This window comes from Cyprinus carpio, chromosome B7, assembly GCF_018340385.1.
Source record: "Cyprinus carpio isolate SPL01 chromosome B7, ASM1834038v1, whole genome shotgun sequence".
Lineage (NCBI taxonomy): Eukaryota > Metazoa > Chordata > Actinopteri > Cypriniformes > Cyprinidae > Cyprinus > Cyprinus carpio.
Genome location: NC_056603.1, coordinates 28,855,137 through 28,927,225, shown reverse-complemented (window position 1 = coordinate 28,927,225; position 72,089 = coordinate 28,855,137). Strand labels below are relative to the sequence as shown.

Sequence of the window (72,089 nt, the reverse complement as noted above, 5' to 3'; positions counted from 1 at the left end):
TATATATATATATATATACACACACACACACACACACACACACACACACACACACATATATATATATATATGTATATATATATATATGTTAAGAAGTCTCATACTTACCAAGGATGCATTTATTTGACCAAAAATGTATTAAAAACAGTAATATTGTGAAATATTACCACATTAAAAGAACTGATTTCTATATGAACATATTTAAAATGTAATTTATTCCTGTGAAGGCAAAGCTGAATTTTCAGGATCATTACTCCAGTCTTGAGTGTCACATGATCATTCAGAAATCATTCTGATATGCTGATTTGGTGCACAAGAAACAACGTCTTATCAATGCTAAAAACCGTTGTGTCGGTTAATGTTTTCTGTGATACACTACCATTAATGAAGAATCTTTTTTTTTTTTTTTAATAGAAAGAAATGAACACTTTTATTCAGCAAAGACATGCTACAATGTAACAAAAGATTAATATTTCAAATTAATGCTTTCAAACTTTCCATTCATCAGACAATCCTATAAAAGAAATAAAAAAAATAAAAAAAATAAAAAAATCAGCTATTCCATTATAGTATAAATTAATTGTCAAATATATTCAAATAGAAAACGGTTATTTTAAATTGTAGTAATATTTCACAATATTACTGTTTTTAAAATATCCACCTTTAGCAGTATCTATACACAGTAAGAAAAAATCTGTAGGAAAATGGAAAATCTACTGGTAATTATAATACATCGAGGTAAAACACCTATTATAAATCATCACAGAAAATTCCTTCATATTAGCACAGTACATTGTGACCTATTTTTATGGATTTCCTTTTCTAATGACAAGAAGTAATGTGACAAATTTCTGCTGGAGTATCTAGCAGCATCTGACACATTGCAAACATCTAATTATGTTGTAGCATCACTCACTCATTACTGTTTGATCATCACATGTCCACTACTGAAGTGGATTGCAGCTTTGTCAATTGACTGCCATCACCGACTGCTGTGTAGCAAATTAGACGAACCGTTTAAAGGCTGACTTTTCATCTGGCAGGTTAACAATGACATGCAGAGTTTGTCTAAAAGATGCATGCTTTGTAAATCAAAAAGAGATAAAAACACAGCAGAGTGTGAATTATATGCAAAGTAGCCAAATTTTTTTAAATAATAATTAAAAAAAATGATGCTAAAAACTAATGCAGCATCATTTTGTCCCAACTTAATTTCATTGTGTGCAGTGTAAAAGTGAATGTGTGAAATAAATGTTTACTTAATCTATTTGTGCTGAGACTACATGAATAATTTTGCTGGCACTAACTGAAACTGAGAAGGATATTTCCAGTTCCCAGCATGCTTTGCCCAAGACTGGATGGGGTAAATGTGTGAAATAATTGTATTTGTTAGTGAGCAAGTTGTAAAAGAGAAAACTCTGTTAGTACAGTATTTAAAGTCAGCATGTGTGATCGTCTTTTCTTTCCTATTGTACATATATAAAAGTAAAACAAAAACAAGAAAAATATAGGGAGCGGGACTCAGGAGTTGATTGGATTGTTAGATTTTTGTTAGTTGCGATCTCGTCTGAGTGTCAGGTTGCTGGAGGGGGTGGATTATTGAACCGCTTTCGCTCTGAGTAATGATGTCGCTGTGCTGATGTTAATGTTAATAAAGATGATGTTTTGATTAAAGATTATGAAGGTGCATGAATATAAAAAAATAATGATGTGCATGGATAGATCATTTAAAATAAATGGCAATATTCTTAAAAAAAAAAGTTAATTTCATGGTGCCTAGGTTGACAATGGCTACATAAAGACTGTACCTTATAATGATTTACTCAGTGAGCAATTACTGTGCAATTGCAAGCGAAATTGCTTCTTCTTTTTTTCTAGCAAATGTAAAGATAATTATTTAAGTTACTTTAGCATTTCTTATTTTATTGCACTCAATTCAATTAGTAAGTTTGTGCTATACACAATAATTGAATTTACATGGCAATTTCATGTAATGAAAACTTTTTTTTTTTTTTAGCATGTGGAACCACTGTCCACAATTGATTTCAGTTCATCTAAAGACTAATTCGCTATTGCTTCTGTGAAAAACAAAAGAGATTAAGCCACTGTGCAGGTGTACAAGTGCTCTCTACTAGTACTAAACTCGCTTGGTAAAGCAGAACATTCGCCCACTCAGTGAGCTATTGCCAAATAACTGGAAGGAAATCAAAGATTTATTTACAAACAACAACAACAAAAAACAGATGACAGTCTGCACAGCACAGTGCAACATTTACAGTGTACCTTTTTTTTGTCTGCAGTCATAAAGCAAAAATATATTGGTTGTGCTGACTGAATTTATACTGCATGTGGATTTATAATGCGTGGTGTTAGAGATATTTTTTTTTAGATATATTTTTATGTTCACCTAAAAATGAAAATTCTGTCATAATTTACCCTAGTTCCATACTGTATTTCTGTCTTCTGCTAAAGACAAAAGAAAATATTTTGAAGAATATTGGTAACCAAACAATAACTGTAGCTATTGACTTACATAGTATTAAAAAAAATACAATGGACATTTGGTTATCCACATTCTTCAAAACATCCTTTAAGACGAGTGAGTAAAATATGAAAAGATGTAATTTTTTGGGTGATCAACAGTGGTGGTCAAAATTATTGGAACATTACTATTTTCACCAGCTAAAAATGGTTTTAAGTCATATTTCTAAGTTCATTATTTCTATCTTTTGCTGTAGTGTCTCAGTAGGAAATATCAGTTTACATTTCAATGTATTAATTTTGCCAATAATTGTAATAATCCAGAGAGATTTTTGTCTGAAAACAGTCAGTGCTTTACACAGAGATCTGATCTCATCATCCAGTCTGTCTGGAATGACATGAGACAGAACAAACTGAGACAGACTCAATCCAGGAGAACTGTAGCAACGTCTCCAAGACACTTCAAGAGACCTACCTGACACACTGCAGCAAAAGATAGAAATAACTGACTTAAATCCATTTTTTTTTAGCTGGTGAAAATACTATTGTTCTAATAATTTTGGCCACCACTGTATCCCTTAAAGAAAATGTACATTTCTGCTTCCAAACGTGCATATTGACAATATTTTGAGACTGCTGTTGTTTATTCTTGTTCATTAGCATTTGATGAATGATATGCACTCTTAAGTATTTCTCATAGGGTGCAAGCAACCTTGTTTTATATTTCATTCAACAGGAAAGGGTTGGTCAAGGCTGTTGGTCTGAATATCATAATGATTGCCATGCACTGTGGGAGTAAGCAAACTTCTATAAAAGGCTGAAGCTAACAAATGACTGCCTGGGGCTTCAGAATTTTCACTCTGTAAAATGGTATTTTTCTCAGATCTCAAAGGGCGTTTGTATGTTCTCTTTTTGTAACATGTAGCCTCAGGCGAGTTGAACTGTGAACCCAAGTGTAGATATTTATGATCTTTTAACACGGAATGTAAAATTTGACAAGAAAAAAAATATATATAAACAAGATTCCACAAAAGACGAGGATTTGCGGTAATGCAGATTAGATGTCAGTGATATTGAACATTATTGGTTCTTTGGTGTCATGAGACAGGTGAATGAGATATGACATCTACAGTGGAGGGGTGGATTTTTCAATTCCATTTATGTTGTCATTCATTATGAGTCACAACGTCAGTTGTAAATGGCAGTAGCAGGAGCCAGAATCTCAGCAGTTTAAAAATACTGTTTGCACAGAGATTAATGACATGCAGTGCGTAATATCAGCCTTGCCCTGTACTCCACAAACAAGCGCGGGTGACAAATGCTCAGAGCACAAACCTCCATTACTCATTCCAGTATCACATGTCCATCTCTTCCACAGTAAGAGATGTCACTGTGACAGCGCCACCATTGTGTCTGTGTCAGACACCTCTCTTTGAACCGCCAAATCTTAGTGCTGAGGTGGATCTGTCCCACTCCTCTTTTGTTCAAATTGGATTTCTTCCCCCACTGTGTTCCTATTTAAGCTACAGGGGTTGATGTCAGATTTCAGGCCTGCTGTTGAAATAAATTCCTTGTCAGCGAAGCTTTTACACCCTGCCATTTGCGAGGATTTACGACGGAAGCTGTTTTGTTGCATGATACATACATTTCTGTTCTGTAGCAGGGCACTTAGTGCTTAAGGAGCTCTAAAATTCTGGCCTCTTGCATATTTTATGTAGCGCAGTGTTTGGCTCCTCGTTTTCAAATGTCACATGGAGACTGGATTTCTCATAGAATAGAATAGAATAGAATATAATAGAATAGAATAGAATAGAATTTATCGTAAGCAATTGTGCTGCTGTTATTTTGAATACAGAAAAACTGCAGACTTGGACGTTTGATATTGTTTTTTTTGTTTTTGTTTAAATGTTGAGATATATTTATTTATTTTATTTTTTTAATTTTGAAATTGAGTATGTTTCTATGTTTAGATGTGAAGTTGTGTTATGAACTTATTAGTATATTGTATTAAACATTTGTAAATAAAGCAAATTTTCCATCCAGTGAGTTGAAGAAAACAAAATTAACGCGGTCATGTTATCTTATGTTCTGTTGTCTCTAACGCAATCATGTGAGGTAATTATACTAAATAATTTTGATGGCTGACCTTGGCCAGGCATTTCTTAATACTTTAAACAACATTTTATATTTAAGATCAATCCATTAGTCCAGTTATACAGTCACATAATCAGTTGAAGCAAAATCACACAAGGAATTTATGTCTTAAATGTGTTTCCATCGCAGTGTATGTGCATGTCTTTTTATTGGATAAAAAAGTTATGCACCTTAATTGAGCACATACTTTTTTAATGCACATTTTAAAATGTATGCACATCTTGCCATTTCTATCCAGTGTTTTTTTTATTTTTTGAAATGCAATATTACAATAAAAAAAATCCAAAAATAGCCACGGTGTTGCCATTTACTTGGTCTAGATAAAAAAAGTTTAGTTTAGTTACAAATTAAGATTCTTTATGATTGAACTTAAAATGAAATCACATATATATACACCTTATAATGATTTACTCAGTGAGCAATAACTGTGCAATTGCAAGCGAAATTGCTTCTTTTTTTTCTAGCAAACGTAAAGATAATTATTTAAGTTACTTTAGCATTTTTTATTTTATTACATTCAATTCAGTTAGTAAGTTTGTGCTATTCACAATAGTTGAATTTACATGGCAATTTCATGTAATTAATATATATATTTTTTTTAGCATGTGAAACCACTGTCCACAATTGAATTCAGTTCATCCAAAGACTAATTTGCTATTGCTTCTGTGAAAAACAAAAGAGATTAAGCCACTGTGCAGGTGTACAAGTGTACAAGTACACATGCTTGAAACATTTGCCTTTTTTATTAGATTTACAGATAGATTATTAGACAGATTATTTATTAAATAGTGTATTAATATGATAATAGATATATCAACATACTTTCAAGATATCTGCAAATCTTCATTTTTTTTATCTGCATTTGTTTATTTATATAAATGTGCAGATATACTGAAAGTATTTTAGTGACTGATCGTTAGCATTATGGTCCATGTGAAACAGATCAGCAAGCAATACATAAAGGCCTATAATGGCTTGTGCACATTGGATGCAGCATTTCTAAATACTTTTTTAGCATTGCTTATTAATAGAAGTAAAGTGCCAAGAATTTGCACTTAACTAAATATCTGTTCCACATAAATGCGGTTTTATAAAAAATTCTTAATTATCTCAGAAAAACCTGAACTAAAGCATGTAGTGCACACTTTTATTGAATAAAGAAGTTTTCCCACAACCACCCCAATCTATACAGCTCTCATAAGTTCACAGTGTGATATTCCCAACAAAGAGGATGAGGCAATCAGAGGCAGAAATGGAAGCTTAAATTATATTATATTCATACCTGACATTTACAAATGAATGCAATGGAGAAGTTCCTCTGTAATCTGGAGTGCACAGCAGGTGTTTCTATCTACACAGATGGCAAACACCCACTGTTGTCTCCGTAGTAAGCCTGGAACAAAAACTCTCACAAAGAATGCCAATTCTGGAGGCAACACATTATCAAGAATGCTTAAAGACTCCACAATATGTGCCAGATAGTCAAAAGAGTGTCCCAGCAGTGCTGGCACTCCTTATGTAGCCACTAGATTGTAGGTTTTTTCTCTCTCTCCAGATCACTGTCTTAAAACGTCAAGTCAAAGATGGCACAGAGCTATACTTGTTACTTCAAGCCATGTGATCTCTCTTTCAACAGGGAAAGTCTCATATACACACTGAGATGGGGCTGTATGCTGATGTTTGCCATCTGTGAGAAAGAAAAAGTGATTGCACTTAGACGCGATTAGAGAAGTGAAACGATGAATTAAGCAAGGACGCAGGCCCATGCAGAATACAAAACAGGTAAACAGAAAAAGAAACATATCAGTCAGTGGTGGAGTCTAGACAGTTTCCTGCTCCACAGGTCATGGTGATTCATAAACGAGAACAAAACTACTCTGTAAATATGAAGATTTTTTTTCAGTCTTACCAGAAAGAAAAGACACTTTTAAGCCACAGATATTACACATTTAAAATAGTATTACATTAAAATGAATCGTGTAAGAAGGTACAGATACGGAAGTTTCACAGCTTGTACAAAGAACCACAAATTATGGTGATTACTGGTTTTCTGTACTCAGAAGTAAAAGTATGAATTTTTGAGGTTTATTTTCTTCAAAACAAAGACTTTATCCTCTTAGGATTCTAGTAAATTAGCAAGGACTGTCAATGACTCTGGAAGATGACTAAGCTATGAAAAATTTTGAGTGTTATTGCTTTTGTACCATAAATTTTAACCATCCTCTCTGAAAAAATTGGCTAAAGACTAGACTAAAGATGCACAATATCAATAAATGTACCATCATTTTATATAGGAGTGGCATAATTCAGTGTAGATGAAAGTGGGTAAACATCAAGCAAATCTTCCCTTAAATTCTTGCTGGTGCAATAGTTCGCGTGCATCTTGAAAATGTAACACCATCAAATTGAATGAAATGCTCTCATCTTACTTTTCAGTCCGCTGTATGAGAAATGCTAATTGCTTTGAACGCCCCCTTGGAGTAATGGGACTTGTAATTACAGTTTAGCACCAGACAGACTCTTCGTGCTAGCTGTTAATTACTCTCTGCTAAAGATGAAGAGACCGAAGATAAGCATTATAATCACAGCCGCTGTTTGAAGAAGGATGTTGTGACTTCAGAGAGCAGGGAACATCAGTTGCCCGAAATGTCTGCCCCCCGGGTCGCAGAGCAATCTCTGTGGATGTTCCAGGGTGACCCTGGCCTCAAAAACCCCAAGCGCTCAACTAGAAGCTGCTCAGCATGGGACCTATACAAATTACTCACATCAAATAATACGCAAATTGCCATGTCAGTTCCTTAATCAAAGAGGTGAAAAACAGACCTTGGAATTCATGCTGCTGCAACACGGTGAGTTGGGTTGGTTCTCTGGCATTGAGGCAGCTTTTCCTCATTAAATAATAATGTCAAATAAATAAAAACAAAACATTCAGAAAGTTGCCTACAGCATGGAGTTCTGTGGTATTTCAGCCAGTAAACTGATTTATTTACTAAGGCTGCAGACTTCCACACTCTGCTTGTCTCTTTTGAACTCAACCGAGTGTCAACTACTGCTACTCACAAATCAGGCAAACAACTGGACCTTATTTACACATGACACTGCTCCACTGATCAAGTACTGGTTACTCCACTGCACACCTCAGATCACTTACTCCTTACTCTTAACCTCAACATGGTTTTTGACATAACACATACCCCTCCACATGTCATCTTTCGACGTAACCTACTCTCACTCTCACCTTCCCGGCTATCTGCTATGGTTTCATCTTCGCTTCCTTCCCCTAAACTGTTAGCATCTTCTGATGCTAATAGTGCTACTGATACTTTCTGCTCCACTCTTACATCTTGTTTAGACACTGTCTGCCCCTGGTCTTCCAGACCACCCCTTCTGCCCCTTGGTTATCTGATGTTCTCTTGAACATCGTTCTAAGCTCAGGGCTGCTGAAAGGGTGTGGCGCAAATCCACAAATCCTACTGACCTTAATGCTTATCAGTCACTCCTCTCTTCCTTCTCTGCTAATGTCTCCACTGCTAAAAGGAAATACTACCAAAACAAAATTAACAATTCGTCTAACTCTCGCATGCTCTTTAAAACATTTTCCTCACTCCTTTGTCCTCCTCCTCCCACTCCTGCATCAACTCTAATAGCTGACGACTTTGCCACGTTTTTCATTAATAAAATCAAAAACATACTGTAAGTGCACAATTTTCCATACCACAATCTGTCAAGCACATCTTACCAGCGAACATACACTCATTCACATCCTTTTCATCACTCTCTGAGGCAGAAGTCTCCAAACTCATCCTTTCTAATCATCCTACTACTTGTTCACTTGATCCTATTCCATCTCATCTCCTTCAAGCCAATTCTCCTGCAGTTGTTCCTGCACCCAATCACATTATTAACATATTCCTTCACACTGGTGTTTTTCCCTCAGCATTTAGACAGGCTCGTATAACCCCACTACTTAAGAAACCCACCCTTAACCCAACTCTTTTAGAGAACTACAGACCATTTTCCCTTTTTCCTTTCATTGCAAAAATACTTGAATAAGCTGTGTTCAACCAAGTCTTTGCCTTTCTCACACAGAACAACCTCCTTGGTTTCAGAAGTGAAAGAGACTGCCTTGCTCTCAGTTGTTGAAACCCAAGAGCAGATTCCAAATCGTCAATACTTATCTTGCTGGACCTGTCTGCTGCTTTTGACTAGGTTAACCACCAGAACCTCCTGTCAACCCTATTGGCAAAGGGCATCTCAGGAACCACACTCCAGTGGTTTGAGTCTTACCTATCAGATAGGTCCTTGAAAGTATCTTGGAGAGGTGAGGTGTCGCAACATCTTACTACTGGGGTGCCTCGGGGCTCAGTTCTTGGACCACTTCTCTTCTCTGTCATGCAGAAACATGGCTTTTCATACCACTGCTACTGTATGCTGATGACACTCAACTCTACCTCTCATTCCATCCTGATGATCCGACGATAACTGCTCGCATCTCAGCTTGTCTAACATACATTTCTTGCTGGATGAAGGACCATCACCTTCAGCTCAACCTTTCCAAGACAGAACTGCTCATGGTTCCAGCAAACCCATCGTTTCATCACAATTTCACCATCCAGTTAGGCACATCAACCATAACTCCTTCAAAAACAGCCAGAAACCTTGGAGTTATGATTGATGATCAGCTGACTTTCTCAGACCACATTACTAAAACTGTCCGGTCCTGCAGATTTGCTTTACTCAACATCAAGAAGATCATGCTCTTTCTTTCGGAACATGCTCTGTCCAGGCTGGACTATTGCAATGCTCTCTTGGCAGGTCTTCCAGCCAGTTCTATCAAACCTTTACAATTAATCCAGAACACGACAGAAAGATTCATTTTTAATGAGCCAAAAAGAATACATGTTCAAGAATACAATTCAAGTTTATTTGTATAGCGCGTTTTACGATACAAATCGTTGCAAAGCAACTTTACAGAAAATTAAGTTTCTACAATATTTAGTAGTAGCTTATTAGTGGTGACTTTCAGTTTTTGTACATATGGCAGAAATGTACGGAAAAATCAATTAAAGATGTAATCAAACAGACGATGAACACTATTAACAGCAATTATTTTATGATGCCATCAAAAAAAATCAAACGTCACACCTCTGTTTATGAATTTGCAGTGGCTACAAATAGCTGCTAGCATAAAATTCAAGGCATTGATGTTTGCCTACAAAACCACCACTGGCTCTGCACCCCTTTACCTAAATTCATTATTTTAGACTTACAGTATGTGCCCTCTAGAAGCTTGCGTTCTGCAAGTGAACGTTGCTTGATTGTGCCATCCCAAAGAGGCACAAAATCACTTTCACAGACTTTTAAATTAAATGTTCCCTCCTGGTGGAATGACCTGCCCAACTCAATCCGAGCAGTTGAGTCCTTAATCGTCTTCAAGAATTCTTGAATATTGTTTAAAAAGGCTTATTTTTCAGGCTAGACCAGCCAGTGCACATGCACAGTTTTAAGCACGTCTCAGACCTTTGCTTTCAGCTAAAATACAAGTCCTCTATCCTTTATTCTCCAGTGAAAAGTCATTGTGTCTGAATCAGGAGAAAAATAGTCAGATAAATAGAGAAATAGGTCAAGAACTGTTAACAAGTGAAAACAGTCCAGGGGTGCATTTTCAAAAGCATTGTTAGCTACCTATGGTCGTCAGGGGCACAACTGCACATTTGCAGAGGGGTATATGCAAGATCAGTGTTTGCGCCTCCCTGAATTCTAGTAGCCTCTAACACAGGGGCGTAGGCAGCGGACAGGCCTGACAGGCACAGGGCCTCTTCAGGAACTCGAACTGCATTGGAGACACTTTTGGAACACCTCCAGCATGACTGGCTCTGAATCATATGTGTAATCAGTCCAATGGAAGAGCGTACCGTCACAGGCAGGTGACGTAGCGACTGGGAAGCATAAAAGCGCATGCGTTGCTACAGCTTTTCTGTCATTCAGTGAAGTTCTGTGTATGTGTCAGTTCATGCTCTGTGTTGTGAGTCTTATTTACTGTTGTTCGTCCAATCACATAAGCACTCATTTCAGACACTAAGAGAACAAAAACAAAAACAAAAGAGCAATATGTCTAAGGCTGAGGCAAAGTCAAAGCATCAGACTAAGGGTGAAAGTGAATCACGTTTTAGGCTTTGTGTTGCTGAAATTGGGCGGACCAACTATTTGTTTGTTATGGTCCCCCTAAGAAATGTTTTGGATGCCATCTTAACTGCTTACGACACCTCTGATCTCCCCTCACATTTGGGGGTCAAGGCTCACTCGACACATAGTATGGTGGCCTCCAAGGCCTTTATGGCAGGTGTTCCTATGCAGGACATCTGCAGCGCTGCTGGGTGGTCCACGCCCCTCACGTTTGTCACAGTCTACGACCTAGACCTTCAAGCCACTCCGGGCTCTTCTGTTCTCTTGCCATAACTGTGCTCTTCCACACTAGGCAGAAATTTGTAAGTCTGGTGGCGTGGGCATCTCGTTCCCAAAGTGTCTCAGATGCAGCACAAGTGACTGAAGAGGAAAGCCTCTAGGTTACATATGCAACCCTAGTTCCTCGAAGGAACAAGACGCTGCGTCACGAAGCCATACTTCCTGCATCCCACCCGTGACAGTACGCTCTTCCATTGGACTGATTACACATATGATTCAGAGCCGGTCACGCTGGAGGCGTTCCCAAAGTGTCTCCAACGCAGCGTCTCATTCCTTCGAGGAACCAGGGTTACATACATAACCTAGAGGCGTTTTCACTTCCTCTTTTCTAAAGCAGCACAACATAGCCTCGCCCCCTTTGTTGCGTGTTCCCGGGGAGGTGGCCATTTTCTAAAATTAGAGCATATTTTTTTTTAGCACAACTGCACTGTGCTCACATTTACTTGTGCATTAAATTCAAATAAAAATGACATATCATATTGAGATCTTGAATTGCAGATTATTTTGGTAGCCATTTTGGTAATTTCATGACTTGACTGGAGATGCTCAAAGTTTCTTGTGCAGGTTATTTATGATGAAGTGATATAGAGCTTGCACCTCATATTCGCATATAGTTGAAGAGCATGTGGGAAAGTTTGTTTTACTGGCAAATAACAACATCCCATCAGACCACAGTTCACTGTTGTTCTACTGAAGCTCATTTGCCACCTGTACCTTTTCCGCGCTTGTTGACTCACGCCTGATGCTGAGGGCAAGCTGAAGTTTGTGTCTGAAAAGCCTCCTGTTTGTTTTGGTTTTAAAGAGATATGGCTGTTCCGCGTCTTAAAAAGTTTATAATAAAAAAATAATAAAAAATGTTTCATTACATTATTTTTAACAACTAAGCTTTTGATTATTTATAATGTTTTATTAAAGAAGATTTTCACAGAATGATTTCGGCAAAATGGCAGCCCCCTATGTGTGGCGCCCCCCTATGTGCGGCTTCCCTATGCAGCGCATATACTGCATACCCTGTTTTTGCACCACTGATGGTCGTTCCATTGAACTCTATTTGTAATGACAAAACTTGCAACCATTTTGGGAAATGCACCCCAGAACAGTTATGTTCATGGATTTTGATGTGAAAGGACAACAGAGATGGACTATATAACTGAAGGAAGCATTATGGGTAACGGGCTCAGATCCAGATCCATGCCCAGAAGTGATGGTTTAAAGTTTAATCGACTTGATGATGGATTTGTTTCTTACCGAGAGCTTTTAATTAACAAGACGTTACCTGACTAATGGTTTATTTTTGATGTTTTTATCAGAACTTTCATTCTGCTGGCAAGGCATGCATTCACTGCAGGGGATCCATTTGCGAGCAAGTGATGTAATGGTAAATTTCTCCAAATTTGTATGAAGAAACAAACACATCTATGTCTTGGATGGCCTAAGGGTGAGTACATTTTCAGCAAACTTTCATTTTTGGGAGAACTGTTTCTTTGTGTTAATACACATAAAGGTAAAATTATAAAAATGTCACGTCTCAGTAACCTTGCGCTAAGCTAAGTGTGAGTCCTGATCTCCTTGTCAGTGTTTTGTGTTAATGACTGTATATTATCATTTATAATCCATGAGAAAATATTTTATTTTACATGCGTAATTAGTTTTTGTCAGATTCCTCTATTCATATGTCTTCTCCTCCAGCAGCCTAAAAATATGAGATGAAGATTGATGTGATGCCTAAATGTTTCAGCTGAGGGAGGAGTAAGTGGACTTCCTGGCAGAGGCAAAGCTTTCTGTATTTCATCGCCTCTTTGGTGCCAATCCACCAGAATAGATCATAACTGCAGATAACTATATCAGCACTATTTAAAAGATAAAGATACCAAAGTCTACACGCTTTCTTTGTAGAGGAACCAGTCATCGCTCAAATTATATGTTGTTGTAATTGATCCCTTCCATATCACAGTAATTGCAGTGATGGGAGATACTGCTGCTTGTAAATGTGACGAGGTTCTGCCGACAGCTTGTGTGAATCACTAAAGAGATTAATTATTACAGGCGGCACTGTGGGCTGGGACAGGCAGACTCACAGACTGCACCTGTATTCTATTCCAGCTCACACCCGTCCTCTTCCTGTGCGGCTAATGGTGTTGTCCTGGCAAAATTAATTAACTGATGTACTTCTGTCTGACAGGAGGCCCTGCGCAATTATTTACGTGGGGAACGAGACAATGCAGGGCACCTATAAATTCAATTCACAAGTTTCAAGCACTGTGAAGACCTCAGTCTAAACCCTATGGATTAGATGTCAAGTGGCCCATAACTCAGCAGAAGGTGCTGTAAAATCTTAAGTTCATCTTAAACCAAAATATGCCTCTGGATGTCTAGGGGTCACTCGTTTCTCAGTTTGATGTTGGTGCTATAAAGTGTTCAGTGTGAACCTGTGGCTATATGCTTCATGCAGGCTTCCTCATTTACATGAAGTAATGCATGAAAACGATGTCTAAATGGGTTTGTGGATACACGGGTGTTACAGAAAAAAAAAAAAATCGTTGGTTTCAAAATCATCCTGTATGCATATAAGCAACAGCCTAAGAAATATATTATTGTGTGTACACCCTAGTGAAAATATACTAAAAAGTATTTAAAATGCATTTATTTAATGCTAAGTATACTACAAATACATTTTCATATTTATGTACTAAATAAAAAAACCCTGCAATTGTACATTTGGTGTACTGAACTGGTATACTTAAAGTCTGATAAATTGCAACAACTAATTTTGTACTTAATGCACTTTAATTGTGGGGAAGTAGTGCTGAAGTCCAACTAAAGATAAACTTAGTCTATTTGATTGTGCTAAAGTGGAACTATTGAGTATACTTCCGGTACACTTTGAGTATCTTGCATTCAGTCCTCAACAAGTGACATTAAAACACATTTTAGGCTTAATGTAATAAGAAATTACAAGAAAGAAAGTAACACTCCAAATAAAGTTTAATTATTTAAGTTTAATTGTCATTTTTATATCAGTAAGTTTTGAGTGATATGTCAGTAAATATGGTAATAGATTTGAACTATACTTAGTATGAAATAAATGTATTTTAAATATATAATTTTATTTATTTATTTTTTTTTACATTTTTTTACAAGGGCAAATGTTTTAATGGGTGTGTAACTTGAAAGGGATTATTCTCTCAGAAATGAAAATTTTCTCCTATTGTACTAACCCTAATGCCATCCCAGATGTATGTAAGATTTTTAGAAATTAATCTTTTTGAATCCAACATTAATTGTGTGACCACCAAAACATATTTTTCAAAAATCACATAAAATTGAACACAATCCATGCAAGACTAGTTGATGAATCAATGTCCTCTGAAGCAAAATGACAGGCTGTGTATAGGAAAAATACTAATACTACTAATAAAATACTAAATATTAATAAAATCTTTCTTTGATCATCTGAAGAAAGAAAGTCATTCTCTTCTTGAAGGTGAGTTAATGAGAGAATTTTCATTTCTGGCTACAGAGTATCCCTTTAAGTGCTTTTCTGAAAGCCTTGGTAAATTGGTATTCCACAGGGCACTCTGCCTTCGACCTGTTTTAGATTCATCTGAACACAAATCTTTACCACAGACATATGCTAAGATTTCATTATCAACATCTTTGACATCCCACCCACATACTGTACTACTAGGTCTACTTAGTTTCTAAACCTGTCTAATTTTTCAATGAAAATGCATTTATAGGTGACCAGATATCAGCTATTGTGACTTTATTGTGGAAGACTTATATTTGTGATTGCACGATTTAAATAGTCTGATTCACACAGGAAATCATGAAAATGTGGTTTTCTCCAAAGTCTCGTTATAACAAGTCAGCTCACTTGGCGGCCATATTCTTAACGCCCACAGGCAGCTATTTCCAGCTTTGCAAGTTCAGCTCATATTTACTTGAATGGGGAGAGACAGAAATCTCTGCAACAGTTTGCTTAAATAGAAACATATTTCAAACCAGGAATCAAATCTGTCAACAACAGTATCATAAAATGTGTTTAAGATTTCTTCCATATATGTACTGTACAGGAGGACTGTCTCTGCTTTCTCAAACAGACAGGGTCATCCTGTGCATCAACTCATTTGCTAGTTTGAAAGTTATTTATGAAAACTCGACACCTGTTTAACACAACAACATTAGCACTGATTAGTACTAACTAGTGTGATATGAAAAAAAAAAAAATCTTGAAAACATCATATATAGTTAGAGCTTATGCATACAGTAGGTCCTGTTTTACAGTACATCTCACTTCCAATCAAGGCTTGGGCCACAATACAGTGTTTCTATTTATGTAACATATTATTACGCCTGAGAAACAGCTTATTTTATAGTGTTTAAAATGTAGCTTTCTGTTCGAGGTGTGATTCTCCAGCTGTTATTGGTCTGAAATGATTTTTCTTTTTATAATAGAGAAAGAAAAGAAACATACGAATGAAAGGTTTTGTGGAAATAAGCATTAACCCAAAGCAAATAATGTAAAAAACTAAAAAAAAGCACAGTTTAAAAGTCCCAACACTTTAGAAAAAAACATTTTATTTACATTTACAGCATGTACCGTATGAACTACAATTTCTGGTATTTCTTATTTTTTTTCATGGTTAATGCTTAGTTAGCTGTATCCCCATACAGTAGCATTATGAATTGATCAGCAAGTGTGTAGTTTGACAGAAATATTATTGGTTATTTTTCAATAACAGTTCTTGTAGAAATATGTCAATAAAGAGACATTCTCTCGCCAAAAAAATCACTTCAGTTCAGCATAGAAATCTAAAATGAGTTACCAATAACAAACAAATCACAAGAAGAAAACAAAAGAGAATCCGCTTAGTCCAACACCACAGATTTTCTATGTACTGTAGGCCATGTAGGTATCAATGATCTAGTCAAAGTAGCTTCTGTAACTGATGCAGTGCTCAGGAACACTGAAGCAGATAGGAGCAAGCTAGCATTCATATACAGACCCTCTGAAAACAGAGACATTGTCATCTTTTTTTTTTTTTTTTTTCAACAGCACAATGCTGTTTTTTTCTAGTGTCCCAATTTATCCCACCTATTATGTACAATAAAATGGTATGAACCTTATTTTTTATTAAATACAAAAAACAAAATGAATAATAAAAAAAGAACATGTATGCTGGCAAGCAACAGTTTATCCTTTATGAAATGCTTAACATGTGATAATTCATCTTCCATATATGAATGGCAATGAGGGTAAAAGTAAACATCTGGGGCCAACAAAAAAATGAAAATGTAAAATTAAATACAAAAAGAATCATGTAAGATGAAATGTGTTTTCTTGTCACATTCAGTAGATGATTCTGTTAATTCACTGCTAAAATGTGAGATTAAAACCTTACATACACAATGTTGTGTGATGAATTCCCTGCTGGCAAACACATCTATTTAAAATGAAACTTGTCAGCTCATGTGATGAATTAGAGGTATATACTTCATGTACCGTACTGATGCCTTTGACAAATGAACCTATTAGGTTTACTTCAGCAGTTGACTGGTGAGACCAGTATCACATCTTCTTATCATGCCATCCAAAATGATTAAAAGGGGGAGAGAGACATCACACATCAGCTTTTATGCTGAGAAACATTTTGAGAAAGCAATACACAAGCTGGTGAAAAACAGAGTTTCATTGCAGAGCGTACAAACACACAACCCTTTGCACGTATGGACACACGACACATTCACACACTCATGTTAGGTCAAACCATTCCATTCCAGAAAAAAGTGATTTCAAAATACACAACAGAATGTAAAATTCTATAGACAATGGTAAAATAATAACGGAATATGGCAGATACAACACAAGCATATAAAAGCACACATACACAGTAAAAACCAGTGGTTTACAAAATCAGCTCTATTGAAAATAATGCAATTCTCAAATAAACAATATATGTTTTAAGCACTGGGCTGCACTCTGATTGTGTCCAGTGTAGGTCACTGGTTTCCATAGTGACATTAGCAGGCTATTTTTTATTTCCTCATAGCCATTTTTCTCTGAAACTCACATAGCAAACGATCTTAGAAATCATATCCCCTTGTCCTCAGCCACTCAGGGTTATTTCATATCTTGCATTTGGTTAACATACTATTATATCCCACACACATGTGGCAATGGGACTGTAATTGTACTAGCCTGATGTTCACTGATGTATAGAATTCATATTTATATTCATAAAATGTTGGCATTTACAGTTATAAATATATTTTGTGAAAAAAATGCTGAACCTAAAATCCTGAATTTCCAGTGCCGCATTTTAGACACTATCTTGACTTAAGGGCTGTAATTCAAGGCAATTATGCAAACCTATTTTCTGAATTGAAGTTAATTGATGTGTGCTCCGAACACTGGCTTCTATAAATACTAGAAATATGTCCTATCTCACAAGCTGCATTTGCAGAATAATCCAGGCCCTGACAATGAAAGCTTTCCCTTTTTTGTTCAGTAACAGGATTTTTCATGAGGAAATGTAACCATTTATACACCTCTCTAGAGTCACCACATCCATCAGGCCCACCATTCATATCTAAGTGCTCCATGCGATTTAAAGTCTGCTGTTTTCAATGGCCAGTTTTTGTTTCCAGTGTCTCAAAAAAATGAAAACACACTTGTGCAAAGGGATGTAATATGCCACAACTAAAAAACAAAAACACAACTCTTGTCTCATTCCTCTAATAACCACCGAAGCTGACCTTAATTCTACCAACACATGAATGTTCACCATTCATTCCCCCAGTTCTCAACATGAAAAAGAAAAAAAGACAATATTAACCTTTTTGACTTGTGATTTCATGATTCAGTCACTTCACATATCTTTAAATAAATAAGATCTGTAAAGACACTTGTTAAAATAATTATACACCCTGGCTCTCACTGACATTGCTGAATGTCTTAATGCACATGGTCATCTTCATTACGACAGCATATCCGAACCAAAATTTAAACAGCATTAGTAGAGTTCGGTTCGTCCGACATGGTCAAATTTGCGTCTCCTGCACGTTATCCTTTGAGCTGGCTTGGATTATTAAAGGTTCATGCACTGAACTATGCAGTGAGCTGAGAGCAGACACATGGTTATAAGAAGTTTTGTAGGAGTTATAGTGGTTGTAATGCTCATGCTCCAGAGGCGGGAGAGTCAGGTGACTCTCCAAACCCGGAACCCTTGTCAGCTCCTCGTGTACGCTGATGTTCTCGATGGTGCGGATCGGCCCATCGTGATCCTGCTGGTGATGCTGCTTGCGCATCTTGTAGAATATTATGAGCATGACGGCCGCCATGAGTGTGATGGCCACAAAGCAGCCGATGATGATCTTGGTGGTTTTCATCACCTCCTCCAAACCATTCAGAGCACCATCAATGTCTATGTCAGTCACGGGAACGGTGTACGCTCTCTCGGTGGCAATAGGTGTTCCCCTTGTGGTCGAAGAGGACGCCCAGCCAAAAGATGGCTGCACTGGTGTCCTGCTCTCCCCATCGATAACGGTTTCAATTGTCTCTACAGTGACCGTAGTGAAGTAACTAAAGCCGCTGTTGTCGACAGATGTCACATTGAGGACAGCGGAGGCCGAAATGTTGCCTAGCATGTTGCTTACGATGCAAGTGTAAGTTCCTGTGTCCTGGATGGTGACGTTGGTGAAGTTTAATGTTCCATCATTTTGGACAGAGATGCGCATCTTGAGTGCCCCATGTGTTATGATGGAGCCATTTGGTGTTAGCCAGCTGACCGAGGTCACTGAATTCGTCCGACATTTGAGCTCTGCCGCCATTCCTTCAGTCAAATTGAGGTCGGCAGGTGGCTCGACGATAACGGGCGAGTAGCACTGAAAGTAGCTCTGGTCTAGCTCACCGATATAGCGCCCCTTGAGGCTGGGAGGGGAATTGCAGCGAGCGCAGCAGCTGGTGTTCGTAGGTACGGTTTCTCTCAGCCACCAGCTCAGCCAAAGAATATCACAGTTGCAGTTCCAGGGATTGTGATGCAAATGTACTCGGTGTAAGTGGTGCAAAGGCGTGAAGAAATCGTGGGGCAAAAATGTAAGGTTGTTGTGAGCCAGGTTGAGCTCTCGTAAAGAGTGCAGGTCATCGAAGGAGTTCCGCTCTATGGTTTGGACTTGGGCGTGCATCATCCACAGCTTCTGAAGATGGACGAGACCCTTAAAAGAACTGGGCTGAATGACGGTGAGCTGGTTCCCAGACATCTCCAGCTCATCCAAACGTATCAAGGGCTGAATATTGGGGACCTCTTTGAGGTTACACATGCCCAGATTCAGGTATCGAAGGTTACTCAAGCCCTGAAATGCTCCACTGGAAATGTAGGAGAGACGCTTTAGTTCTCCCAAGTCTAACCGCCGTAGGGAGGGCAAGCGACTGAAGGCATCAGACGGTATGCTCTCAATAGGGTTATTCCTAAGCCACAGCTCTTTCAGTTTTGATAGATACTCAAAGGCGCCATTTGGGATGGTCGTGAGGCGATTGTCAAAAAGCTCCAGAGTGTTAAGGCTGGTCAGCCCGTTGAAGGCGCCAATCTCAATGTTGCGGATGTGGTTTCTGCTGAGCTGAAGAATCTCAAGGTGTCGCAGATGCTTGAAACTGTCTACTTTGATGACCTGGATCTGATTGTCCTGAAGGTTTAGATACCGTGTATTGGTGGAGATGCCATCAGGGACATCCTTTAGCCCTCTGCGTGTGCAGATGACCTTACTAAACTGATTACTGCAGGAACATACGGAAGGACAGGTTTGGGCTCGAACCAATCCAGCGACAACAAGCAACTGCAGGGCTAGAAGCAGGAGAAACAAGGGGTCAAACCAAGCCCCTTTCCATCTAGGACCTCTCAACATCTGGCGCTGATGGTAAGAGGTCATCTTGTTCAACATTCATAATTTAATGCCCGCTGAGTTTCTCTCCCCAAACATTTATAGGCAGTCTGAAAAAGAGGAAAGAGGAAAATAAATCTGTTAGCATAGTATGTCATGTTGAATTGTCAGCGTAGCATGATGGCAGTCAAACAGAACATCAAATTCCGCTGATGTTCTGCAATTTATCAAGAAGAACATTCTTCTGTCAAATGAAAATGCATGTATACTTCTGATATTCTGATGAAAACAAGTATTGCTGTTTAGGCAGTGCACATGCAAAATAAAGTTTTTCTGATGTGATTGATGAATTGAGCATCATTACCATCACTGCTGTTAAATGAGCCTTCACACAGACGCACACACACTACAATACATTCAAAGTGCAAGTGACTGAAAGATGCAATTCCTTGATTTCTTTTTGTTTTTGCACTGTATGTAATAGAGGACCTGAGCTTAGTCAACTAGTTTACTTTGACCTGACTATTTTTTATACCCACTTCCTGAAATTAACACAGTGAAAAAGATGGGGACAAAAATTAATAATATAAATTTATTAGGAACGCCATTTTCAAAGGAAAAACTAGCCACACCCAGTAAAGGGAATGCATGTGTGATGTTATTGTAATGCTTAAAAGCAAGATATTTTTTGCATATTTGTTTCATTATAATATTATCAAGTGCCTTGAGTGTGAAATTCCCTAAACCACCCTGAATCATTTATGCTATGCACTAAAATGAGATATATGGAAATCCTGTCACAGCAAGCTGTCAGAGGGATGGATTAAGGTGCAGACAGGTCCATCACTGGGCATATCTAGCAGATAAGGATGTGTATTTGGCTTGTATATTCAACTCTATGTGCTTGCACATGCTATGAAGATACAGAGCAACCGAATTGTCAAAACCCACAAGAAATGTGCCACTGCTACAGCACACACTAAATTTAAAATCCCTTCACCCTGCAAGTCTCTGCTCTCATTACCTGCTCAAGTGCTCTTATAAAAAAATAAGATGTCTTTTTACCTATGCTGTTTGCAAATAGGTTACTATAATCAGTATTGTTATAAATAATGAGAGGGAAATAAAAGGAGAGAGAAATTCAGGACCCCTGAAACTCGCTTTGACAAGCAAAACTGAATTTCTGTACATTATAAAGTGAAGCAATTGAGTTTCTTGAAATACATAGAAATGCTCTCATTTATGAGATCAACCGAGCTATGTTATAATTACCCTCAGGATCTCTTAACACAGAAATGAAATAAATATGAGACAGCTAGCTTTCTGATCAGTATGGCAACAGGCACTGTGGACTGAAGTCGCATGACACCAATAAAACCATCAACCTCAATGCATGAGTGGGCTGCATGTTGGTTGATATACAACAAATAAATGCTCGAGATGATTGTGAACTTGACTTTTGCCAGTATTAGATTAGTCTGTTGTTAGAAGCAGTCTGAATCCAGACTGAAAAATATCACATACTATGTCAGTGATGATCAAGTTTAAATATCTCAATCTCTTTAGAATAAAATTAATGATTCAATTAGAATTATCCATCTCTCTTGTCTGTAATATCCTATTTAAACGTCTCGGATGGTCTCACTGTGCATCTGCGCTGCTGATCATCTTATAAAATTGTTAAAAGTGAGGACTCTGATTGATTTAGTCACAGTGAGACGTTAATCTCACTAGTAGGCAATGAATGTTAGTTAGCAGCAGCATAATTGACACCTTACTGTGAGAAGCTGAGAGAACTTCCAATGAACGCACATTTAAAGGGATGCTTGAGGTAATCAGGGCATGTCCTGGCAGGAGCCTCTTTTTCATTACCAAAAATAACCATGGAATTTACAGAGGTAGAAAACTAATCTCTCAGGTATTGATTGAGTGATTAGCTCGAGGCCTGCATCGAAAACTGGGGGCACGTGAATTACTCTAAAATGTAAAACTAACATTTTTTATCGCATTAATTACATAATAGCAATCCACATATCATCCTACATGTATATAACCTACAAGTATGAAACAAGTATAAAACAGCAAGTCTTAGGCAGTAACTAAGTTGTCTGACACACACTTTTCACAATTGTCACATTCAAACTCTTGTGTTTGACATATTTTAAATCAGTCTCTATCTGTCTGATTATGCAAAGGCCTCATTATACACTCAGGAAAATGATTCAAAACAGTCACTGGGGACATACAGCGCCCTTTCAAATGGTAATAATTTGTACACTGTAGGTAGTAATATGTACCATTTAAGGGTAAACAATTTTTAAATAACTAATATGTACCTTGTTTAGAGTATATGTTGTAACTATTAAGATATAAACATGCTGCAGGGAAAAATTCCAAATAATTTGATAATATTTGCATAAAATTTGGTCCCACTTTATATTAAGTGGCCTTAACTACTATGTACTTACATAAAAAATCAGTACAATGTACTTATTGTGTTTATACTGTATTGCCAAATACTTAATATGCTGATATTGAGTTGGGATACGGGTAAAGTTAGGGAGAGGTTTGGTGGTATAGGTAGGATTATGGGTGGGTTAAGGTGTAAGGGATGGGTCAACAGTGTAATTATAAATGTAATTACAGAAATTAAATACAGATGTAATTACATGCAGGTATTTTTAAAATATAAGTACAATGTAAAAAACTTGTATGTACACAATAAGTGCATTGTACTAAATGATTAATTTAAATGTAAGTACATAGTAGTTAAGGCCACTTAATATAAAGTGGCCTCCCAACATTTTGATGATCATAAGCAATTTCATAATGATTTGAACGCATATACAAGGCTTGTAGTTGCTCTTTGCTGATGATGATGAATCTTGAGAGTAAAGCACTAATCTAATGCGTTTTGACTTAATTTTCCCCTGCAGTACACTTTCCAAAGCATGCATATTCCTTGAGGTATCTTACACCAATCAAATTATTTACTTTAGTGCTCCACAGATAAAACTTTAACACATATATAATAACACACACACACACACACACACACACACACACAAAATAAAGACAAGGATGAAGTTGATGAAACTGATTTTTTGAGTAAACAAATTAAAATAGGCTTCTTTACAAAGTTCAAGATGAATAAAATAAAGTGACATCAGTATAAAAATCTAATAAACATTAACCTCCTTCAGAGAGCTGTTGAAATGTTTTTTTCTTCCAGCTTTTAGACTAATTTATTTTAATATCATCTCAAACAGACAACCAATTCTTGCTTAAACATTATGTCCACATGAGTGCTACAGTCTAAGCTCATTTGCAATCAAAAAGCACAGCTGTAAGTTTACTGGTGGCTATAACTTGTTCTCAGTCATTCTATGCAATTTACTTCAAAGTCAGTCTGATAGCTCTTTGCTGAGACATCAGAGAGAAGATGTTAAATGAGTGGACTGGCAAATGAATAATGATTCTTTTTTTTACAGCTCCAATAGGACACTATGAGGGACAATGATTAAAGTCATTATACTGTACCAACTGCACTCTACTGCACTATTGCTCATTAACATTTTATGTTGTTTATCACCAGATTACAAAATAAATATTTTAAAAATAAATAAAAACAGCTCATAATGATCTGGATGAATAACCAATCTTTTTTCATGGCAGGGTTATGCATTTTGGTGGTAAATCAGCCAATTAATATTCACAGAATCTTATAGCTTATCCTTGGAAGCAATCCTTCAGTACACTGTGCTCCTCTGTTTGCTATCTCAGTAAATCTCTGCTTCCTCGATTTAGGACACCAAGGGTCTCCACAAGGACAACGATCGATATAGTGTTATAGAGGAATATACAGTACATCCAAATGCAGTCAAGTCATGGTTGTATTGTGAGTACAAAGCGGTAGACATCTCACACTAAACACCTAATAAAATGTGTCTGAAATTTTTAATGCTTTTAACGAAGGTAAATGGTATGTGCATAATTTCCCTTTTGCATTTTCATTGCTGGGGTTAGAGGCAACATAAAATTGCATAAGCAGTTATTAACCAAATCTAAATGTTATGTAAACACATTTAAATACACAGTACAATGTTCTGGAGTGTGCTTTGCTTATCTGCCCTAGAAGTATAAAAGGACAAACCAAGCAACACGCTAAAGTGAGTTCTCAGGAGACACTGCGTTGGCTCCCCAGGACCTGGAAACAATGGCTTACAGAAAGGAGTTTGCTTATGGGATGCCTGCCAAGGTCTTTACTTAAATGGGGAGACTGTGTTGAAGCCAAAGCAGAGGCTTTACAAATGGAAGCCCTCCATTTAAATTTACAAAGACTGAAGTGCACAATAAGTACGTGTCATGTTCACCTTGAGTAGACAATAACATTAAACAATGGGATAAAACTGACGTTGTTGTATGATTTCAAAGTAATTGTGAAAAGTATGATCTGATTCTGCAATTTATTTCATGCTCATTAAAATTATTGCAATGTTCCAGCTCATCGAAATAAAACCAAAATCCTTTACTGCATTAAACAACAGTGTGTACATTACAATTCAATTCAGCATCTGAACGTCAGTATATTCTAAGGAGAGTGATGCACATCTTTCAAATGATCGAAGCCCTATCCTACCAGTGTGTTTAAACAAGTAAAAAATCAATATCTTACTTGCCTCTTAGAAGGGATTTTCAAGCAGTTTAGCCAGAGAAAATAGATACAAAACGAGGGAGTAATGCAAATTACTCCCACATAGATCTTCCTCGGCTTCCTCTGCGCATCCAGTAGGAGTCTAAGCCTGTCAAGTCATTTAGACTGAAGCATCTATGGCCAGGTATAATCGCCATAATCATTGGATTGTGCCAAAATAACTTATGCTGCCTCCATTATCATAATGACACTGATGAATAATCAGATGAAATGGCCGTAATCACTCTTTTTCCCCCCTCGCTCTTCTCTGGCTGTGTGGGTGGATCAGGCTGCAGGGAGATGATCTAATGTTTCCACCAAAAACGTCTAAAGCCAAAACTTTATAATGTTAGTTTTAGTGTTGCAGTACTCACGTCTCTGTCTTGGTCTCAGGGCCATTTTGGTTTTGGCCTTGACTTGTCTAATTCTATACAACTGTTCATAAAGCTGCTCTGGTTTGCACATTACATGATGGACTGGCAGCCAAGGGTTACACATTACACAATATTTCAATACAGGAAGAATCTTGTTTACCAAACGCATGCGCTAGAAGAAACTTGCGATCCAGGTTTCCTGTGCTGAATTGCAGCAAAAAAAGAAAAAAAAAGAAAAGAGAAAGAAATATACTTTGCCCTGTATCCTGCTCTCTCATTGGCTGTATGTTGTAGCTGGTGTCATTTTCAGTCATAACGCATTTCAGTCGCAGACAGGACAGATATATAGCCTGCTAAATATTTCCTACGCATCTGCGACGCATTGTGCTTGTTTTAGATCACCTCTTTGATAATTCACACTATGCAATCATCACTGATGTTAATGAGCACTGATTTTGTGTTTATCGATCTTCAGAAAACTGTCAGCAAGTGAAAATCGGGCCTTAAGTTGTGTATTGTATACACAGCTTAAGAGGACTTGGGATTTTATTTCAAGAACTCTCAAGACCACAGCTGCAGGGATAATCACTAAATTGGCAGTGCATTGTCTGATTTATTTGTTAACATTATTAATGTTATTGGATCTCAAACTTACTGCTTTAAATGCAATCACCATACTGTAAATAAATATATACACTTATTTCTAATTTGATTTATTTTGTTACTGTTGTTTTGTTTGTGACTGTTCTTTTGTCACAAAAATTATTATTAATTAGTACTGTCAAATGATTAATCATGATTAATTGCATCCAAAAGAAAAGTTTTAGTTTACATTATATATGTATGTGTACTGTGTTTATATTTATTATGTATATATATAAATTCAGAAACATACAGTATATATATTTTAAAATATTTAGGCTACATGTTTATACATTTGTATATTCATATTCTTATATTTTATTTTTTATATATATATATATATATATATATATATTTAATATATAAACAATATATTTTTCTTAAATATATTTATGCATGTGCTTTTATTTATATATACATAATATACACAGTACACACACATATATTATGTAAACAAAACTTTTATTTTAAGTGTGATTAAAATTATTAATGTTCACAAAAATTAATGTTCACAAAAAAGTACTTGTATGAGATCATGCATTTTATATTCTAACATGATGTAATTGAGAAATTTCACAGGAGCAAGAGAGCTGTTTTCGCAAATATCAGCATGATTGCAAAAGTAATATTGAATTTACACAAACATTCAGTAAACCAGAAGCTACACTGTAAAAAAATAAGTGTAATTTTAACTGTAACATTTTCTAAAAACGCTACGGAAAAAAACTGTTAATAGGTTAACAATGAGTTCCCGTAATATATATAGGGAAATATTGTGAAAGATTTTTAATGGGTGAACGGTTAATTTTACAGTAAAATGCTGTTAATTGTACAGTTTTTAGAAGTAAAAAATAACAAATCAATTTATAATTTACAGTCAAAAACTGTAAACCGATATTCCCAGAATTCCCTGCCTGACACGCCACATTTGAAAGTATTTTGTTTAAATAATCATGTTTTTTAATAGTTTTTGTTATCAGTTATGTACATTTGGGCTTTATGTTACATCTTCTGTTGTTTAATGAAGGTTTATTGCATTATTTATGTATCGTGTGTTACCATGATGGTGTTTTGTGTTTGTATGAATGAATCCGTGCACCTTCTATAAATTAATATATACTTCTGCTTGTGGCGTAGCTACTTGTGATGAGCTTTGATTCTTCATGTGGCTTTCTCTTTTACCACCTGCATTATTATGGTGGTTGTCAGTATGTTTAAGGTACAAAACAGATTTTAATAGCAGTGTGTTGTTGAATTTACTGGTTTACATTCAAATTTTCTTGTTTGTAAATTACAGTTTTATACTGTAAAATTTTTTGGTTTTGGCCGTAAATGTATTTACAGTTTTTCTGTATTTTTTTATACAATTATTCTGGCAACCACAGCTGCCAAAATTATTTTGTAAAAACTTCAGAATTTTTTTTACAGTGTAATATTAAGTGACTTACATTTTAGACACAATTTTTAAAAAGTTTTTGTACCAGCAAACTGTATTTCCGAGCAACACAGCGGTGTTCTGTTACTGAATGAATCAGCATCTTTGAACAAAGAAGTTGAATAAATGATTGACAGCTCCAGTTGAAGTTGAACTTGCTCATTAAGTGATTTGCTGCCACTTACTGTCGGTTTTAGTTCATATTATTTAATGTCACTTATTTGACCATCATATTTCTATTTTCAGAATTTTATATTTATCATTAATCTCATAACATTGTTTACACAGTTATAATTGTAGTGAAAATAATTTTTTATTATTTTTTCAAGACATTATTTAGGCCGTAAATGTGGATCTTTCAGATGAATTTAAGAATTCTGGTCTGGTTTTGGTCTTGACCTGGTCTCACTCTGCCTTTGTCTCAGTTTAGGTGGTCTTGAGTACAACACTGGTTAATATTGGGATTTCCTTATGGTATCCTGCTAACATTCATCTACAATTACCTAGCCTTTAATAATAAGTTCATGTAATTACTATTGATATTTGAACATTCCATTAGTCTTGCCGCTTTTAATATCACTACTAATAGTATCAATCTGATGAACTTGTTAAAGAACTACCTCAGAATTATCATTAGCTCAGCCCAGTTACCCTTGAGCCTTCAGACGAGAGCTCCAACTTTCAAGAGTTTGAATCTGCGGAGATAAACACAGGCACAAACACAAAGAGAATCACTTGCAATTTAATTATTTTTCCTCTGGCCTATTAAATCAAGAAAATTAAATTGCAATCATTACTTGTAAGCATGTTAGCAACCCTCACTTGGGAAATTATGACCTTCCACAGTTAATTTAGTCACCTATTTATATTCACAGCAAAAATAGAGTTTGCATTCTCTAATGAACAACACTCAACTGTGCAAATACTACAGGGAAACTCACAGTTATAGATGAGTTACAGATATTGACTTAAATCAAATCCACTGTCTATATTTACGGCTAGTTGCTAAATCATTAGAGGACCTCATGTCGATAGTCAGTTTTATGGTCTTGCGATGGCCTTAAATATTGACTGGAATCATTTAACCATGAGATATGGCATGTACTGTAGCAGAAAGCTATTTGGATTTGCTGGAGAATAGACGGTGCAGTGTTGTATTAAGCATGTGACTGCAAAACTCAGGCAGAGGCAGGAGACGTGGGGGTAATTCATTGGCTGTGGGATGGTGCACCCCCATGTTTCCTGATGTCATGAGGGCCTTGTTAGCAAAAATATTGGTGCACTTTTAAACTGTCAGAACTGCCAAAACCACATCCCACAGCACTGCAGCAGGTTAGTGAAAAAAGCTGGTTAGTGAGGATTTAATCTCCATCTTGATCATATTCCTACGCTGAAACCATATGAAAATGAAACTAAAGCACGTATAGCACTGTTGCACCAGTAAACACAGTTAGTTAAAGCAGCTCTTGACAAATTGATGTCACTGCGGCACAGAACATTTCTGAGTAGCTATTCTTAACACGCTACGCAGGAACTTCTGGACTTTATCAGATTTGCCCATATAACATCAGACCCTTCATCACAACAGACCCTAGCAGATAATCTATCAGAGCAGAAGTATTTGAACGACTTGTATGTTGCTCTCCAACCACATTTCTGGGATAAAATCCATATTGTAATGGGCTAAGTTGTGGAGTAAGAATACAATTACTAGACAAAGAGTCTTGGCAGGAGTCGGCCTTGGTGGAAATACACAGCATCTCGCATATTCTCATTGTGATTTAGAATTTTTTAGTGAGCTGTTCACAGCTCAACTGTCTATGAGTAAAAACACAAATGTGACCCTGGACCACAAAACCAGTCTTAAGTCGCTGGGGTATACAGTATTTGTAGCAATAGCCAAAAATACATTGCATGGGTCAAAATTATTGATTTTTCTTTTATGCCAAAAATCAATAGGATATTAAGCAAAGATCATGTTCCATGAAGATATTTTGTAAATTTCCTACTGTAAATATATTAAAACTTAATTTATGATTAGTAATATGCATTGCTAAGAACTTCATTTGGACAACTTTAAAGGCGATTATCTCAATATTTAGATTTTTTGCACTCTCAGATTCCAGATTTTAAAATAGTTGTATCTCAGCCACATATTGTTCTATCCTAACAAACCATACATCAATGGAAAGCTTATTTATTCAGCTTTGAGATTATGTATAAATCTCAATTTCCAAAAATCGACCCTTATGACTGGTTTTGTGGTCCAGGGTCACAAATATATGACAAAAATTAAAAGACCAGAGAAAGGTTGAGAAAAAATTAGTTAGTTACACTAACACCCGGTTAGTTACACTTTATTGTCCCTGCTGTCCCCCCCTGTGGTTAAGTCAATGTACTTGTAATATTTGTAGTGACAGAGCACAAGACGCTCTTCTTCCAGACGATGCAAGTAGAGCGATAACTCCTGGTCCTGGCCCCTTCAGTTTACTTCAGTGTTCAAATTGAAAATCAGGGAGGCAGAGTGCTGACCATGCTAAAACAGAGCAGACAGCAATCTTTAAAAGCACACTGCACTGACCCCTGAATGCAATATAAACGAATCCAGAATCACAGGGACTGTACCTCATGAAATATGAAATGTAAAATCAAGAGTCACCTTTCAACATGTACCTGCAGTATTCTTGACCTCACACTATGTCCATATACACAAAATATGCCGTACAATGAGAATCTTATATAATAAATCTGGATTTTTTATTTTTTTTTTTAAAACGTGGGAAGTTTTTGCACTGAAAAGTATAAAACAAAACAAAAAAAGTTTTTTTTTTTGTTTTTTTTTTAAATAAAATGCATTAAAAAAAATCACATTATTTACCCTTATTGTTATGCAGCCAATGCATTTTTAATAATAAAAAATGACATTAGAAAACTGGTTCCCATTTTATATTAGGTGGACTTAACTACTATGTTCTTACATTTAAATTAATCATTTGATACAATGCACTTATTGTGTACATACAAGTTTTTTACAGTGTACTTATATTTTTAAAAATACTTGCATGTAATTAATTTCTGTAATTGCATCTATAATTACACTGTTGACCCAACCCTTACACCTTAACCCACCCTTAATCCTACCCATACCACCAAACCTGTCCTTGACCTACCAGTATCCCACCTCAATAGCAGCAGGTGTTTTGTGATACAATATGAACACAATAAGTACATTGTTCATAGTAGTTAAGGCCACCTAATATAAAGTGGGAACAAAAAATGCATATAATTGCACCTGCTAGCCTGATAGTATACAGTAATACCGGCTGGACCAGTGGTCCTTCATGCTTACTTTTTACAAAAAATTGTACAGTTCACATTGTATGCATTCATACATTGTATGCATAGTGTGAGATTGCTTTGATGGTTCATATATCAATATATAAATGAAAAATAAAATAGACTTAAAAACTGTAATATCATCTTAAATGGTATGTGGCACACTCTTTCTACAATCTTGCTGCATCTCATGTGTACAGGTGCTTTTTACATGCAAAAAACATATTCAGTGGCAAAGCGCAAGTGGTTGCCGTGGTAACAAACAATGATACATGCTTGTAATAGTGAGGGAAAATATCCCATACTGAGGCTATCACTAAATGTTGACAATTAGGAAAATCAGCAATTTTGCATATATTTGTTTTCTTCCTGTTGTTTTAGACCATGCATATGCTCACTTGTTTTTGTGAAGGACCCAATTATGCGCAGTTCCGCGATCTTTCCATAAGTACTCTATTCTCTCAGACACACCATTGCACATATTTCCGTTTTTAGTTAATTCCTTTTTTTAATTAGTTGAACTAATCCTTTAATTGTGTACATTTTATTTACTTTATTTTTCAGTTTCATTTGAATTTTTAGTTAAATAAATCAATAAAATTCAAAGTTTAAAATCGAATTGCTTACGTTATTGTGGAGGCAACTGCATAGAAATATTACCTCATAGCACCTCCTAAAGTCAAACCAGCGCTAATACCAGTATAATGCATCCAACCATTCTCCACATCGCTTGTCCTATGTAGGGGTCACAGGGATGCTGAAGCTTATCCCAGATTCTTGGGCTGAAATCAACTGTATAATTGTCTAGGATAGCTGGCTATTAAAATTCTCTATAATTGTAGTAGCTGTAGCACTAATACCCTTCTCAGTGGCGATATCTAGCTATGTATACATATGTACAGTAGCATATGAAGTGTATGTTTAATATCTTTCTGGCTAGAAATGAACTTAAACCTTTAACCAACTGAGTTTCCATAGGCCTAAATTAGCAAGAGTCATATATTCTGACCTGCATGTACTGATATGACTTGTAAATGTAAATGTCTATTCTTAACTCTGGGAAAAATGTTGTAGGCATAGCTACGTACTGTATGTAGCGCTTAGTATCTTTTATTAAAGATGCTAAAAATATGTAGTATTATATGCTAAAACCATAAAGTAATTGTAAATAGAATAACTTTCCTTACAAGACCCATAGTACAAAGGCAAAGCTTAAAATCCCTCCCCAAAAAAGACATCTAAAAGCAAGACTAAAATAAGCAGCTCTGTTCTGCTGTGGCCCCTGTTTGACGCTAGTATGATTTAAGAACAAGAGGGCGGGAAGAGAGAAACACACTATGTATCATGGTTTTTCAGAGAACAGAGCCATGTTTTGCTGCAGTGAATGCAGGCTTTCCTCTTTCAAGTTGCTGTGATTTTAATTCAACGACTGGACCCCACATTGTGTCCAGGCTGTTGCACAGCAGTTGTGAGTCAGAGCTTACTCTCACTCTCTCTCTGTCTGTCTACTTCTTACTGTATCCCTTTCTCTCAAACAGACAGCTTGCTTAGGAATAATTCATGGCTTTGCATTAGAGCCTCTACAGTCACTACTAAACAATTGCAAAAGCAAATTGATACCGTTGTTTACAGTTTTTATGGTCGGTATCTCCGAAACAGGTGTTTTAATAATGGCTGAGATCAACCAAGTTCAATTCCACTTTGAAGTGCTTGTCATTGTTTCCTGTTAAATCTACTGCACAGCCAGTCCATAAAGCATTACTCTGGCAACGAGAAAGAGATACTGTCAAATGTATACAGCATGACTGTTTTCATCTCACATCAAACGGAATAGGAATTTACAATGCTGCATGGCACACTACGTTATGTAAACATCTGGGGTCCATTTGTGCAAGGTACCTCTCATATTCAGTGTCCCTTTAAGGCGAGTTGATGATGCCCCTGGACAGCTATTTTCAATGTGGGCAATGGGCATACAAGTACAGCTACTATCTCCCTGAATGGAGAAAGCTCCAAAAACTGAAATAACATCTCACAACAACGGTACTTTAAGTTTTACTTCTTTAGCTCAAATCACACTGTTTATCTCTCTCTCTCTCTCTCTCTCTAAAAAAAACAAAAAGTAAAAAAACCCACAATTGACTTTTTTAACTAAAAATTGCAACTTTCAATCCCTATACTGTAGCTGCTAAGTTTCTATGTGTAGCCCATTTCCATCCCTCTATACCATCTCTGTGGACATGTAAACACTTTGAAAGACCTTGAGAGTCACAAAACTTAACTGTCATTATGGCTAAGCTTCAACATGTTCACTACTCCTCTAGGGCATTTCATAAAGGAAACGTCACTCGAGTAACATTTATACAAATGAATTGTAATGGCTCTTGAGGCAGGAACTTTTGAATATTTAAATGAGTGAGGGATTTGAGTGTTGTGGTAGAGGGAAAGATTTTCAGTGAATATCAGCTTAAATGGACAGTTCACCTAAAAATGAAAATGTTATCATTTACGCACCCTCACATATGAAATGTGACTTTTTTTTTATTATTACAAAAAATGTCTTACTTGATCCATACAATGAATGTAATTAGGGTCCAGTGTTGTTTTGACTTTCAAAATATCTTCTTTTGTGTTCTGTAGAAGAAAGAAAATCATACAGCCTACTTTATGATACTCCATTATGTTGCACACAAAACAGAAAATAAAACGTAATTAACAAAACAATGACAGTTGTCATGTTGTAAACAATGACAGAATTGTCATGTTTGAAATTTTCAAATTTAATCTACACTTCCATTCATTTTTTTAAGAAATTGATATTTTATTCAGCAAGGGTGCATTAAATTGATCAAAAATGACAGTAAAGACTTTTACATTGTTGAAAATTTCTGTTTTCAACATTGATAATAATGAGAAATGTTTCTTAAGCATGTTGGAATGGTTTTTGAAGGATCATATTGAAGAGTAATGGCTGCTGAAAATTCTTGCAATTACAGAAATAAATTACATTTTTAAAATGTATTGAAATAGAATATTTTATTTTAAATTATGATAATAGGCCTATTTCATAATATTACTGTTTTGTACTGTACTTTTGTTCACATAAATGCAACTTTGGTGAATACAGGAGACTTTCAGAAACATTTTAAAAAATCATACTGAGCCCAAATGTTGAACCGGCAGTGTGTTTCGAATACATGAGTGATGTTTTGGTGGCGCTTGAGTGAGGTTTACTAATGAGTCTATGTTATTCTGCCCACAATCAGAAAGAGTCATTAGCTTTGCTTCACTTTCCTTTCAATATCTCCTTTTTTTCTGGCAAACTAATGTGAAGCCATATCCATTTTGTCTGCCTCTTAAACTGAACTCAAGAGACAGAGGAAGACAGAGCAGAATAGAGAGAGTCAGGAGACTGAGGCAAAGAGTGATAGTGGTGCATTAAAAGGCAGAGCACATACAGTGCAGAGCCACATTCATTATTCATTAGCTAAGTTACAATGTGTAGTAATTAAAACACAAAATCTTTGTCTAAAACAGAAATTGCTTTAACAGAATTCATTTCTGGAATTAGATTCATTCTTAGATTGTATGAATGCACACCAGGCATTCAAAAGAATCATTCGATGGCGATGCATGTCACTGTACAGATACTACAGATGAGGCAGAGTCAATGTTGAGATGAGAACTTAGTGTTTTGCTTTGTGATTCTGCTTAAATTAAACTTGACGATTGTGGAAGGCAAAAATAGAGCAGCCAAGAAGAGTGGGGAAAAAGGCAACAACGGCCTGACCCTCCTGGTTGGACACAAATGAAGGAGCCACAGCTAGCATGGTTCTCATCTCGTGCATACAGATTGCATTACACAGCCAATCCACTCAAAGAGCCTTTGCTCCTCTAATGCACTGACATGCCTTAGTGTGTGGAAGCGGCCAGTTTCACTCAGTTAAGTGGTCCCCCATGGTCGATTAATACAAGGGAGACTGTTTTACTCATCAACCACCATGCTCAATATCAATAAAGGGCCCTGTTACCAGGATGCTAGCCGTTGTCATTATCACACCTACCACTGCTGCTCTCTGAAAAGTAGGACATATAGCGGCTGACGCTTCTTATATTGACTCGTGGTGGATGAACCGAAGCCTGTGTTTAAGTCTTCAAATGAGAAGGGTGGTTGATGATGACAATCTGCTTGATTAATTTAGTGACGTATGGAAGGCCCTCATTTGTTTGCACTCCTGTGAGCAGAGGGATTATCCAGCTGGACACTCGCATCCATTTGCGGGAATGAGATGTGGCTGAAGCGCCGCCTCTGCCGAGGTATCTATCACACCGACACAGCGCTGTCACATACAGAAAACATGAATTACAATGTGAGCTTCTGCTGCATGTGCGTTCGACTGGCAGCACTCACTCAGTAAAAGGAACGTGCTACAGCAACCCAACATCTAGCTCCTGGTGGAGAAACATGGTGTGAAAGCAGCACACTGCCCCAAATCTCATTCAGCACACCTACATGTTCCTGTGAGCTATGTTTTTCACTTTTCAAAACAAATATTTCCGCCTAGTCATTAACCTTAATGACTGCACACCACAGACAATAAAGAAGAGAACAGGGGAGGCAAACAGTGGTAACCATTACTTTCCCTGCTTGAGATGACAATAGGAGCAGCTGAGGGCCTCCAAGCTATAATCTGACTGTGGCCATATAGTCTCCTCCGTCATTAGTATTGACTCTGCATGAAGCCTGGCCAATTGAAGCACTCAGCTGCAAGCATGCCAGCACACATAAATCCAGTGTGCATCAACCCTGAGTGGCTCTCCGAGGAGGCCGGCACATTACCTAAATTCACTCTGTTTTCCAGTTTCATAAAACAACTGAAAATTTGGATAGTGTGGTAGAATCTCCAACAGAAACCAAATGAAGTGTCTTAGGATGAAATACATTTTGATGCAAGAATTCTCTAGGAATATTTTTAAGAACAACTATGAAACAGATCTGCCTCTAAACTCTGAATAGATTAGTGGAATCTGAAGCTTATGAACACATGTCAACTGCAATCTATATTACAGTTTTTCTCAATCGCTTTGGCTCATCTTACTACTCTCTAATTGAATGAGAAACAACACTTTTTAATATATGGGACTATATCCTACTTTTTATTGACACTGACTGTCTATAATGCTACTGTATTGTGTATCACAAGTAAATTTCAACAGTAGAAGTGTACAAGGAAAAGTAAATACTTTTGTATGTCTATTCAAATCTATTCAATACTATTCAAATGTCACATTTGTATGTATACAGTACATTTATTTTTTGCAGCAATGTGTTACATGTAAACAGAAAGTATTCAAGGTCCTAGATATTTATCAAATATATATGTATGCCTGACAAATTTTGTTGTTTGGATCATTCTGCATGTGATGACTAACACAATTAAATAATAATTAGAAGTTGTGAGGATTATGACAGTTGCACTGAGAATCAAGCAAGCTATTTAGTTATTGTGCAAAATGTCTACTCTTGTGCCAAAACACATGCAGTTTACTTGAAATAATAAACTTTATAATAATTAAATTAATAAACTGAAAAAAATAAAATAAAAATAATGATAAGAACAATTAATATCCCTTTAGAATAGAATTGAGGTAGTAAACAGGATATAGAATTGCAATATAAATTTGAATGTAAGGAAGCAGACTCACAATAAATTAAAACTAACTGAAATTATGACTGCAATTTTTTAATTAGAAAAGTTTGTCAAAACATTTGAAACCAGTTTTAAAAGGTTTGAAATTTGAAGTTTTATAGGCCTAAAAGGACAAATACAATGACGGGACAATAGTATGATAGAACGCCAGAATGACAGAATTGTAAAATAGATAAAACAACAGACAAACACATAATAGATGCATTATTGAATAAATGGCAATATGATCAGCTAAAACAAAAGCATCAAGACACTTCCTCATGGATAGCACTATGTGTCAGTATGCGTCTGCCGTGATGCCAAGCTGTTTCGATCTGTATCCACCTCTGCCATCATATTAGGAGAGTCTGTTGGTTGGCAAATGTTTTTTATTGTGGAACAAGCTTCGACCCCGGACCCTGTCAAAACAGTATGTATTCTAGGAAGTCTGTGATTTATCAGCCTCAAAGACACGGATCTCTTTGACACACTTCTGTTTGTGAATCCAGGCCAACTGATCTGAAAGGCTTGAAAAAGCCAACTGCCTTCAAGTTCCTCTCCCATATCCGAAATATGCTGAGAGTGGGAGAAGACATCCTTTTGGGGAGGGGAGGGTGGCTGTTTGAAAAGGGGTTCCAATATAATGAGCAACCCAGATTTGTACTGTGCCTTCCACGGCGGTGATAACAAACATACAGTGCAATCAAGGCAAAGTGATATTTATAAGCTGAGCTGAGCTGAGAACACCTCCCTCTCTGTCTCCACTGACTAATCTCACTGAACAGTACAATTTATGCCATTTGGCTCATCTGTTGGATATAGTGTTGACATAGGATTTCTGAATTAACAATCAACACGGAGGCTGTCGCTATTGTGTGACTGCACAATCTCTATGGCGGGCTCTGACAGAGTCGCAAAGCCTGAGTATTTCAAATGCACAGACATTTATTACAGTCATCGAGGCCTGAGGGCATGGGAGTCAATTTTCGTTTTCACTGAAATGAGAGGTTTGCTTAATAAGCTGCTCAAAGGACCTATCTCCATAGATTTAAAATGCACAAACTCTAACCTCTCTGTTCCTATGCATCTGTGCAACACCCTGGCTCCTCTCCAGTGCGCCAAATGTCTGTCAGAAAGGCTTTTTGCGTCCGCGTATGGCATTAGACATCTGCTGCAGAACTAAAACCAGTGCAGCATGTGCGCTCCATCATTTATCTGTAGCCATTTGAGCTGCATCCTGTTCTCCAAGACCTACATCTTTTTCTTACGTAATTCACATTAGGCAATCTGCTCCTTGCAACGACCACAGGCAGACTAATTATAAACCATTCACTGATATCTCCATCAACAACTGATTCAATGCACTATAACATAATAAAAGAGACCATGAAGGATCTAAAATGAGTTCGCCAGAAAAACATCAATAGGGTGCACTTATATATCATTTCTCACAGCTTCACGGGTCTATAAAAGAAGCCATTTTGGATGGATCTAATTGTTAGCTTGTGTCACTATGCAGGGTAGCTCATTACATATATGCTTGATGAATTTTGCTATGGCTCCAAGTGGGATTTGAACCCATGACCCCAATATTACCCAGCAGGCAAGTAGGCAATGAGCAAGGAAACCATGTTAGGCCATTTCAGGAGCACATTCACCTCAGCGCAGTCTAAATTGTTAAGGGAGATCTACTGTGACAACCAACATACTGCAGGTAATAAACCACGGTATCTTCGCTCCGGTACAAATTCACAGAAGAGTAATGTGAACAGGCATTAACAGAGGCCACATGACCCAGCAACAGCCTTTGGTGATTCCAGAATTATCATCAGCAAGAATCTGCCACTGGAGACCTTATTAAACATAAACATAAAGCCTGAAAAAAACGCATAAAAACCAGAGGGTTTCTTCAAAGCTCAGTCATCCTGGGAACTAGATCAGATATGAGGATTGTTAAAAGTTACAGGATAAACAAAGCTTTACAAGCTTGTGCTTTGTAGTCTTGTGTCCAGTATTTTTTTAGCAGAATGATTCTTTCATTTATTGCAAGTACTAATGAATGAAACAAACTGATTGCCTACACTGAAAAAAAAGAAGAAGAAAAAAGTGGTACGGGATTTAATTTGAATGTACTTTTCTAGTAAAATTCACAAAAAAATGACTATTTTATTAAAAACTAGGAATTAAACATTAAATTTTGAAGTAGAAAAATACTGCAGGTATGGTATTTGGGATTAATAGTGTAGATGATATTGTCTTCAAACACAACAGATAGATTTTATCAATAACCACAAAAGAATTGAATGTTGGCTGTTGCCATCTCACAATGGCTGACATAAGCATGAATGCATCTAACAAGTGCTATTGATTCTACAGTAATGGTCCAAAGGTCAAACATTTTAGCTAAAGAGGAAGTCAGACATTTATCCTACTTAAAATTCCATCATTGTACTATTGTTACTTTAAATTCTGCTGGGACAGAGTAATAGGGACGCCGGACGATTAATAAAACACAATTTTTAAAGAGAAAGCCAGTGTGGCTGTGTTTGGCAGAAGCGGTGCTCACTGCTGGCTGGATTATATCTTGTCTAACAGCACTTCCTCTGACCCGAGAACAGTACACCAGCAGTGTGCTCATTCATTTGGCCTCACTGCATTAACACTTCAGCACTAAGAGAAAAAAAGACAATTTTACAATTTTGCCACAGTGCAATCCTCCCCATTTTTAGCACATATTTTGCATCTAAAGATGAAGAAGCTAGTCTATACAATCCTTTCAATCTATGCCATGAAACTTTTTTAATTTTGCACAGCCTGACCCACATTAGAGATGGTCTTTATGAAGCATCAGGGTGGGCAGAAGCATTTCAACTGCTTCATTTTTCTCTAAATGGCAGAGATTACAGAGGTTAATGTGTGCGATATTGGCTAAATGCTCTCATTTACAGGCTCCTCCTTGCCTTAGGGGAACTGAATGGTATCTGGCATTTTTTTGGCTCAGCAGACATATTCAATACATTAACACTCATCTTCATGACAGCACGCCAGTTACTGCATTACACATTGAACCTTGTTTCTTTGAACTGCTTCTGACATATTATCAATCAAATAAGAGCTTGGGGATAAGGAATGTCCAGCCCAATAATTAATTTCAGGTCACAATCTTAGAAAAGCGAGAAAGATAAAGAACGCTTTCACAACAGAAAGGTGGAGATACTTTACTGGAAACAGTATAACTTGATTCTTGCAAACTGCAGATTAATATAATGATTTTTTTTTATTATTTATTTATTTATTTATTTTTAAATTGTGACCCCAATGGATATGTGATTTTAATCAAACATTTAATTTTAGAGAATTCATTTTCTGTAATTGAGCTATTTGATTCTTTCATTTAAGCTGGCTAAGATGATTATGGTCCACAGTGGACTGAAAATGCTCAGAACATCTGTCATGGATTATTTGCAGTGAAAGAGAAAGTTAAAGCCCATTTAGTATATTTATCTAACACAGAGAGAATCTCTATTATATCTGCAAGCATTAACTTGTCAGATATTGTTGTTGCTCTGTAACTCTTTCATCTTAGGAGCTTAAGAATGCTTGAAGGAAAGTATGCATTAAGGACATCCATAAAAATGAAAACCATGAATTGGCGCATTTAAGTCTTATTTGGTTGAACTTTTTATACAATGCTTACACTGATAAGTATATAATGCAATAATTTGATAATTATTACAGCCTATTTTTTATCCTTCTCATAATGTTCTTTCCTACCATAAACAGTAATGGTTTTCAGCACCTTCCCAAAAAAGACAGCTCCTCAATCCTCGACACCACTGGTGAAGCAACAACCCACGAATCCATGAATCATCCATCATAAATTACGTAAGCTCTCTCAAAAACCAATACATGGCACAGAAGCTTTTCCAATGAATCAGACTTGCTTATAGTGTCCATTACAGCACCTCTTTACCTTAGTGAAGTTCTCAAGCCTTGTGAGGGTTGAATGTTAAATGCAGATTAGCACCAGTGTGAGCTGCCAGCCTTCCTGGAACTTCCTGTGTTGTTTATTCCAACCACAAATGAATTATAAAATGGTCATGATGCAATGTGTTAACTAATAACATTTACTTATGTGGTATTCAGGAAGCCTCAAAAGTCACTGGGGTCTATTAGAGGCAATGAGAAACAGTTGTGTCGACCATCGTGGATACACTGCCTCTTTCCCCTTGTCTCTTTAGAGCATAGCAATGCACATGTGAACAGAATATGAATGACCCAACGCCATATTCTAGCAAAAGTAATGGTAAGTAGAGCAACAGAAAAGCAAAAGACAGCTGAATAAATATCCCCAAATCTACCACATCACAGCCACAGAAATAAAGCAAATCATAACCCTCTGCAGCATAGATAGATAGATAGATAGATAGATAGATAGATAGATAGATAGATAGATAGATAGATAGATAGATAGATAGATAGATAGATAGATAGATACATACATACATAGATGGGAACACATTCAAAAGATGAGATGCATCCATTCAACGTCAACTTAATAATAGGTTCGCTTTAAAATAGATCTGTACAGACCGGTTAGATTGGGCTACGGTTCCTTACCCATTTCTGTCAGGAAATGCGAGCTTTGAGGCGATATCAGTAAATGGGAGCATCACTGCAGCCCTCACAAAACCCCCAGTTCATGTAGAATCCATGCACGATGTACGGAGATGCAAGTAAGAGCAGCGCGCTCTACAGCGCTCGGTGAGCTTTGACAAAGCAAAGCAGGTGCAAAAAAGGGGGAGGGGGGCTAGAAGAGCACAAATCTTCTACAAAATCTGTAAAGAAATCGGGGATAAATCTACCACCGTTGACATGTTTTGCTGGACACATAAAATAAGCCTAGTATCCACATCCGGGAAGGAAATGTCTTAACCACATGGGTTTTGAATAGCCTCCCTTTGGGTAAAATCCAGTAGAGTTAGTACTTGGTAGGTTTCACTCTGATCGAGATGTGCCCTTTAAAACCACTGCCATACACCGCCGTTCTTCAATGCGTACTGGCCCCATGCTCCTCAGATCTTGCCCACATCCACCACCGCAGTCCATAGATGTAACACAACGTGCTGACTCCGCTGAACGCTGTTGAATGTGTTACAGCATCACCTCAGAGCCTCCTTTAGTGCGCACTCCATCTCGCCTTCATCGTTTCTCGTGAGCGATGTCCACTGCAGAGCCTCCTCAAAGTTGAACCGTCGGCTCAACATCCAGCAATAACGTTTTAACTCGCGTTGCTAAGGGAGCTTCTTGCTAATTCTGCCGTTTAATGTCAGCGTACTAAACTTAATAGGTTCCTTTCGTGAATCTCAGCTCAGCTCGTCCAGGCTCATTTAAATCGACGTTTGTTTGGCGCTGCAGTTTTCTGCTCCTTTCGTATTGCTTACAAATCGCCGTTGCACTGGCCAGCTCTGTGTTTCGTCAGAAAATGTAAATAGAAAGTGTAAGCACACGGAAAGAGACACCGTCTGTGAAAATGTGGCTGAGGAGAAGGGAATATTTGCAGCGACTGACGGATGATATATTAAACCTGACATTGCGCGTTTGAAACGCATCTGTTGCTGAATGATGCGCATCGGTGTTTGTGTGCGTGCGCAATCTTTAGTTACTCATTTCGCCTAAAACACAAGAAGAGCAGCATGATATTTGTATTTAAACTTGCATTTATTAATATGTGTGGATTTTTATCTTTTATGTTTTTTCTTCTTCTTTTTTGGGCACAAATTGATGTGGGATTGCCATCTACCGGCATGCATCTCCCTCTCGGCATTTCTGTTCTCTGCGAACCATCAGCAGGATAACACTCAATTGTATATGCAGGGAAGCATTATTTTTCCTTTAATGCAGAGCCTTAATGAACGCAAACAATTCGTTTTTATATATAAATAATATATAAACTAATACATAAAAATTATAGTAATCAAATAATAATTAAAGTAATTAAGTAATAATATATAGGTATATATTTTTCAAATGTTTCATATGTGGTCTTTACCCCCCAAAAGACTGCAAAATAATTAAGTTGTTATAAAGTATGATATATTATGAATTGACAAAGTAATTGAAAGTAACTAAGAAAAATAATGCCTTTAACGAAGCTGCATGCTAAAGTTCTTTAACATTTCTTAAATTAATAATTTATAAGTTCAAACTTCAGCATCTCACAGCTCTCTGGAAAATTCACTAGCAAATGTGAATGCTCTTAATCATAAGCTTCTATAAAGAATACAAAGTGGAACACTCTGTATAATTGTTCTGATGATCATTAATCATCATGCTATTATGAGATATCATGTCATACAAGTTAGAGCCTGGATATTTCCTAATATGCTTTAATAGCTTAATTGTATAGCAGTGCTAAAGCTCATTTGTGTCACCCCTTCCGGAAATGCGGTTTATGATGGCAACTGGTGTGACTTTGAGCAAGTCACTCATTTATGTTAATTCACTTGTCTAGATGATTGATCAATTGGACTATCAGGGCTGACGTTAACCAGGTCTGATAGAGTCTATCAGACCAAGTCAATGTCAGTCCTGTTAGTCCAACCGATCAATCATCTAAATCAAATTACCAGCAAACACTCCAAACATATCAGCTATGAACCAATATTCAATTATTATTATATTAAAATAACATTAATTATTTTTTCGATACATTTATTGTTAGGAGGGAAGTGTTATCATATAAACTTGATATACTGTGAAAGCTTGTTTGCAAATCTACCAAAAACTGTCTTTTTGCATAGATCACCTTATGTTAAATTGTAACAGCAGCCTTTTGTAGTGGCACGGTCCATTAGATCAGCCTTCAGTTTAATCAGTGCAATATACTGTTCACCATATTCCACTATTCTGTGATCTAATCAAAGGAGAGTTACTGATAGCACTCTCTTTATCACCATTATGGCTTAAAGTAAAGCACTCAGTGATAACTAACTTGGGGGGACTGTCACTGCAATTAATGTAAAAAGAAAAAGCATAACACCATCACTCCAAACATTTAAAACACCTCAATCTCATATACATAAATTTATATAATGTGATCCTGTGAGTTTGAACGCGGGTGAAAAACCTTGCATCGTTGGTATATATCTCTAGTACATTTTGTATTCCAGCATACATAAAACCAGTGGTGAGTGGCAACTTTTCATGCAGGTAATGTCCCAGTACTCCATTCCCCTTTTCCATGATGCAACCAAACAGAGATACACTCTGTAAACTGAGGCACAGCATGTCGGCTTAGAACAAGGTCAAAGACACAGATCAAAATCACAGATGAAAACTAAAATGAAATTTAAAAGCATACTCATTCTCCTGCCTTATTTGTAGATTAAATCATTCTCTGACCTTTCTTTGTGATTTAACTAAACTCCAAGAACTTTATGAACTAAGTTTCAAGTGTTATGTTATAATAGGTAACATACCTAATGTAACAATTACAGTATGTGAAAAATTAATGGATTTTCACAAATGATTTTGTTTGAGAAAATGTGTTAGTATTCAGTTATGGTTTACGTTGTTTTAGTTCTTACTTCACTTCAGAACACTGTTCCAACATTAATGAATAACTACACAGAAACAAATGAGTAATAAAATATTAACATTCCAATAGCTAACAACAAACCCTAATGAAAATGTAAGTTATAGCACTCAGCATTAATTCACTTTTAAAAGGGTCATATGATGCGATTTCAAGTTTTCCTTTCTCTTTGGAGTGTTACAAGCTGTTTATCACTGTGTGGGAAGATTTGCATAACACCACCCAAATGTTTGATTCTTGCTGTAGTATTATTGCTGCTGCCACAGCCACGTCGTGGGGATGCTGTGTGGTTTTTTTTTGTGAAAGCGAAACCACTTTGTTTGACCTTCCAAAAGAGCACACAACTAGAAATCAGTGGTTAAGTTGTATTCACAACACTGTTCCAAAACAGTTCAAACTAAATATTCAGATGTGTGCAGCGCATTTTACAGAGGACGAGGACTGTTTCCTGGGAGAGTAGCCTACAATGCCGGTGTTCTGACAAATAATGCTGACTCACAGCCTGTAAGTACATTTTCATGTTTAAATAATTTGCCACTGATGATTCAAATGAGAGTTTTAAGCAGAGTAGCGTAGCGTTCGTTTGTTGTTTCTCCGAACACAAATGCAGGCATGATTTTATGTTTAGGCGATGTGATTCAATGCAATGCATAAAAAGATGAATATATAAAAAGAAGTATAAGTCATTATAATCTGTAATTATGTCCCCACTGGATTCTACAAATGCCTCGTTTGTAATGGGTTATACATTTGGTTTTGTCTTGTCACACCGAGACATGGCATCACATTATGGTAAGGGGCGAAACATTTCCGTCACACACTTGAGGTATTCGGCCAATCACAATGCAGTGGATAGCTGGCCAATCAGAGCACACCTCACTTTTCAGAACGATGAGCTTTGTAAAAATTGTGGTGTTTCAAAAAGGCAGGGCATAGAGGAAAAACTATAATGTACAGTAAGTGGAAAATAATGTTTTTTTTTAACCATAAACCGCATAAACACATTTCATTACACCAAATACACAAAATAATGTTTTTTTTAAGCATTTATCTATCTGTTTGTCTGTCTGTATATTTATCTATCTCTATTTATTTTTGTGCCCCCAACCTCAACACCCACTGAAGGCCATTAGGTGACTTTCCGTTTACATCAGACCTCATTACCCCCTATTGTCTAATGTGCCTGTTGCTTTTTCATTTGCTGATAATGATTTTATAGACAGGATGGGCTATAGGTTTTCTTTTTTGCTGGTTCTGCTGCCAGCGAAGATGGCAGGAAAAATGCTGCCTCAACGACTATGGTTCATATGCTTAGCAAATAAACAGATTTCATTTTTATTTTTATTATTCTTTGTGGGGGAGGGAGTTAGGCTGTAATACTTGTAGTAGAGGGAGAAGACTATGGCAAATGAAAAAAGCAACTGTCAAAATGAAATGTATGTATAAGACTGTACTTTGAATTGATAACACTTTAATATTAAAAATGAATAGTTATTTCGCTTTCTTTGAATAAGTTTTCTGAAGCTCAGCAGTTTATGCATATGTTGACAAAATTAATGAATTCATTTTCTGATAAAACTATGGAGAGAGAAAATGCTACAGCAGGTATAGGCTTTATGATTTTAATTTGCTATATGGCGCATTGCAATTTGTCAGATGAGGCTGAAGAGCTGCATGGATGGATGGGTTGTAAAATCTGTTGTAAAATCTGTCATTTTCATGCAGTTTCTTGTTTGATTGAACTCTCTAGCATTCTTGTACCTCAAGCATTAATTCTTACATCTTTTTTTTTTTTTTTTTTTGCTACATCTCACACATTTGCAGTTCAGAGCCAGCTACCTTGCATTCAGAAACCTGTCATCTTTCTGGGACAGACTTCAAGATGTAGACAGAAAGACAAGAGGAGAGACTTTCTAAAGCTACTATGGCTATAGCTTTAAATTATTAATGTTGCTGTCCCACTGCTCTTGTTTTTTTCCTGTCTCATTTTAATATTAAATGACTTATACCTTATTAGAATAACCATAGGATAAGGACCATGCAGAGAGCAGAGACGAGGCTGCCAGCCTTAAACTCTTTGATTTATACCATACAAATACCAAAGCATATTACCTAACTTTACAACTAGAAGAATAACCTTGTAAGGAGCACCTTTCATGACCAGAGAAGAGGAGGAAGAGTCTGTTAATTGGTGGTGTATTTAGTTTTATTCTCAATTTGACGAAATAAAATTACCATTAGTGCATAAGTTCTTTGGGTTATGTAAGTTTCTCCTGAATGCTTAACGACATGGTAAAGTTTTGGCCAGGAGCCTAAAAGGCCAAATAATGAGCAGGTCAAAAAAAAATAAAAATAAAAATAATGAAAAGTGAAGAATTTAAAATCATAAAAAAAAAAAAAAAAAAAATCAACATTTTGTAACATTTCATTATGACAGTCCTAACTATCAAACAATGATGTAGAGTTTACTATTAGGCTATATTTAACAGTATTTTGGTACACTCAGATGCATCATGTGGAAAACTGCATAATATGTGACCCTTGACCACAAAACCAGCCATAAGGGTCAATTTTTTGAAACTGAGATTTAACGAATAGATAAACTTCCCATTGATGTATGGTTTGTTAGGATAGGACAATATTTGGCTGAGATGCAACTATTTGAAAATCTGGATTCTGAGGGTGCAAAAAAATAAAAATACTGACAAAATCACCTTTAAAGTTGTCCAAATGAAGTTCTTAGCAATGCATATTACTAATCAAAAATTAAGTTTTGATATATTTATGGTATGAATTTACAAAATATCTTCATGGAACATGATCTCTACTTAATATCCTAAAAGAAAAATCAATAATTTTGACCCATACAATGTATTGTTGGCTATTGCTACAAATATACCCATGTGACTTATGTCTGTTTTTGTGGTCCAGGGTCACATATTAACAAATAAAAATTCAAATAAAAACAGTTAACTAACCTGCTGTATAGCTCTTACACTCAAAAAAGAGTTGCTCACTCAGAGTTCTCTGCTCTTTTATGTTTAACATGCTATTATTAATGCCGATCTAGATAACTAGAAATTGACAAGCTTGTATTTTGTGCTGTGATTATTTTATTGTAAAAAGAAAGAAATATTCATTTGAAAAGAATGAAATTTGTTTAAAGCACACATGTAAGGTGAATGCCAAATCACCATGATGTGGAGTGCAGTTTTCAAAGAATTAGGAAACAGAGGAACTGAACTGGATCCTGAAAATTACTATAGAAGTCATTTATCACCTGAATCAATGATTTTGACTTTATGGCAAAACTGAAACAATCCAACAGCTTACCGCTTAGACGGGGATCTAATGTTCTAAAATACCAAGCCATGTTCTAAATGTTCTAAAACACCAAACCAAATTTATAACTCTACTCCAAAAAGAAACATAGAATTGTTCAATGTATCATTAAACTATTGCTTGGGGACATATTTTAATTTATTACTTTCATTTTAGTGATAATTGAACTTATTAGAATGCAATGCTTTTATTAATTCAATAAATTGAAATGTCATTCTTATTTTTTCCACTGTTGAATGTTTCCACATGCCTTTGAGGCACGTGTGGTTTAGATCAGTGTGCTAATACGCCTAAATAAGGAACCCAACAGTGCACATCTTTGACTTGAATGCAGGTACTTAAGCCAGTAAACTGATGCATTTCCCATTGCTACAGTATCTAGCAGCAAAATAAATAGGTTTACATTCATTATAAAAAAAAACCAAACAAACAAACAAAAAAAACCTTATAACGTATTCTCTAATTTATTCATCATAATCACATTGGTTTATTAGTAACATAAAAATGGGCATGGAAAATATGCCACATAAAAATAATACTGCAGTACTGGCATGGACATTTCACTTACAGTAATAGTGCAATGAAAGATTGGACATGGGCCCTGACATAAAAAATAATCACCTGGGTAACAGAAAAAGGTCTTAATCCACAGCAAATTCCTTAGAACTCTAATACTGCACTCTTCTAAGTAAAAATCATTTATGCTGAGTAATTAGGAGTTTCAGCTGTTTTTTATTTATTTTTTTAACAAAAGTTATGATGTGACGCCTCATAGGAGTTACTTTGGAAATTAGCTGCGACCCATCTTAAGCTGAAGTTGGTTGAAGTGGATAAGCTCAAATTTAATTATATTGCCTACTAGACTTAACGGGCTTTTCAGTAGAGAATGAAACAATCTTCCCTTTATATGTTATATGTCTCCTGTAATAAGCCATTAAGTCATCAGACAGGCTCCTACGATTATGCAATGCTAAAATGACAGTCTTTTGTGTGTGTGTGTATGTGTGTGTGTGTGTGTGTGTGTTTTGGGAAAAAAATGAAAATAAATACAGTCTCTAATGTAGCTCATTTAATTTTTAAATGAAATCTCAGATTGCTTAATGCGGTGATATAACTAAATATAGTCACAAACTAACACAGGCAAGTGGTAACATAAATACATGTAATAAAACAATAGGATTTATTTAGATAAAATGGTACAGGAAAATTAGCATTTTTGGGGTCTAGTCCAAGTTTTGCGATAAGAGGAAAGCAAAGGCACAGAGCGGCACAGCACTGAACCACATGAAAACAGCAGCCACGTTCATTATATTAGCACTGAATGGTGCAGCAAATCAAAAGAACCAAACATTTCATCTATAATTCATTTAAAGGCAAAGTACATCCTTCTCAAAAAGTTCAGAGTAAAGTTGTGCTAAGGTGGAAGAGGAATGCCAATGATGTGTTGTGGCTTTATCAAAACATTGTAAATATTTAGCAACTTGATTAAAAGCCAAAGAATTTTCAAAATAAAACCAGTGTTTGGAATTTTAAGTGCAGGGCTTTTGCTCTAATCTTATCCTAATGGAGTACTAGATCTAACACATTGCGGACCCTAGAGGACCTTTCTGTTCATTTTGCTGAACCAGTGTCTTTTGCATATTTACTGCATGCATTGCATAATGAACTTCAAGACATTTTGAAGTTTGATGTTGCTCCTTTCAAAATTCTAGAGAGATTTTCATCACCCTCAGTTTGTTGGATTTATTAATAAAAATGAAAACACATTCTGTTTGGATTATATATGTTTATATTACATTATGTTGATTGTAAGTCCCGAGTTTAAGGTTTCAATGCATCTTATGGGTCAGCTGTTTTATGGTACTGAATATCATCACTTTGTGTTTTTTTTTACTTACTATTTCTAAAGTTGATGCAGTTTGGATGATACAATTCTGATTGTTTGAGGTAAAGCTAACCTTTTTTGTGGATTTTTTTTATTTTTTATTTTTTTTTTAATAACTGCACCATGCTAAGGCTGAACAGATGTAATGTTGTCTGTGTCATCCTTTTTTGATCATTCTGTCTTATCAGTTCTTCTAAATTACAGAAGCTGTGACCTCTCTACTGGTGCATGAAGACAAAATAAACTAAATGAAATAACAAGAAAAGGGAGGAAGCATTTAGCTTTTGTTTTCACAATTTTTGGGGGGGACTAGACCGCTCTATATTGCAGGAAAACATGTCTTGCCTTCCCTAGAGACAGTCATGAAATTAAAGCATCTTTTTAAAAAGAAAAGCAAACCTTCCGTCTCTCATTCTCAGTCCTTGATTTATTTGTTTGCCTTGAGATGTAATATACTACACAATCACCCTTCCAATTCGAAAAGGTACCCAATGTATTACAGAACAAGTGGGCTGTGAAACTGATGTTTCACACATGGGAAAAAGCTCTCTGGTCATTGTCTGGATTGATTCAAGTCTGTGTTCTTGATACTTCCTGTTACAATCAGAAGAAATGTGATTTTAATCTTCACACAGAAGCATTTTGTATCTCTGGATTTCTGTTGCTGTTAATAGCCTATTCTAATTAGCTTGATTGGCATTAATTTCCTGTTAAGGTAAAAATGATGTAGTGTATTCATTTTCTGAGTTAGGTAAAAGATTAAAATGAGGTTCCTGGAATCTAGATAAGGTTGAATGGATAAATAGATTGAAAATTATTTTCACAAATAGGTTATGCTTTTAATATTTATATATTTTTTTTTTTCCAAATCAAAAGCATATCTAAGTTCAGAACCAAGAGTTAGTTAATCCTGAACATGTTGGTTTCCTTCACATACAATTTCATCAGCAAAGGACATACAATAACACAACAAAGCCCCTGAAGAAATCCATGAGGCTTCTCCGGCCCACTAAATAGACTGGCAAAATAAATCATTCAAATCTTTACCTCAGGGCATGGATCATTCTCCGAACTCTTCTCTCTTTCTTTCTGTCTCACCCATACAGGTACAGTAGCCCATGAAACTTTCATCTGGGATGGTGCCTTTTATCAGTAGTATCCCCAGGCTATGAAGGCATTCCAGATGGTGACTAGAATCAAAGAACACTTCCCCCCAAAAAAGCAGTCCTCTGGTGACACAGCCTTACAACTCAAGATAACAAGAACTGCTGCTACTCAGAATTACACTTGTCCTAAGATATTCCCAATTGAGCATGTGAAGAGAAAAATGAGATATGAAAGAAAGAAACATTGTACTACCATGGAATAGTCCGTCTTTGGTATACAGAGTTACCTGAGCACTGCAGCACCACAGAATGCCACGGCTCTCAGAGAATCACTTCTGTGACATAGTGCTGCATTTCATTCTGCCCCAAATCCCCAGTCATCTCCATCACCCACTTTCTACCTCTCTCTGTTGGTCACTCTCTCACTCAAGAACATGTGAGGACGCGAGGGGACAGTCTAGACTGCAAATCAGATCCGTGGCCCATATGTCTCAAAAACAACTAAGGCTTCTTTTCTCCCAGCCATTACATTATGTCAGAAATACAAGAACAATATTTGCAAACAAAATTGAATTAGTATATTCTATTATTTTGTTTTTGTTAAACAGACTCTAAAGAATAATATAAAGTGCCTAATTTGGAGCACATAGTCTATTTTTATTGTCCTGATGCCACATACTGTGGGTGCTAATTAGTGCATTGGACCTCATGGATCATCAGATATGGAAGCTTCCGTAGTCCATGAGTTAAAACAAATTCACACATTTATACATTCACAGACATTCCTATTTTATGTTCATACTCCTTGTATTTTCGTAGTTACTGAATTTTCCATAAATAATACACTGGCATGAATAATACACTTTGTGACAAAGCTGTCTGAGGTTGTTTAAGAAGCAAAAGGCTTTTGTACACAGCAATGTTAATGGTATTGTTAGAAAAACTGAAAAAAGAAAAAAAAAATGTTTCGTGACTCTATAACTAAGTAAAACAAAATAAAAAGAGTAGCAAATACATTTAGGTTTTATACAGAATATATTGGGTTTTATATATATATATATATATATATATATATATATATATATATATATATATATATATATATATATATATATATATATATATATATATATATATATATATATATATATATATATATATATTATATATATATATATATATGGTTTCTTTCTAAAAACAACGTATCATCAAAAACCCACCTTTATTGAACATAATACTATCCATAAATATACTAAAATATATTTGAAATACATTATTTCATGCTAAGTATACTACAAATATATTTACATATTTATGTGCTTAAGAAAAATACCCTGCAATTGTACTTTTGAACTGGTCTACTTAAAGTCTGCTAAAATGGAACTAATTTTGTACTTAATGCAATTTAATTGTGTGGAAATAGTGCTGAAGTCCTTATAAAGATTTACTTAAGTTTTTGAATTGGCTTAAGTGCAACTATTGCAAGTATACTTTAGGTACACTTTAAATATCTTGCATTTAAAGACTGATACAATTGAAAGATCATACAATCCCTTATCAATGGTTGATGTTAAAACAAATTTTAGGCATAATACTAAGAAATGCATTGTGCATAAGTAGTACTCCAAATAAAGTTTTATTATAATTAATTTGTATATCAATAAGTCTTGAGCGATATGCCAGTAAATATGTTAATAAATTTGAAACATACTTAGTATGAAATAAATGTATTCTAAATATATTATTATTATTATTATTATTATTATTATTATTTAATAAGGATAACATTAGATGGTCCTGAGAATATAATGCAACAATCTAAAAGATATTTAACTTTTGAGAGCACAAAAATACAGTAGTAAATAAATAAATATCATAGTAGTAGTGTAAAACAAAATGGAAGGGAAGACTAAAAATAAAATAGAAATGAAAAATTAAACTGAAAATGTAAAAATAACCCTGTTACACTGTAGTGTTACAGGGAGCATTGTCTTGTTTCTGACACTGTTCCTCTTCTCTGAAGAATACTGTACTTCTCTTACTCCCCTCGGCCCACAGTATCTGTCCTTAACCAACTACCACTTCAAGAATGTGCTAGTGGCCCATAAATGGATTAGATTCTGAGATAAAACTCTGATCCACCACTGCGACCGATCGCTCAGCATTTGAACTCACTGGCCTTTGCTTTGGCCTCTTTTGAAATAATAAGAATCCTATGTGATATGCTCATCCATCACAGCATGGAGTGGCTGGAAGAGAGACTCCCCGGCTGAGCTCAGCGCTAGATGATGGATGTCCTCCTCCTTGGCCTCTTGAAAGCCCAGAGACTCAGTCAGGTCCTCCCACTGCCATCATGCCTAAATCAAGATGCAGGCACCCATTCTTCCCCCATTTCCCCTCAGTCTGGACAGGGAAGGATAGACTGGTGACAGAAGACTCTTTCATCAGTTTGATCAGACCTGATGGTGACACAGTTCAAGACAAACGACATGGACATAAACTGACAGCAAATTTCAAATCTAGCCCAGCAGGTTGGAAAATGAGTTATGTAGAAGTGAGATCTGTATGAGTGCACCTATAGAGTGCCTTCAGCACCAAAGAACATCCATACAGTGTTGTGACAAGTTTGACATCAGTCTTCTTAAATATGACTTTGTTTTGAATATTAAATGGCTTAACAAGTTACATTTTAATAGAGAACATGCCTATGGAGCACTGGGAGTGTTGTTCTACAAAGAGTTTTGTGCAGGGAAGTACGAAAATACATGTTTAAAATATTAAAGTAGGCTAATTAAACTTTCTCTTGAAATGTTGAGTTTATACTATATCTTACAAACCATTTCCACTACTGAAAAAAAATGGTAATTGTAACTATTAATGTCACAATTCTGACAAATCTGTTCTGTTTTTTTTTTTTTTTTTTTTTTTTTATTCTTTGGCAGATAAATAAAAACAATTGTGGGCTGTAAATTCAGAATTCAGAGAAAAAAAGTCAGATCTCTGAGACAAACTCACAATTGTGGGATGTAAACTCAAAACTCAACCTGGACAGTCTAAATTGTGAGATAAAGTTGAAATTACCTTTTGTTTTAGGCCTTTTTAATTGTGATTAGACAGTAGAGAGCTGACAGGAAAGCATTAGGCAGAGAGGAGTGGGATTGACAAAGGGCCAAGGGATGGGAATTGAACTCAGGTCCCCACAAGCATAGCTGCAATAATACAGTACATTATGTCAGCAGCACTAAACACCAGGCTATCTGCGCCAACACGATTATGATAAATCTTTTTCTAAAAGTCGCAATTTTTATTTTATTTTATTCTGTGACAGAGAAAGGCTTGCATAGAAAAATGTTTGCCCCTCTGTTTAATCTTAAATATGAATCATGAAACTCATACAGTGCAAAATGATTTACTGTGGCCTATATTGGAACATGTAACTGCAAATGCAGAAGTAATTCAATATAAATGCATGGAAATGCACCATTTTATAGCAGTTGTTAAACAAGCAGCACAAAGCCACAGATTGAGGAAAACCGTCTACAGAATAATGTCCCAAAGTTATGAGAAATTCATAGACTCATTTAGCCAAGCAATCCCTATCTTACCATTCAGCATAAAACATAAACGGCTGGCCTGTTTGAGGATCTTTTAGTGTTTTATAGCACAGTGCTCAATAAGGGCTTTCGTTTGACTTCTATTAACTGCTCTCATTTCAGATGGCTCTGCATGTTGTTTTAATTCAAAAATAATTAATGCATGGATCCTAAACCACTAGACTTTTCCACACATGAGAAACCTGCATACTCACAATTTATTGTTTCTGGTTTACGAAATTATTTCCGTGTGTACATAAAAGTTCTCTTAAAAGTGCTCAGAATACCTCACAGCCTTGTTTTCATCCGCATAAAATTCGATATGGCATCTACCCTGACTAAAGTCTATTCAGCCTCGGGTTTTTTTTTTTTTTTATCCTGCAAATGTCTCTTTGGGGGCTCCTTAGTAATGGACAAATGCCATAATTTTCTTGTTCAGTCCTCAAAGCAATATACCATAATTTCTGCTTTGGGTTTGGGTCATCTGAGGGAGTTTAGGATTACAAATTATCCTAATCTGATTCATAGGTGCTAACCTGTTCTGTAACATCCTATCAAGCCAAGAAACACAGATGTTATTCATTATCTGTTGTGCCCAAGTGAAATTACCCAGTGTTACCTTGGTGTGTGGACATCTCTATAAGGTCTCGCTGAACAGAGCGTTTGCTTTTGAAGTGACACAGAGGAATAATATTCTCAGAGGCTTTCCACACCCTGGGGACTTTCAGTCACTCATCAGTACAATCATATGCAGTGTGATCTCATTTGCGTTATCTCAGCCTTATTATGGTGGCCTTTGGAAGGTGTCTGCTGCCCGGAGACAGAAATGGTCCCCACAGAGCAAAAACACCTTCCTAAGCTAATTGACAAACACATTGTTCTCAGCAGGAGAGAACAGACCTCAGGCTGAATGAGGAGAGGATGGAAATGATTGTTACACATCAAGCTCTCCAGTGCATCGCTTGCAAGAGGCGCCTCTGAATAGATATCACTGTCTTTTCTCAAGATGCTGTTTGGATGTTTGCAATCTCTGTGTCTCTGAGATCAAATTTTATGTTTTGGGTGTCATTTTTGCAGTAAGGAAGAAAGAGGAAATGCAAAATAACTTCTCTGTGATGAATGAAATTGCGTAATGCTAACTTGACCAGAACTTTAGAAGAGATTTGGGTGGATTCATAACATGTCAGATAAATTTGGTTTATTCGTGTTCGGTGAACACAGTGTTATCTGTGCACACACAAACAGGCACACAAACTGTCAAAGCAGCCTTTATGATAAAAGTCTGAGTGTGAAATGGGTGAAATTAGATTCAGGTCTTGTCTGCTTTTGAAACAAAAGCATGAAGATATCAGTGATAAGATCTGACTCATTAAATCAGGGTGTCATCTACTATATCATCACAAAATTGCCACAATCATAATGTTCAGGAGTCTGGCTCAACCTGACATCTGTAGACTTCTATAAATCTATTTAGTGTCTTGTCTGATGTGAACCATAACTATCTGTCATTGAATCTCCCTCCTACCATTTGCCTGGGGAATGAAAGGCACCTTTACTCTCTTTTTTTTCCCACTTCAGAGATTCACAGAGAGACTGACATAAATCTCACAAAAATGCACATTCAACACAATGCTGGCATAGATGGGCAGAACGTGAACTCACCAGACAGATCTCCCTGTCACGGGTGAAGCCGTGGTCCTTTGGTTTACATGCTGAAAGAGACTGCAGTGAGAGGCAAACAAATTCAAATATTTATAATTTTCTTTCACTTTCCTGATAAATGTGTTTATGACAGGCTGTGAGAAATGGCAGCCGTGATAGTGATTGGTGAGTGTCAATGCTGAGAAGCAATCATCACATCACATTGTGATTCCAGTATATAGTATATACATACCATCCACCATTATTTGTTTATTTTTTTAATGATTTATTAGGCAAAGTATGATGAAATCTGGTACAAGATGTATAAAATGTATTGCAAAGTACAGAAACTATTAATTAAATGTAGTTACAAATTGTAAAATTTATTAAAACGCTATAATTTTTAAAAAAACAAATCCCACTTATTTGGCTAATTGGCCTACTATGATCATCATAGTGTTGCACTAATGTATCTAATTATGTAGTGCATTCTGAAGCATTCCAAATATTTAAGTTATTTATTTTAGGGCTGTCAGTTTAATGTCCTAATTAATTAGTTATGAAAAAATAACGCAATTTAACACTGTTAACGCACTGGTCCCGCCCCTAGACCTGAACAAATCATGTGAACCAATGATTCAAAGGTCCATTCATAAAGAGAGCCGTTTACTGAATTCCTGAATGAATCAAATGAATCAGCAGTTTGAATGAACCGACTCATAAAGTCATTTACCGCCATATGCTGATAGTTTTAGTTTCTTTTTTAGAGTACAGTATCATTTCATTTATTTAAAAAGAATAATAATAATAAAAAACATTAAAGGGATAGTTCAAAATAAAGAAATAAGTAAATGAATAAATAAACTTGGTCATCATTTACTCACCCTCATGTTGTCACAAACCTGAATCACTTACTTTCTTTTGCACAACATAAAAGGAGGTATTTTGAAGACTGTTGGTAACAAAGCTGTTTTGGTTACCAGTAACCTTCATTGCATGAACAAAAAATACTGAGATATTTTTCAAACTATCTTATTTTGTTTTTTATTCTTTTTTTTTGGATGTTGTAGCCTAAACATTTAACACAATAATAGATTTAAATGATCTTTTGGGGGTATTTTCACAGCCAAATTTAGTTTGCGATAATTAGATTAATTAATTGCAGCACCCTGTAATTAATTAGATTAAAAATTTTAATCGACTGACAGCTAATTTATTTATTTAATTTGGAACATGGGAAACAGTATACCAGAGGATACAACAAATGTATGCACGCACACACGCACACACACACACACACACACACACACACACACACACACACACACACACACACACACACACACACACACACACAAGTTAAAACACAAGGTAAGTTATTCTTGGGGTGACAAAGCTGAATTTTCAGCATCACTTCTCCTGTCTTCAGTGTCAAATGACCCTTCAGAAATAATTCCAATATGCTGATTTGCTCTCAAGAAACATTTCATAATATTATGAAAACAGTTGAAGCATCCAGCTTTTCTATCACAGGAATTAATTACATTTTAAAATGTATTAACATAGAAAACAGTGATTTTAAATTCCCAAAATAGTGAGTGACAACTAACATCATCCAGACAGTGTGTATGTGGTTTAATGTAGCTTTCACTTCCTTGTAATTGAACAAACAGCCTATTGGGATATCTAAATATGTATATTTACATTTATGCATTTGGCAGAAATATTTATTCAAAGTGGCTGACATTGCATTCAAGTGTTACATGTTATTAGTTTATACATTCCCTGGGAATTGAACCCATGACCTTGGCATTGCTTTGCTTCACTCTGCCTCGTTTTCATTTTCTGCTGTTCAGTTATTTATATTCACCTCAATAATAATCCTTTAATTGTGAGAATTTTGTGAAATGTAGTTGAAATGTAAATTAAGTTAGTTGCCTGGGATAATGGCCAATACAAAATTATTTGAGCACTATATAAGAGATATATATATATATATATATATATATATATATATAGTGTTATAGTATAATGACATAATCCATTCATCTTTGCACTTCTACAACATATCTACAGTACTATAATGCAGTAACTTAGATATGAACCATAATACTCCTTATGTCCAGACAGAATATACGCATTTAAATATATGATTTAAGCATTTAAATGTGTGAAGTAGGCCATCAAAAAGCACAGCCTCTAGAGTGAAACTGTAGGGTTCTTGGCATGACTTCTCATAGAAAAGCATATGGCCATCATATGGTGCAGGCAGAAGATAACTGCACTATTTAGCCTGAACACAAGTAAACCAGGTCAAATCACAGACCCATTGCTCAGCAGTCACCTCTATTTATATAGCTGGTCTCAAACCCCATGGAAATATGGAAAACCAGATTTGTGTTTTGTAGTAAAGCCTGATAGGAAGTTATTGTTGTGAGGCAAACTTAATGAACTCTGTAGAGGCTCTATTTGTTCAACGTTCTCATTATGGAGAGCAAAACTGGAACATTTTCAAGAAGGCTTTTACCTGTGTTTTGGCATACTTCTCTTTTAAATTTTAAATTGTGCTAATAAATATATGTCTTGAGATTAAGACCCATCCTAGGCATACAAATACGTCTGTGTAAATGTGGGTGATAAAAATACAAGGTGAAAATTAAATCTCATGTTTAGAATGAATTTTATCTCTTAAATATTTTCTGAATGTTCACCATTGGCGTCTTTAACTATTATGCACTGTAATTAAATAAATAAATAAATAGTGAGGTAAAGTTTTGTGGTATGATTATGTTTAAAATTGGGTTAAAATGAGCAGTGTAATTATAGATGTAATTACATAAATTATTTACAGATGTAATCATATGCAGGTATTTTTCAATATAACATAACATGTACATAGTAAGTATTGCATTACATATACATACATAGTTAAAGATACTAAATATAAAGCAGGTTCAAACATTAACTTCAAGTATTTAACATTTTTGTCTTCCACCATGCTGAGCATGAATAATAAAAACATATAGTAGAAGTAGTTTGTTGCAAGCAAGAAATTCAATAGTGTGATTCCTGGTCACTCATCAGTGACATAGAGACCCATGAGGCTATGCATGACACAGTGAGTGACAAGATTTATTATTAACAACAAATTCATGCTCTGGGACACTCCTTTCCTTATAGCTGAGGGAATACACTATATATCGAACCATGGTGGTGTGGAACCAGACAGCCTAGAATGACTGAGTAGTTGAATGAGCTATTACATTCAGAAGTTTTGTAGATTAGTGATAATTCTGCAGAAACGGATGGTTTGGAACAGGAACGGATATACAGTATAGGGTTGTTGGGAGCACAGAGGGAGCTGTAATGTATCAAAATAGGAAGTGTCAAAACTTTTTCCAGCACAACAACATGGAGAGCATATTTCTTTGCTTTACTTTAACCTGTCGAGAAATGATAACCACTAGTACATATGAATAATGTACAGTCAGCCTATCATTATCACAAAATTAACCCCAAAGGGTGCTCAGAACCACAATGCAACCCCCCTCCCCCAAAAATATATTTACTACCTTAATTTTTCGAATGAGAACATGAAATAGTCCACTACAAACACAGAAAACACTGAGCAAACTGCAACAATATTACAGTCAAGGGCATAGAATTTAGTAGGGACAACATGTCCCTGCCAATATTAATAATTTTGATAAAAAATATATATATATATTTATATGCAATCACTGAAATGAATCATACCATTGACATTACCTGAAAAAAGTTAAAGTAAACCCTAGTGAAAAATAAATATACTAAAATGTATTTGAAATAGATTTATTTCATGCTAAGTATACTACAAATACAATGACATATGTATGTGCCTGATAAAATAGCCTGCAATCTGAGCATTCTAAACTGCTATACTTAAAGTCTGCTGAATTGGAACAACTCACTTTGCACTTAATGCACTTTAATTGTGCAGAAGTAGTTCTGCAGTCCAACTAAAGATATTTGAGTGGGCTAAAGTGGAACTATTGCAAGTATACTTCAGGTACACTTTAAATATCTTCCGTATAAAGACATTATTCATACTGTAGTTTATACAGTCCTCATCAATAGTGACATTTCAGGCTTAATACTAAGATATTTGCATTGTGCAGAAGTGATACTTCAAATAAAGTTTAATTATAATTTTTGTATTTAAGTCTCAAGCGATATGTCAGTAAATATGTCAAGAGATTTGAACTATACTTATAACTAACTAAATATATTACATTTTACTAGGGACCATGCCAGAAAAATGCACTCTTTTAAGGACGTGCACTTAATGCATGGATTGCAAGTGTTTAAAACATGTATACACAGTTCAGCTGAATGTTTACCATCTTTAACTTGTTGTTAAACAAGTAATGTTTAAAAACACAAGTAAACAAGTAAAATAAAGTGATGCACAACGTCATTAAGAAAAAAGTCTATAATTGTGTACTTTTATGCCTCCACCAATGTCAAAATCAAAGCTATGCCCTTAATTACAATAGTTCTAAGGTCATTTTCACTGCATTTGTTAATTGATGGTGGCAGTTACATTTGCATGACATAAGAGATTGTGCATGATATGTGAGACATGAAAGTAGCATTGATTTCAGTTATCAGGATGAGCGGACTGATATACAGCACTGCTATCAATAATATAAGAAAATATCTAACCATAAAATGCCACAATTAACCAATCAGAATTAAGTAGAGAGCTGTACTTAGAAACTTATTTATTATAACAATGCTATTGCTATATCTTTTGTAGACAGATCAGCATGACCTATGAAAATATAACACAATTTACTTAAGCAGAAGGTCAAGCTGAATTTTCTAAGTATCCTATTCACAGCTAACCCATCTGACTCCTCTGGCTGTTGTTCAAAGACACAAGAGTGTGAAAGGAAGTTGCCAAACGGAGGTCTGTGTGTCACAGATGGACATGATGGCTCTCAGGGCACGACACTCTGATTCTTCACATGCAAAGCAATCATGGAAAGTCCCCTTGGTCCTGTCTTGTTTGTTCAACCTCCTGTGAACATGTGTGCTGTCTTGACCTTGGCTCCACCTTGACAGATAGATAATCTTTTGACAGCATGCAACCGACAGCATGTCAGAGGGCTTACTGAGAGACATGTCGACACACAATGCATCTTTACACCCTAGATTACATTTAGCCCCAAATGGCACTTAGGAACCTGTTATATTTAAGCAATTGGATTTTCATTTGGACAAAACTGCACTTTAAGGGCAATCAAACATTAGAGGGAAATCACCCCTGAGACAATATGTTGCACAAAATGTCTGGTTCATAAGATTTATGCAATATGTTTGCACCATCTCAGCTCATTTCCCATTACCAGCCCTGTGTATAAAGCACAAATGGGTTTAGCTGAGGGATTGCAGTCCTGCTCACAGTTTTATAAATGCAGACATTTTGTGTTTGTGTGTGCTCATTGTGCTTGTGCTTATACTCCGGAGCTCCATTCTTCAAGCTGAAATAATTAGCATTAAAACCAATGGAGAATGTGCCATGCAGTTACTCAGTTACTCTTTCAAGAGTAACATCACTACTGATATATCTCTGAAGTCCTCAAAACATATAGCCTCATAGTTTTGGCTAAAGAATAGACCAGTATGAAATATTTATGACAATTTGTTTGACAAACAGAGCAATAAAAAACACTGTCATTGTCAGATTAAATTATGTATAAAAGCAGCTTTACATGAGAAAAAAGATTCAGTCAACGACTACTAGCACTCCCCAGGACCAATCTGTTTTATGTTAACACTCACTGCATTATTTTCAAGTAAGCCATTTAACAGAATTTTGAATCACTCACCATTGGTTTGTACAGTTTTGTCTTTTTAAAAGATTTGTTCATCTGCATTTGGCCTTGGTTTTGGTAGATACAGTAAAAGCAGCATCCCCAACAGAGCGCCAAAAGTCAAACAATCAGCTTTGACCAGCTTGTCAATTTTATGATTGATATAGCAAAAATAAAGCAGCACTTTCATATCTGATTCTAAAACAGTTTATGACATAAATGCAACAATGGTAGAACAATACACACTCTTTTGAATACAGTAAATAATCATTGGCAAGAAAAAGCAGCAATCTTTTTCTCTCATACTGTTTAGTAAGGATTTCCAATGCATGCAGCTGAGTAAAACAGGCATTTGCTTAAAAGACAACATGTCTCGGTGGTGGGGAAACAGAGATGTGTCTTTGCCACTTTATCTCTGTCTGTTTCTTTACCCTAAAGCGATGATAAAACTTCTAAATAAGGCACTGGAGGAGCCCATCAGGACCTCTCACCTAAGAGTTGAATCAAGATTCAAACTGAGCGATGAATTTACCCATGAAGCTTCAGCTCAAGCAGACTGCTGATAACAGACAGCTATCAGATGAATCTGCAGACTTCAGAGAAATGCTGAATTATATCACTTCATATTATATAAGCCTCCACATTTTGTCTTATTTGCTCCGACTTGCTTACACCCCAGAACACACGAGGAGAGTTACAATTTTAAAACATTACACAATAACTCATTTTAATTAGCTCTCTGCTACTCCAAAGTGAGGATATTCAGTTTAAATGAAATTCATTAAACTCCTTTTATTGTTATCTGTTTTGTAATTTAATATTAATGGCAACACATTTGACTGAAAGCTAAAATTACCTGGCTGCCACTAGATAGTTGGTGTTTACCACCGCAGGCCAGTTGAACTTTTACATATTGCACAAATATAATACAATTTGATTGATTCAGGATTGGTTGCTTCTTTTGTTTTTAAAGTTTTAAACACATCAATTGCCTGTGTCCCTACCCTTAAAATTGTGAATTTGGCAAGACAGATTATTTGGAAAAATGTACCTCTACCTCCAATGTTGCAAAACTCCAAAATGTCTATACAATTCACTGCAGTCCCCATCTGAAATGACCACTAGTAGCAGTAAAACACCAATAATTTGTATTACTTTTTATGCAAATTATGATTACAAGGACAATTTTGCTATTGATAAAGACTTCATGCACAGTTCATATACTGTATAACATGTTATACTGTACATATGCAGAAATGCTACTTTATCTCACATTTGCTTTTGTTAACATTATCGGTTATCTTTATGGGTTTAGTGTAGGTGTTTTACACAGTGGCTGCACAAATATTCACTCTTGTCACACACTTAGTTTGTAGTTCCTTCCTGTTACCCCAAAGACTGCACAGTTTCCTTTGCATTTACCTGTATGTCCATTCTTATTGTGGTATTCTTAACCTCTAAGAGTTTTTTGCTGACTGTCCTGCAAAAAAAGATGGGGTTATTCATCTTGCTAAGTCATCTGCAGTACCATTTTTGTCTGTTTACTCACCTGTATCATTTTCCAAACATGCAATACAGTCTCTGCGATTGGATTCACTGACATCCTGCATCTGTGTTGCCCTGACAAGTGTGTGTGTTTATACAGTATATAGTATTTGGGAAAATTATAGATAACAACAAAACACAAACCAAAATGCAAAATGTGCAAACTGATTTGCTATCCACAAAAAACAAAATAGAGCGAAAATGATGGTGAAAGAATAAAAGAAGAAACATCTGACCTGCTGAGGATTGGCAAAATGGTGGTCGTGAATAGAAAAGAGCAAGCTAAGAAGAGATCTGCATCTCAAGGACACGTTGTTGAAAGCACAGATCAGGTTGTGGATGCAACTGCGCCTCTGTGACTGAATTACGATGTGACTGCATCTCACGGCTGTGACAAGAACCTTTTGTCTTTGAGACGACAATTTTGTTAAGAGCTGACTTGAAAATATAGCTTTGGCAGACTGGAGAGTTTCACAGTACCAAAACAGCAAGAGCACAGAAGGATTTCCACCAAATCACACAGCAGCACTGACAGACCTCAGCGATGAAGACAACATAGATACATCTCCTGCCTGGCAGAAGCCATGCAAAGATGGATAGTAATGGATTGTGTGTGCAGCCTCTGAATCCATATTACTGTGATGCTTCCAAGTTTGTGTGCATCAAGATGTCGTGAAACTGTTTTTTAGTAGCAGTACGGATGTCGCTTGCATAAGCACTGCATTTCAGTGGATAGCACAATAGCTGACGCTGTCTGGAGACCATGTTATGCCTGCAGGGCTCTCTTAAATTAATATGTAAAATACACTGGGTCTGCTCCAATGGCTAATGTCAAATAATTTTCCCAAACTGAACTGAGCTTTCCTGAACTTTTAGCTGAAGACATAGACCTCCATGGTATTTAGCCAATGAACCTAGCAAAGAATCTATCGATTAGTACATTTAAGGGAATCGTTTTCCACATTGAGCCAACTTTCAGGTTTTACATAGGTCGTTAAATAACATACATTATAAAGGGGGAACCTGCCATTTTTACCTTAAAGAGCAAAATCTAATTGAACCTTTAAGAAATAGTTTTGTTGGTATAAATGAAAGTATTTTAGTCAATTGTGTGATGTAAAATAATCTATCTATCTGTCTATCTATCTATCTATAATATATACATATATATATATATATATATATATATATATATACATATATATATATATATATATATATATATATATATATATATACATATATATATATATATATATACATATATATATATATATATACATATATATATATACATATATATATATATATATATATATATCTATATATATATATATATATATATATATTACATAAACAGTTAATTTAGATGTGACAAGTTAGACTGTCACAAAATCCAATTTATTAAGGTTACTGTGGCCAAAATAATTCACAATAATAATCACATAATCATTTTGAAAATGCTATTACAAAAATAATGCTATCAGTCATAATGCTATATTATGCATCTTGTGAATATCTAATGTTGGATGCGTTTGAATGCATTGGATGCAGTTAAATAACTTCTATAAAAGCTTCTCTGTTTACCAGTGTTTATTCACCCTCCAGCTTCAGCTCACACAGCTCAAATAGCAAAGCCCACTATTATTGACAATAATTGCATTATCTGAAACAATCATATTCTCTTTTATTTCTTAAAAAAATGCACATACTTTCACTGATACATTGATATGATTTTCACTACACAATTCTCAGCTTTATTGGCTTTATTTAATTTTTTAACATTGACATTAATACTGGTATATTGCAACACCTCTTAGCACAATATGAAGATAAACATGCAGCTTATGAATACAGAGATACTACATTTACCATGCTATCTATTCACAAAACCCATACTCTCCTAAAGGTGCATGCATTTTCCATTAATTAAAGCTATGTTTTGGATTATGTTGCCAAACAGAATTAAACCTGTTTATCCAACGGCTGATGGACTGGACAGAAGGCTAATTTTAGGAGCTTGTCTGAGGGCTAATCCACTCAGCAAGCCAGCAGAGAGTAGCACAGCCTGTCTGTCTTCAGGTTAAGCAGGTATCATGCGGTCTAGGACGGTCACTTGTGCACTACTCCCCATGTCATGATTTGATCCCAAATATATCTGACAAAGCATTTGTCTCATTAACCGATAATTAAAAGAGAGGTCCAGTGGAGAGAGTAAGGACAACAAATGCTTTGATGCATGCCTGAGAATGACAAACTTTTATAGCAGAGTGTATTGAGAGTAACAGTCGCCAGCTGGGAGCTTTCTGATGACATCATTGGCTTTGATTTCTCAAGCGTGCTAATGTCATGTGCATATGGGCATTGGCTAGTTTATGATTCCATTAAGAAGGAAAAATGTTCCTATAGAGTTATGCAAATAAAACTGTATAAACATTCCTTCCTGTTGTTCACTTGAAAAGAGTGCTGCTGAGAGCTCATGTTTTATGATATTGAAAAGATTCACTTTATAGCTGCTCACAGTTTGTAGTCATTTAAAGACCTCACTATGCTGTTTGTACAATGACACCCTTTATAAACGTGGATTCTCTTTATCCTAGTATTTACAGTGCAGAAAGCCTGGACTACATTTTGTTCACAAAAGAAAATACTGGAGAAGCTGGGAGCAATATAAATTGGTTTCTTGTTAGATACTTGTTCAGTAGAGTTTAGGGCACGTAGCTATTGTTCCTGGATTCCCTTTGCACAGTTCTTTTAAAAACAGCCTTTGTTTTCTGTTCCAGTCTGCCAGCATCTGCTGCAGGAAACATTTTCATTAAAGTCTGGCTGAAAATAGACTTGATTTTGGATTTACATGAAAATGTATTTGACAATTTGGCCTGGCTAGATGCTTTTAACCAGCCTGATGCTCATAACATACTGAGCCATTTACCCAGGTGCGCAGATGGCACTAGGGACGGGAGCGACATGACCCCCCCAGATTCATAGTGACCCGATCCGTCCCCCTCACTGTCTCAATGAAAGGCTCTATTTGTAAACAGAGGATTAATCAGGGTTTCCGCTTATTTTTTTTTTGCATGTTTGTCACACTTTAATGTTTCAGATCATCAAACAAATTTAAATATTAGTAAAAGATAACACAAGTGAACGCAACATGCAGTTTTTAAATGAAGGTTTTTATTATTAAGGGAAAACAAAATCCAAAACTACATGGCCCTGTGTGGAAAAAGTGTTTGCCCCCTAAACCTAATAACTGGTTGGGCCACCCTTAGCAGCAACAACTGCAATCAAGCGTTTGCGATAACTTGCAATGAGTCTGTTACAGCGCTGTGGAGGAATTTTGGTCCACTCATCTATGCAGAATTGTTGTAATTCAGCCACATTTCGAGCATGAACCACCTTTTTAAGGTCATGCCACAGCATCTCAATAGGATTCAGGTCAGGACTTTGACTAGACCACTCCAAAGTCTTTTTTGTTTTTCTTCAGCCATTCAGAGGTGGACTTGCTGGTGTGTTTTGGATCATTGTCCTGCTGCAGAACCCAAGTTCGCTTCAGCTTGAGGTCACAAACAGATGGCTGGGCATTCTCCTTCAGGATTTTCTGGTAAACAGCAGAATTCATGGTTCCATTTATCACAGCAAGTCTTCCAGGTCCTGAAGCAGCAAAACAGCCCCAGACCATCACACTACCACTACCATATTTTACTGCCGGTATGATGTTCTTTTTCTGAAATGCAGTGTTACTTTTACGCCAGACGTAATGGGACACACACCTTCCAAAAATTTCAACTTTTGTCTCGTCAGTCCGCAGAGTATTTTCCCAAAAGTCTTGGGGATCAGCATGATGTTTTCTGGCAAAACTGAGACGAGGCTTTATGCTCTTTTTGCTCAGCAGTGGTTTTCGTCTTGAAACTCTGCCATGCAGACCATTTTTGCCCAGTCTCTTTCTTATGGTGGAGTCATGAACACTGACCTTAACTGAGGCAAGTGAGGCCTGCAGTTGTTTGGATGTTGTTGTGGGGACTTTTGTGACCTCTTGGATGAATCGTCACTGTGCTCTTGGGGTAATTTTGGTTGGCTGGCCACTCCTGAGAAGGTTCTTCACTGTTCCATGTTTTTGCCATTTGTGAATAATGGCTCTCACTGTGGTTCGCTGCGTCCCAAAGCTTTAGAAATGGCTTTATAACCTTTTCCAGACTGATAGATCTCAATTATTTTCTTTCTCATTTGTTTCTGAATTTCTTTGGATCTCGGCATGATGTCTAGCTTTTGAGGATCTTTTGGTCTACTTCACTTCACTTCAGGTCCTATTTAAGAGATTTCTTGATTGTGAACAGGTGTGGCAGTAATCAGATCTGGGTGTGGCCAGAGAAATTGAACTCGGGTGTGATAAACCACAGTTTTAACAGGGGGGTAAACACTTCTTCACACAGGGCCATGTAGTTTTGGATTTTGTTTTCCCTTAATAATAAAAACCTTCATTTAAAAACTGCATGTTGTGTTTACTTGTGTTATCTTTGACTAAATAATTTGTTTGATGATCTGAAACATAAAAGTGTGACAAACATGCAAAAAAAAAAAGAAAAAAAAAAAAAGAAAGAAATCAGATTTCACACCACTGTATAGGGTAAATGCATCTGGTTGTTCAGGGCATAACCTTTACTTCTCCCCAAACAGACCTGTGTCAGTACATATGGAAGTTGAAAAGCCCTGTATTCTACAGTATATGTGAGCAAACAATCACTGATGAACACTTTTAGCCGCCTGCTGTTTTTAGTTTTAATGAGCCACATCAAGTGCAGCAAAATTCTGCTGCTTGCTTTTAGCATCACCACAGAAGTGAATATTTGCATACTGCATAGGAATAGTAGATCAGATTTATATCTATTTTCGTTTATGTGGCCATGTGGAATTTGCATACACAACCGGATAGAAATCTAATAGATCAAGATTTTTAAGCACCACCTAAATAAGCCATGAGTGAATGAAATTGTGGTAGTTTGTCCTTAAAAAGTTCAAATTCAATCCATAATGAATGAAAGAGAGAAAGTTCATAGAAAACACTGCAGGCAAGACTGAAAAGTTTGTTCAGGGTATCAGATAATGGCTTAATCATAACAGCTAAAAAACTTGCTTGAATGAATAATAGATTTGGCAAGGAGTAAGGATACAAGAAGATAGAAAGAGAACAAAAAAGAGCAAAGGAGGGCAGAAGCTGTCTACATTTTTTGCTAGGATATGTGTGTCTCTGCATGGCACGTGCTTTTTAAGCACCCCAAAGACACAGCTTTGATGGAACACTGTTATTTCCCAGTCTCACCATGTTCCATGTCAGACACTGTTGCTGTAAATCTAGTACAGCAGGGTAGATGCTGCACTGCAGATATTGCCGTACTGTTTGATGTGTAAGCTTGGCATCCGCTTTTTCTTATCCTTTTTCTTGTCCAGCAAAATGTCTGTCTGTGTATATATACTGTATCGTATACTGTGTGTCTATGTATGTATACATAATTATACTTGATTATATATAAATATGTTTATGTATATTTTTGTTTGGAGGTTATTTGTAGTCTAAATGTGCTCCACCATTAGAGAAGCAAATTGAAGTTAATATGACTGCATTTTTCCCCTTCGTTTTACATTCACATTTACGAAATACTCCATTTGACATTATGCATAATTACTTTTTTGTTAGGGCTATATGAATATTCATGAGGGCCCTCACTTTCAATCTTGTTCATGTCAGTCAGATGTGAAGCACAATGAGTCACCGCTCAGAGTATGATAATATCACAAGAATGAATATTCATGAATGAGGTGTGTGTGGTGAACACGCATGTGTATTATGAGCAGAGGAACCGTGTCAGCTATAATTAGAGATACTGAGCTGCTTTTATGCAGGTAGCCCAAATTTTAAACCATTAATATTAAACCAGGTCCTTCATGTTCTTGAAAATTGTGCAAAAAGAATTTGCAAGGCTTGTCTGCTGCTTGTCATCCTAAGTTCACTGTCCCTTCATCTATAAATGACATTAATTCACATCCACAAGTGTAACAAAACACACTGCTGGAGTCTTATTTTCCTTTAAAATGTTCTCCTCCGCAACAGATTGTCTTGCTTAAAAACTGGCCAGTCAACAATGTTATGCACCAGTGGATCCTGTGAGACCCTAGCACATGGTCTGCCTGATTCACCTCAGCCAAACAGCTGAAATGGAAGTACAATGGAGGAGAAGCTCTCTGGCTATGAGGAGTGTGTGGATCTTTAAAGCTGTCTTCCTACAGCAGAAGTGAGATTAGTGAGTCCTCTGAGAGAAGGACCAGGAGATGCAGTTAACCCAGTGACTATACCAATAACTAATGTTTTATGTCATCATGTCATATATATATATATATATATTATATATATATATATATATATATATATATATATATATATATATATATATATATATATATATATATATAGTAATGTGTGAGCTGGCTAAGAAGAAAGCGCACAATGAAGAAACAGAGTCAACAGGGTATTTAATCATGAATCTAGGAGTAAATCCAACATTCAGCAACACATATCTGAAACAATAACGGACCAAGGACCAGGGGAGAACACAGTACTTAAGTACAGAAACATAATTATGGAGAACTGAAACAGGTGTGGAGCTAATTAATCAAAAACCATGGAAACTAAAAGATATGGGAACTCAGGGAAATGTGAAAACAGAAACCGAACCAAAACAGACCATAACCGTGAGACACACACACACACACACACACACACACACACACACACACACACACACACACACACACACACACACACACACATATATGTAAAATGTTGTAATGCTGTAAAAATAATGTCATAAATAGATTTTCTTTATCAGTTAACTTTTATTAACTAAATTAAATCAACATTTGATGTGACCATCCTCTGTGTTTAAAGCAGCTTTTGTCTTAGGTGCACTTGCACATAGTTTTTCAGATAGCTTTGCAGATGGATGGATGGACGGACGGACAGACAGACGGATGGACAGATGGTTAAAATTAGATTTGATATGAAAATATAATATTGTGTTTATCACATATGATTTCTTGCAAATCTACTGTATTTACTGGTTTAACAACTTCCTTTTCTTGAAGTCATTGTGAAAACAACATAAAAAACTGACATTACACAAACAGAAAATATAGCTATTGAGAGTCATTAACCAGCCCAACAAGGGTTAACTATTAGGAGTGTCTGTCTGTCAAACAAATCTGTTGTGAAGGTTTTGAACATGGTCGTGTCTCTTAAGTGACAATAGTGAGTTACCACCTGTATTTATCCCTTGAACTTAATAAAACAACCAAATTTTTTTAAAGGGGTCATATGATGCGATTTAAATTTTTTCTTTCTCTTTGGAGTGTTACAAGCTCTTGGTGCATGAAGAAGATCTGTAAAGTTGTAAAGACTAAAGTCTCAAATCCAAAGAGATATTTTTTATAAAAGTTAAGAGTCAACCATGCCCTCCTAAAATGGCTCGTTTAAACGCCCCCACATGTCTACGTCACGATGTGGGAAGATTTGCATAATGCTTCCCAAATGTTTAAGCAAAGAAAGAAGGTGTAATTTTTATTTATGCTGTTGCCACCGGTGACATGCGGTGGAGACACTGTGAAAGCGAAACTACTTTGTTTGGCCTTCCAAAAGAGGACACAACTAGAAATCAGGGGTTAAGTTGTATTTACAACACTGTTCCAGAACATTTCAACCCAAATATTCAGATGTGTGCAGCGCATTTTATGGAGGACGAGGACTGTTTCCTGAGACAGTAGCCTACAGTGCTGTGTCTGTTTCTATAAGGTGGGACAATTCCAACTTTGCAAGGACAGTCTGGCACTTCTGACTCACAGCCTGTAAGTATGTTTTCATATTTAAAGAATTTGCCACTGATGATTCAAACACGAGTTTTGCGCAGTGTAGAGTAGCATTGTTGTTTTTCCGATCACAAATGCAGACATGAGTTTTATGTTTATGCAGCGCGATACACAACACAACGCATAAAAAGACAGTATAAGTCATTTTAATAAGTAATTATGTCCCCACTGGATGCAACAAATGCCTCGTTTATAATGGGTTTCATTGTTTTTGTCTTGTCACGCTGATTTGTGCTACCCTTTCAGATTTTGCTACCTCCCATTAAAACAGATGGTAGCATAATTCGATAGCGAAAAGTGCTACCTATCATATTTTGGTTCCAGCATGATATCAATAAGGTGTGAGGCTTTATTAACATGTACACATACCCCAACCCAAAACCTACCCTTACAGTAGGATAAATACAGTGTTGGTAGCAAAATCTGACAGGTAGCATTATTTGTCAGAACACCGGGACACGGCAGTATGTTAAGGGGCGTCACATTTCCATCACATGCTTGAGGAATTCGGCCAATCACAACGCACTGAATAGCTGGCCAATCAGTGTCCACCTCACTTTACAGAACAATGAGCCTGGTAAAAATCAACACGTTTCAGAAAGGCGGGGCATAGACGAGCAACAATAATGTACAGTATGTGGAAAATGTTTTTTTTTTAACCTTAAACTGCGTAAACACATTGCATTACACCAAATACACAAAATAATGTTCTTTTTAGCAACATTATATGACCCCTTTAAGATTAACTATTCGAATGCTTTAGAGATTAGTAGCTTGTAGGCAGTTATGAGGAAAACAGCATGATCCTCCATATGAATTACATGTTGGAAACACATTTTATTGACCTTACGAACATCACTTTTCTGAAATGTACGGATTGTCGGAGGACCTACTGAAGGATTTAATAGTGTTTAATGTTGTGTGCAAACGAAGAGCAAGACAAAGATTAGACAAAAATACCAGAAGATTGCTTTTATTCAGCTGTCTCTGGGCTGTGTTTCAGTATCTCATATTCTGTGGCAAAAGAAAGAGGTGTGGCAGCGTAATACTCCAAGATGGAATTACTGGCATTAGAAATATCCTCTATCCTTCCTACAAGGAAGGGCTTGTCCCAGTTTGATAGCAAATAGTGATCCAGTCAATTGCCTGAAATCAAATCCAGAAAAAAAAAAAAGTCAAACATTATTAAATCGCTGCTGTTAAATGATTATAAGGGCTAAAACTGCTTATCTTTGTCTCACATCACACATTATCCCTATACACACGCATTTCCTCTCATGACTCCATCCTTATTTATTAATTCACTTACTCTGCACCTTTTGATCCATTCTCTATAAATTGGAACAAATTGAATCCAATTCATTATCTGAAACAGAGAATATGTCACAAGTCCAAGGATGGCACCGGTCCTAAATCCACAAGCTATTTTCATGTGGCTGGTCTCACCTCGCTGAA

General features: G+C 36.1%; 1 protein-coding gene across 1 annotated transcript; it reads right to left on the bottom strand.

Moving 5' to 3' along the window:
• Positions 1-15,661: 15,661 nt before the first annotated feature.
• On the bottom strand, positions 15,662-42,031 carry LOC109046433 (leucine-rich repeat-containing protein 4C-like). The gene is made up of 2 exons (XM_042728199.1): positions 40,771-42,031; positions 15,662-20,090 (listed from the first exon to the last, which is right to left on the bottom strand). Exon 2 carries the CDS (start codon positions 20,038-20,040, stop codon positions 18,145-18,147), a length of 1,896 nt encoding a protein of 631 aa, XP_042584133.1. The 5' UTR covers positions 20,041-20,090; positions 40,771-42,031; the 3' UTR covers positions 15,662-18,144.
• Between the last annotated feature and the right edge of the window lie 30,058 nt (positions 42,032-72,089).

Bases quoted from the DNA above. Each gene is read 5' to 3' on its own strand.
- LOC109046433 (XM_042728199.1), bottom strand. From the start codon at position 20,040: ATGTTGAACAAGATGACCTCTTACCATCAGCGCCAGATGTTGAGAGGT.